Source organism: Vigna angularis, chromosome 8, assembly GCF_016808095.1.
Source record: "Vigna angularis cultivar LongXiaoDou No.4 chromosome 8, ASM1680809v1, whole genome shotgun sequence".
In the NCBI taxonomy this organism is placed as follows: Eukaryota; Viridiplantae; Streptophyta; class Magnoliopsida; order Fabales; family Fabaceae; genus Vigna; species Vigna angularis.
Window position 1 is genome coordinate 26542257 of NC_068977.1, and position 70883 is coordinate 26613139.

General features: G+C 34.1%; 8 protein-coding genes and 1 long non-coding RNA gene across 13 annotated transcripts; 3 read left to right on the forward strand and 6 right to left on the reverse strand.

The window, feature by feature from the left end:
• Window positions 1-2732: 2732 nt before the first annotated feature.
• On the reverse strand, window positions 2733-3861 carry LOC108345329 (uncharacterized). Its single transcript, XM_017583923.2, has one exon. The coding sequence runs from the start codon at window positions 3756-3758 to the stop codon at window positions 3039-3041; it is 720 nt and encodes a 239-aa protein (XP_017439412.1). The 5' UTR covers window positions 3759-3861; the 3' UTR covers window positions 2733-3038.
• Window positions 3862-4706: 845 nt separating this feature from the next.
• On the reverse strand, window positions 4707-6301 carry LOC108344184 (putative F-box protein At1g58310). The gene is made up of 3 exons (XM_017582648.2): window positions 6281-6301; window positions 5140-6126; window positions 4707-5012 (listed from the first exon to the last, which is right to left on the reverse strand). Exons 1-3 carry the CDS (start codon window positions 6299-6301, stop codon window positions 4836-4838), a joined length of 1185 nt encoding a protein of 394 aa, XP_017438137.2. The 3' UTR covers window positions 4707-4835.
• Window positions 6302-7031: 730 nt separating this feature from the next.
• LOC108344183 (DUF21 domain-containing protein At5g52790-like) lies at window positions 7032-10367 on the forward strand. The gene is made up of 9 exons (XM_052867304.1): window positions 7032-7349; window positions 7434-7510; window positions 7822-7905; window positions 7998-8111; window positions 8412-8498; window positions 8580-8719; window positions 8811-8898; window positions 9153-9226; window positions 9563-10367. The coding sequence occupies exons 1-9, from the start codon at window positions 7169-7171 to the stop codon at window positions 9921-9923; spliced, it is 1206 nt and encodes a 401-aa protein (XP_052723264.1). The 5' UTR covers window positions 7032-7168; the 3' UTR covers window positions 9924-10367.
• A 475-nt stretch (window positions 10368-10842) lies between these two features.
• LOC108345292 (uncharacterized protein PAM68-like) lies at window positions 10843-11651 on the forward strand. The gene has a single exon (XM_017583882.2). The coding sequence runs from the start codon at window positions 10867-10869 to the stop codon at window positions 11473-11475; it is 609 nt and encodes a 202-aa protein (XP_017439371.2). The 5' UTR covers window positions 10843-10866; the 3' UTR covers window positions 11476-11651.
• A 7584-nt stretch (window positions 11652-19235) lies between these two features.
• Window positions 19236-22373, reverse strand: LOC108345356 (uncharacterized). Its single transcript, XR_001833654.2, has 3 exons — window positions 22098-22373; window positions 21815-22002; window positions 19236-19498 (listed from the first exon to the last, which is right to left on the reverse strand). It is a non-coding gene; the product is annotated as an uncharacterized LOC108345356 (long non-coding RNA).
• Window positions 22374-22636: 263 nt separating this feature from the next.
• On the forward strand, window positions 22637-26138 carry LOC108343950 (cytochrome c-type biogenesis CcmH-like mitochondrial protein). 2 transcript variants are annotated; one of them, XR_001833553.2, is made up of 6 exons: window positions 22637-22931; window positions 23004-23081; window positions 23839-23988; window positions 24818-24949; window positions 25047-25317; window positions 25729-26138. XR_001833553.2 is itself a non-coding variant. In XM_017582408.2 (5 exons), exons 3-5 carry the CDS (start codon window positions 23845-23847, stop codon window positions 25236-25238), a joined length of 468 nt encoding a protein of 155 aa, XP_017437897.2. In that variant the 5' UTR covers window positions 22638-22931; window positions 23004-23081; window positions 23839-23844; the 3' UTR covers window positions 25239-25436. The 2 variants fall into 2 exon arrangements, 1 of the variants encoding a protein (XP_017437897.2); XM_017582408.2 differs by lacking the exon at window positions 25729-26138 and having other exon boundaries at window positions 22638-22931; window positions 25047-25436.
• A 16953-nt stretch (window positions 26139-43091) lies between these two features.
• LOC128193783 (uncharacterized) lies at window positions 43092-44558 on the reverse strand. The gene has a single exon (XM_052867888.1). The coding sequence runs from the start codon at window positions 44556-44558 to the stop codon at window positions 43092-43094; it is 1467 nt and encodes a 488-aa protein (XP_052723848.1).
• Window positions 44559-45119: 561 nt separating this feature from the next.
• On the reverse strand, window positions 45120-46739 carry LOC128193784 (uncharacterized). Its single transcript, XM_052867889.1, has one exon. It carries the CDS (start codon window positions 46737-46739, stop codon window positions 45120-45122), a length of 1620 nt encoding a protein of 539 aa, XP_052723849.1.
• A 20027-nt stretch (window positions 46740-66766) lies between these two features.
• Window positions 66767-67951, reverse strand: LOC108343877 (heavy metal-associated isoprenylated plant protein 39). 4 transcript variants are annotated; one of them, XM_017582300.2, is made up of 4 exons: window positions 67849-67941; window positions 67671-67767; window positions 67246-67321; window positions 66767-67128 (listed from the first exon to the last, which is right to left on the reverse strand). In XM_017582300.2, the coding sequence occupies exons 2-4, from the start codon at window positions 67674-67676 to the stop codon at window positions 66827-66829; spliced, it is 384 nt and encodes a 127-aa protein (XP_017437789.1). In that variant the 5' UTR covers window positions 67677-67767; window positions 67849-67941; the 3' UTR covers window positions 66767-66826. The 4 variants fall into 4 exon arrangements, with proteins under 4 accessions (XP_017437789.1, XP_052722714.1, XP_052722713.1 ...); XM_052866754.1 differs by lacking the exon at window positions 67671-67767 and having other exon boundaries at window positions 67849-67951; XM_052866753.1 differs by lacking the exon at window positions 67849-67941 and having other exon boundaries at window positions 67671-67837.
• Window positions 67952-70883: the final 2932 nt, after the last annotated feature.

Genomic DNA, 70883 nt, shown 5'->3' on the forward strand with positions numbered 1-70883 from the left:
TTTTCCAAGGGATTGGAGCCTAATAAGGAAGTCTAGGCTCTCTTTACCAAGGGATTGGGTTTGAGTAATTTAGTAGATTGACATTGGCATATTAATGAAGAGGAAGTGACTTTTTATACATAAGAGTGAAGTAGGTGAAATCATACCCCTAACAATACCATTCCATATCATTTTTAATCTTTCCATTTCCAAGTGTTTGAGTATCTAAGATCACTTTTGACATTTATGTTTCATGTTTACTTTAATTGCACTATAACCCAAATTATGAAGCATTCTTTAGTCTAGAGTAGTTAGAAATTATACGATTGTTTGGTGACACGAGTCTCTTGGAAAACGATATTCGGTCTTACCGGTTTATTACTTGAAACGATTTGGTACACTTGCCAAAGTCTCAACAATAACCTCCATTATGTGTCCCTACTTTAGTGCATACACAATGAAACACACTTCAAAAGGATTTCTTACCTAGAAATCCCCGTATCATTATTAATCATTTCATACCTTCTAGTATTCCATAAGTTCATATTGTCCAAAACATTTAACATATTCTAATAATCACCAAGTTACATATAATAATATTTCACACAATAAAAGATAATTTATATACGATACCATCCAACACCACAAAACCATGCCTAACACCACCTAGTCCAGAGGTTCCTTTGAAAAGCTTTTGCCTAACGCCAATCATAGTGGCCCCCATTACTACTTCTCGCATAGCCATCCCAAGGATTGCCAAATGAAACCATCAATAGAGCCCCCAAGATTTAAATATCTTGAAAATGTCATCCAACAACAAGAAGTGGCACCCAGTGACAAACCAACTAGAGAACCCCTGCATAAGTGGCGTCTAATAGTCCTGTTTAGCGCCCATCAACACCAAGTCAATAAACTTTCTAACTTTAGTTTCGCCTAACAAGAAAACCCCTTGCCCAATGAAAACCAACTCAGAGAAGTCATTGTCTCTATGATGTCCAACACTTTCAGTGGCGCCTAGAGCCATATTAGTATACCATAAATTTTACATTCCATGAACTAGTTTACAATTTTAAACACTTCATAAATTATAAAAGTTGTTGCTCTTAGCTTAAGCAATATCAGATTGCTCAAATCAAATCGCATTGAGGTAATTTCCTAATTAAAGTCAATTCACAAATTTCATTCATACCTAAATCCAAATATAGAACCAACATTTCAAAAATTTAATAAATGAAAATCATTACCCGTCATCAAATAAAAAATTTAACTTGAATTAGAAAATGCACAAAAAGACCAAAATAATGCATACATCTAAAATCTGTAGCTTCCCTCACTTGTTAGAAAACCTTAAAGAGCTCTAAAATATCCAACACACCTCAAAGCTCACAATATACTTTATCTACACATAAAAACATCACAAACATGATCAGATTATAACATGATGATCACTGATAATCAAATACTCATAAAGAAGATCAAAACCTCACATGGAACTAAGAGAAAGGTCACATGCAAGTCAGGATAAATTTGACTCAAAAGGAGAAGATCATAATTTCAACTTACACAATTGAAAAATTGATTAGACAAAAAGAAAGATCTTGTCAAGAAGATCATCTCAACCGTCTTCGATCTTCAAATAGAAAATTAGAGAATAAAATATTTTAAAAAAAGTGAGAGAGCTAAATATGAAGTGTTTTAAAGTAATAAAACTCGTTTATAAAATTTTTATTTATACTTAAACACTTTAATATGATAAAATAATCTAAGTATTATAAACACCCTATTAATTTAAAAATGCTATATTTTAAGTTTTTACTTGAACATTAACTAAAACATAAAACAATAATTAAAAAAATTATCACAAAATATTATAAAAAAATTGCCTATGGAACTAAGTCATTTTTAAATATTGCATACAAATCACACACACATATATATATATATATATATACATACATATATATATATATATATGTATATATATATATATGTATATATATATATATATATATATATGCTTAGTTAAAAACTCACTTATTGCACTTTGTGAAAGAGACCTATTTATTCAACAATTTCAACTTTCATTATTCAACATAACTTCTATATTAGTGAGTAACTCTTTCTCTAGCATGTATACCACTTTTGATTCTTCAAATATCTTACTTTTTCTGCACTCTCAAATTAAAATAAGAAATAAAATCCTTCTCTTCCTCAACACCCTTTCACTTTCCTTGTTTCAATAACTTAGATTTTTATAGTTGTATATTTGTAACTTAATAATTTTGAAAAGCAAAAATTAATTAGTAAAGAATTGATCAAATATTTATTATATATTTATGAAATATCGAATTGGATACTTATATATATATATATATATATATATATATATATATATATATATATATATATATATATATATATATATATATATATATATATATATATATATATATATATAACACTTACTAGTTAGTTTAAGGAAAATGATTTCACAACCACTTTTTTTTTAAATAATTAAATAATATAACTAGATATTAATAATAAAATATTAAATTGAGATATTTAATTAAATCACATAAATTAAAATACTACATTAATGAAAACAATTATAGAATCGGTAGAATAATAAAATGGTCAACCTAAGAAAATTTAGTTTAGAGGAATACTAGAACATGCTACTGTAGATATTTATTTATTTATTTATTTGGGTTTTTATACCGTATTCTTTGAAAAACAAAGGTGGTATACAATATCATATGACAGTGAAAAAAAAGAAGTACACAACAACTTCACAGGCAATCTTCCAAACAGTGAAAAAAAAGAAGCAAAAGGTTCACACATTTGTGCCTTGGACATGCCACCACCACAAGTACACAACAACTTCACTGACACTATACAATATCATATGACAGAACGTCTCTAAACTGAACTTTTACAAGGATACAAAATCAACAGAGAAACATATGACAGTGAAAAAGGGGAGCTAAGTAACAAAAAATACAAGTGTAAAGACAAAGAAAGAGTGAAACTTGGTTGCATATATTTTTTCATGCATTATACTAAATGTCAACCACCAATGCATCAATCTTAGAGGAATCACAAGCACTCCTACCACTGCTGGAGAGGCTCCACTGATCAGACACTATGCTTGCTGCAGCAGATGCAGGTAAAATGCCACCTGCAGAAACCCCACATTTGGCTACAATCCTAACACTCTCTATCAACTCCTTGGTTCTAGCCTCTTGTGACAAAATATCCATCAACTTTTGAGGAGTTATCACCAACTTCACTTTCCAAAACCTGCTACTTTTACTGCCAGCGCTAGTAACAATGCTGCATTTACTGCTATTATTACTAGTACTAGTCCTACAAGAGAAAGGTTCTATAGAAGTTTTGTTGAGAAACCTCATTCCTTGGTGGTGTTGGTAGTCCAAGGACATTCTGTAAGGAGGAGGGTAGGGGGTAGTAGGAACACTATGAGAGCGAACATGCCCTTGTCGAATGGCGGCGCAGTTGTCTTCGCTGACGGTGGCCGGAGGGTGTTCCGGTTGGTTGTTGAGTGGCAGAAGGTGGTATGACTGTCCAGCCACCAACTCATCAAATTGGCTAAGTGGTTTCCAGAAGAGTTCATGACTTAGGAATATGCCATGCCCCGGGAATTCATTGGTGATGAAACTCACAGTAATTGGAGCATAGAATTCCATGATTCCACCATCAGATGTTGTGACTTTGATCATTACTTCAGGATCTGACATGCCTCCCAATAAACAGTTTCCCATGGTGGATGAACTTGGAAAATCTGTGAACTGTGATGCTGTAAGTGTTGTAAGTATATATATGGTAACTGGTTTTCTTTCCAAGAGCGGGAAAACTTGTGGTGTTGAAAAGAAAAAGATGTTCAGTGGTGATTCTGATGAAGAATGTTAGAGTAATTTAATAACAACATGCTTAGGTTATTAAAAAGGTAGAATGTGTTTAGATAAACTTCTTATTAAACAAATAGAATAAAACAGACTTTTGTGTACGTTAATAGAAACCTTTTATATAGTTTTTGTTGTAAGAGATGGTGATGAGTCAAAAGATGAGTGATTGATGCTTATATATATTGTTTTCACCAAGTGTTTATGAAACACAAAAGAGGAAAAATGTTCAAAATTGATTTTGGTCCCAGTACAGAAGGGAAGAAAGCAAAAGGACTTGTAGATATATACCTGCCAGTTCTTCTTCTTTTGCTTTTTCCTTTGACACTTTATCTTTATCCTTTGGTAAAGAACTATCAAGGTGTCAAGAAACTACAACCTCATGCAGTTATTTAGGCTGTGGAAAATAAAATTGAAATGCTGTAAAATGTCATAAAGAATAGTTTCTCTTTTTTTTCCTGCATGCTTTGGATTTTTCTACACTGATTTCAGTCAATTATTGTAGGATTTGAAGCTCACGTCACAACCACTGTGTTTACTTTAAGAGTTGCATTGGACTTGGAGCAAATATTTTTCATTGCATTATTTGAAAATTATTTGTATATAATTTTGGCCTCTTAATTTTTTTTTATCAAGTTTCAATTATTATGATTTTCCCTCTTGTTTTCATTTTCAAAAGATTAACAAAATATTCTTATCAAATTAACTTTATTGTATCACCTACTATAATAAAAATAGATATTTATTTTTGGAGAGTAGAAGTTTATTAAATATTTAGAACTTTACATTCGTCCAAACTAAATAAAACAAAAATCTCTACCATTTGTTGCAAACAAGGCAATATTTTGGACAAGGAGAAAGAAAGCATATAAGAAAGACAAAAACTGGGTAGTCTCTAAAATTCTCCACCAAAACAACAAAGTATATGTATATCAATTAAGCCCTTCTTGTGATATGAACTTTGGCCATTGGAGAGCCCCGAAGCAAGTATTCCACTACTGTGTTTACTTCCTCATCAGATACGTCTACAGAGAAATGCTTAACCACTTTCAGTGACTCCAATCTTACTAAGCTCGGAGGTTCAGGTCTCACTGAAATGAGATTAGAGAAATCCTACACAATCAAAACATGGAAATTTGAAATGCAAGATTGAAAACAGGCCCAAATTCTGACATATGAATGCAAAAGTGATATGAACATCAAGAACAAAATAAAGGAAAAACCTGCTGAAGTAACTTACATGTAACATAATTTGAAAGGGATACCAAGAAGTAAAGGTCAGTTTCTTTACATTGGCAAGCACTTGCAGCCATCTCATGATGTTTGAACTGATGATTGAACTTTTCTCAGCCCAACGTCCATCCCAAGACACGTCAATATTTACTGCTTCAAGAAAAGAAAGATTGCATGTGGAGAAGAGTTGGTGAGTGGCAGAACCCTTGATGGTGAAAAAACTAAGATTTGGAGTAGAAAGCAGAATTTGGTAAGTCTGTCCTTCATATGAGGTGAAACTAGAAAGGGTAGAATTAGATATGCAAAGCACCTTTGCATCATCATTCAACCAACAGTATCTAAGGACTAAAGTGTTTAACGAGTGACAATTTGAAAAGGGCTCGGCTGAATCCTTGTCACTTGCTGTAAATCTTACACCTTGAAGATGCAAGTTTTTCAATACTGGCATGTGGAGAGATTCTGGAAGTACTATAAGAGCATAGTTCCATGCAATGCAAAGCTCAAGAGATGTCAGAGACCGAGAACAAAAGATTAAAGGGAGTGACTCAAAATCAGGTCTAAAGCCTGAATACACATCTAAAATCAACTGCTGAACATTACAGAACAAAGCATATTTAATGATCTTGTCTAAGAGTTCAGGTTCTGTCCAACAACGGCGAAGACTAAGATTATGCAGGGAACATGAGTGATCTCGTGTAGACAAGACCCAGGATGCAAATTTCTTAAACCTTTCAACCCCAATTTTCTTCGGGGGATATGGAATAGGAGAGTATGTGAGATTGATGAGTCGTTTGCATAGGTGATTCCATCTTTTAGACAAGACACAAGTCTGAACAGCATATGTTGGGTTCATGAAACTCATTATGTGGAGCAAAAGGGTGTCAGGCAACTCACTGATCATGTCCCTCCCCATCAGTTTTACTGTGTTGTGATAGCAGAAGTTGAAAACCGAAGAAAAAATGAGTGTGTGAAGAGATTTCTCCAAAGTATTTATCTACAGAAACAATGTACAAAAAGTTCACTTTCTTGTAATTAGATAATAATTTCTTCTTTCAAAGAGAAACTAAGCTAATTTTCTAAGGCCGTCCTTGGTAAGCAAACAACTTCTTACCGTGTATTTCAAGCCACTTTATATTTATTAATCAAACTTCATATAAGCAACCTTGCATTGGTTCTAATCAAATTTCATATATATTATTGGAATTTTAATGCTTCTGGTCAACCATCATGAATAAATTAAAACTTAGTGAGGAGTTGTCTTCACTAATTGGAGTATAGCTACAATGCTGAGTCGTAGGTTTGTTCCTTTGGCCAACAACAAAAAGTGGGAAATAAATTATTGCTTAAACATTGAAGATTTACATTACATCATTATTTGTATCTACAATCTCCTTTTCAACCCCTCAATCATTGTCTCGTTTTATTTTCTAATCAAATTCTTCACTATGATATCTCCACCAGGCCCTAAACTTTGTTTTCCTTCTTTGTCTTTCACTGTAGCAAAAAGCATTTGAGCGATCAAATTATTCTTTGCTGTCTGCTGTTTAAGAAATCCAAACCATTCCTCCTGTCAAACTACAATTCTGATTAGCATATAACATTTTTATATGTTTTGTTGATACACTAATCTTTATAATTTGATTTTAAAAAACTGAAAGTATAAGAATAGAAAAACAATTTATCTTACATACAAAATAGTATCCTTTTAATAAAAAATGTGCATGTTTGAGTACTTAAAATAAATCTTTTAAGGGTTGGTGTTGATGTAGAATAGTCTTTGTTAATATATAGTGACATTCCTGTACTTCATTCCATTTTGATGCCATTTTTATCTCAGAATCTCCATTCACAGAGTCTTTGAGCCGAATGTTATTTGTATCTATCTTCTATCTTCTTCCTCATTGTCATGATGTTCTTACACAAGTACTCATGACCAGTTCTCTTCAAAGGCCAAGCCATTGGATAAACCACTCAATAAATATGGATACATATTTCACCATACATCACAACATGAGTACACTTGATATATTCACACAATGAAAGAATATCAGTTCCCATGTTGTGATCTTGACTTTTGGGGCTATTTTACGGTATGTCTATTGTTGGTGGCTCTGGCAGGCATTGCATCTGGCCTTGCTCTAGGACTACTGTCCTTCAGCCTAGTTGATCTTGAGGTCCTCATTAAGGCAGGTCTTCCAAAAGACAGAAAGAATGCAGGTTACCATCAGAACACATGTCACTACATTATGCAGCTTTAAGATCTTTATCATAATTGGTATTACTATCTTACTTTATCTGCAGAAAGGATTAGACCTTTGGTAAAGAATGGACATTTTGTCCTGTGTACCCTTCTTCTAGGAAAATCACTGGCTATGGAGGTATGTTTTATATAGCACGTGAAGTTAGTTGATGTGGCTATTAAACTTAAAGAAGCACATGTACTAGATATTGAAGTAATTATATTGGTTTTTCCTTTATTTCTCCTTGATGTTCCTTTAGACAAAATCCCTTTTGACTTGAATTGCTGATTAAGCAAATACTCAATCTACTTGCATGCCCTATGATCTTGCAAGAAGGGTCTAATAACATTCTTGGGGAAAAACAATTTTTTTTAGTTGTTAAATGAAGGTACTATACATGATTTTGTTGAAATTTACAAAAAATGCGATTCTAATTGTTCTTGTTCAAGGCATTGCCAATTTTTATGGACTCAATCATCCCTTCTTGGTTTACTATTCTCATGTCGGCACCCTTGGTGACTGTGTTTGCAGAGGTAATGTTTGTTTTGAAAGATGCACAAACAAACATGTTGAAATAAGGATTTTTTTTTTCTTAAACTAACTCATGTTACATTTATCATCTTAGATTTTACCTCAAGCTATATGCTCTCGACATGGACTGACTTTAGGAGCAAAGATGGCTCCCCTTGTTCAACTGCTTCTGCTGATCTTCTTCCCTATAACCTATCCTGCTAGTAAGGTAAAGTATATGTTATAGTTGTGTTTGTTTCGTATTTATTTTGTTATTCAATGTCATTGTCATGCAATGCATTTGTAATTGATGATTTATTGCAACAGAACTGCTTCATTGTGCAACTCATGGTTATATGCACAAAATGAAAAGCTAAAGAAATATATAGAATTAGAGCATAGACACATTTATTTCAGTTTCTCAAGGAAAAAACTCATGAGTATATATCAATATCAGGTGATTTTCCTGTAAAACTCATATTTTTAGAAAATTTAATTAATATCTTTTAGTATTGTTCTATTTTGGTAGGTGCTGGATTGGGGTCTAGGGAAAGAACATTCAGTTCTTCTCAGAAGATCAGAATTGAAGACATTTGTGGACTTACATGCAAATGAGGTTTTCCTCTTAATTAGTATATTCTCTCTTGCTTAACTTAATCACATGTATGCGATTAGTTTCTAAAGTATTCACATGCAGGCAGGGAAAGGGGGAGAATTGTCACATCATGAAACTTCTATAATCACAGGTGCTATAGATTTGACTCAGAAGACAGCTAAAGATGCAATGACACCCATATCTCAAATTTTTTCTCTTGATATAAATTCTAAACTTGACATGTAATCTGTCATAACTCAAGTTTGAAGTCATATACATAAACTTTTTTCTCCCAATTTTTCATCTATAAATGCAGTTTACCTTTGTCATCAGGCATACAATGACACAAATAATGAGCCAAGGTCACAGTCGAATACCAATACACTCTGGACACGCAAGAAGTGTCATTGGCCTCATATTGGTAAGCAATTGGAGAACCAAAATGACAGAAGGGAAATATAGTGGATTTAAGTATTTTCTGTGATAAATCTTGAATATATGAACTTGGAAAGTATAGAATTACCATTATGTTCATATCAATTAATAAAGGCAAAAGAGAAAGCTTCCATTGACATTTGAGACAATGTTGTTACTTGCAATACATTAGCTTTTTTCTCAACATTGCTTAGTAATATTTTGTATTCATATAGTTGTACTATGAATTCTTTTCTACAGGTTAAAAACTTGATATTCTGCCGCCCTGAAGATGAGACACCCATAAAGAATTTGATTATTAGGAAAATTCCAAGGTAATAGAGCTAATTTGACTGGAACATAAAAGCCAGATTCCATCTCAGCTTTAACATCATCACTGGCCATCGTACATACTGATGTTTTTTCTAGTCATCATGGTAGTAGTGCTAAGTATCACAACTTTACTAATAATTGATTTCTGTAGGAGAGCTTGTTTTTTCCATTTATAAGACGTAAGCCTGATTTAATGTTGTACAAATTGTAAAACAACTGTTTTTAAGGAAAAGTGAGAAGATCAATAGATATGTGTTGGAACTTATGATCTTCATTCATGCAGTAGTCACTACTGTACTAACTATATGATATTTGTTCATTTAATAATTGTGTAACAGAGTTTATGACAGTTGGCCACTATATGAGATATTGAATCAATTCCAGAAGGGTCACAGTCACATGGCTATTGTCTTGAAATCCAACAAAGACACAGAGAGCACTACAACTCGTGCTGTGGGTGCTCCCACCTATTTTAATAGAATTACTCCTAAAACATCAAATTCGGCTCATGCTGAAGTTGTTGCAGGTAACATCTTACAGAATTTAGCCATGGTATCATATCAAACAGAACAACATTTTACTTTAGATGAATTGCAAAACAAAAGTAGAAAAAAGTTACAATCTTGGGAGAGAAAAAATCATTTATCTTTGTCAATCTGGGACTTGCAGAATCTGATTCTTCCTTTGTCCTTGAAATGAGTCAGAGAAGTTCTGTACATGAATCCTGTTTAAACTCCAGTGATGCGGAATTTCATAGTCCAACATTAAGAAATGTCATGGAACTAGACAGTGAAGCGAGTCAAGAAAATGAATATTTCCCACAGGAACAAATAGATTCTCTTCCAGATGTTATAGATGAAGAGGTTATTGGCATCATCACAATGGAAGATGTCATGGAGGAACTGTTACAGGTTAGAATGGATTTTATAATATACTGTCAATAATGCAGAATACACTTCAAAGTGTTGATTTTTCCGTTTAATATCTTAAACTTTTTAGCTACCAACTAACCAATTTGATTCATAGGAGTTTAGTGAAATGTTTAATCATTGTTTGAAACATCAAACTCATCATGTTATACAATACTGATTGCTATCTACTTTTTTCATTTACAAGAAAGACATATTGGATGAAACTGATGAATATGTTCACGTTCAAAAGAAGTGAGTAAATTTGCATTGAATTTTAATATTACCTCCTTCATTTCTGCTTCCCCCAAATAAATTTACAGCAATTGAAAGATTCCATGCTTCAATTTTTCTTATTTTCAGCATTAGAATCAATCTGCTGCAGTCACTTACGTCACAATCAAGATCATCATGGAGGGCTTCTGGTTCTGGTCATCGATAAAGAACTTTCTACTATTTATTTTGTTCAGTCTCAGTGACATGAAGATTCCTCATCTTCACAACATCATGGTTTTGATTTTCAAATATCAATACAATAAAATTCAATTCATTGGAAAAGTTGTTCACATTTTCATTTAATTATTGTTTATGACATAATATTTACTTTTAATGTATTGACCCTGTAAAAATATTCTTAATAAATATATTTAAAATATCCGTAGTATTATAACAAATATCCCAAACGATGATGAGAGAGATGATGAGGATGAGGCTCATGACCAACCATTTACTTTATGGATAAGATATACGTGAATAAAATATCTCACTCCAAGCATGATGAACAACCAAACACAGCAAGAGAAGCCATGAAAACTCTGATTTGTGCACCAAACTCTTCTATCATTCTCTCAAAACTTTCTCCATGCAGACCAAACTTCCCAGCTTCTTACCCCACACAAAAGCTCAACTACCCCTTCTGCACATTAAAGCCTTATGCTAGCGCCAAAGGCTTTTCTTCCACTCCTCCAACCGTAGGAAGAGATGCCAATGAGAGGCCTATTAGAAGGAAAAACATTGATGACGAGGATGCTGATGATGAGCTTCCCAGCACAGTTATTTACAGGATAATACGTAGGATTTTGTTCTGTGTGGGGGTGCCAATGGGGTTGGGGTTGATGTTCATGCACATTTTTGGGGTGCTTAGGGAAAACCAAGTGTATGATGCACCACGGTGGCTAGCCTTTATGACTGCTTTTTTGACTTTTGGAGCTTCCTCTGTTGGGATTGCATATGGGGCACTGTCTGCAAGTTTGGATGCAGAAAAGGATGGTTCTTTTCTTGGGGTGGAACAGATTCAGAAAAACTGGGTAGATATGTGGCAGGAAGAAGATGCTGCAAAGTAGATAGTTTCGAATTATCACCATGTATTCATAGTTCTAATTATACTACCTATGTCATAATGATTGTTCAGAATTACGATAATTATCACGATGTATTCATAGTTCTTTCTCATGATTAAAGTGATAGATAAGTTTGCAGAGGGGTTAATGATGTTGTATGAGATGCATTAAATTGTGTACTTAGAAGTCAGAACCATGATTGTTGCAGTAGCTGCTACTATGATCGGTGAAATATTTGAGAAGTCTAATTTCTAAGTGATAACATTTAGTAGTATTGGCCTTACAATAATTTGACTCAACTTCATAAATCAACTTCTAAAATAAGATTTATATTCATCTATAAATTAATTCAACTTCATAAATCACCATCTAAGATAAGATTTACATTAATCTGTAAATTAATTTTATGTTGATGTATGAATTCCATGATCTGCAAGCCAATGCCAAAAGGTTATGAGATCTGTTATCTGTGTTTATAACAGAGCTCATGCTTGTTATGTATCTGATGATAGTTGTACTCCTTTTTGCATAAACAACATCAAGAAACTAGTTGATATACTAATTTGGAAACTTTAATGATATTCTATTTCAAAAGCGGATAAATCATAATTTTTTTTGAATTGAGACAGAGAATATGAAACCAAACATCAATATAATCATATATATTATACGGGTTAAATGTTTCTCAAGAAATATCTTATTGTATGAAGGGGATGGTTTTAATCTTAAGGAGATATTTTATTTAGTATTTTTTATTTTGGAGAATTGTAAGTTTCCATTACTGTTTTTATGTGAGACACTTCAATAGAATCCGTGTCCATTAATTTTTGGAAAATGATACTTTAACAACATTTTGATTTCACTTACGTGTCGCGTTCTGATTGGTTCATGTGAAAAAAATTAAAATAACTTTAAATGACATGGAAATGCAAGGTTTGGGGTTGCAGGAGTTTTCATTTCGCGGCTTTCATTTTTTTAAGGGTTTCAAACCTTGCAGATCTCATTTGGGAGAGAGAACCCACCCACGAGAGAGAACGCCCACCTCCCCCTCTCCCCCCACCCCACCCACAAACCTCTCTTGATCACAATCGACCGTAAACCGACAAAAGACCGTTCACCGAACTGCCGCCGTTCACCAGAGTTGTGTCCGCCATTGTTCTGCCCGAAGGTTCCGCCGTTTCGAAGCACCGTTCAACGCCGAAACCACCATTGACATGGGTTTTAAAGCTTCCCGTCATTTGTTTCGCTACAACCTTTGTTTGGAAGCACTGCCGTAGGCAAAAACCACCATTAAAGATGAAAAAATATAGTTTGTAAGTTTCCGTGGTTCGTTTTGATTTTCTTTTCTTGTTGTTGTTCGGTGATTTTAACTTATTTTAAATATTTGAATTTTTTTTATCATTTCGGGATTGTTGTATTTTTTGGGGGCAAAGTTACAAAAGTTTTACACGCGAAATACTTTTAATTGTTATGCAGGTGATCTCAATGAAACATACTTTATAGGAAATGTTGATGAAGATTCTCGCCAAGTAGTAAAATACACTTATGAGTGTTTGGAGAAGAAAATATTCATTGGTATATATCCATTTGATATCAATTATAGCAGTCATAAATTTCTTGCTTGTTATGTCTGATGTGTATCATAAATTTTCTTATTCATAAATTAAAACTAAGTGAGTCATTGTGCAGGAACAGAACTGGTACCAAAGGCAAAATAAGCGAGTACTTTAGGTAAACGTTTTGCATAGGAATGTCAACTATGACCATGAAACTCATTTTGGATTGCCTAATTTCTTTGTCATCATTTTTTCTAATTATAAGTAATTTGTTGAATTGTTCCGAAGACAACAAACTATCGTTAGAGGTACAACACTTGTAGACTCCAATCCAACCAAACTTATAAGTTTGTAATGTTTATTTTTGTAAATATAATATTTTATTGTATCATTGATATGTTAAATATCATTATGTCCATGTTGTTGGACTTTGTTTGTTGTAGATTGATTGTGGAGTAATTGTTTTGAAAATTATGGAATTGTGGAATGACATTCAGAAATACGAAGTGATACGGTTGCTCTAGATAAGCTACGAACCAGAGGCAGCAGAAGAAGATGCATGGGGTTTGGGTAGCAGCGTACGGAGGTGGATTGTGGTGATGTCCGTGATGGAATGAAGATATTGATGGTGAGTGAGGAGCTAGCTCAGGCGACCTTCAACTGGAAGGAAGCTAGATGGAGAAGAAAAGATCATTTGAAGTGACTTTTGGGCAGAGTTTCGGGTGCTGGAAATGCATCAGCAAAGTAAAACTCATATATCAACAAAAGTGACGTACATGAATAAAGAGAAGGGAATTTATAGAGTGTTTTCCCTTGTTTATACTACTCTTACCGATGCTGGATGAGGTCAAGGAACGTGGATCTCAATCCACGTGGATTCACCCATGCTGAATTCTATTATTCTATATGTGCACAAAATACACGTGTAGAAATAAAGGCTATGCTAAGCTACGGTGCACTCCATCCTGTAGGCAAAGTTGGCGGACCTTTATTCTTCTCTCTTTGAATTTCTATCCTTCTCCTTGTTTTGGCCATTTTGGATTATCTGATTGTTCTCCAGGTTTCCATTCAAAGATGGCAAAAAGCACTTGACCTTCTAAAGGCAAATTATTAACATATTGTTGAAGCTTTTTGACCATACCTTGTGTGATGGGACCTTGATGTATCATTGTGTTTGGCTCCCGCGTATCACGAAGGAAACAAAATGCCCACTTACACAACTGTAAGTTGTAAAAATTTTCATGTTATGGAGCTTTCATAGAAATGTTGCATTTTATTGATATGTTGTGCATTTTTGTCTTTGCAGGAGGAACTGCAACAGGTTAAGGAGCAATATGTTTGTGAATGGATTTTGGATGTGGACAATATGCAGAGGAATCAAGTGTTGCAAGATTTAGGCATTTTGTAGAATGTTGGGGAATAGTGATTTTTTCAAAGTTATTTATTGTTTGTTAAGAACTTTTTCAATATGCATTGATGCTGATTGTACATTTTGTTCTTAAGAATGTTGAAAGAAAAGTAGTTGTTACATTTATTGTTAATGAAATTTGAAGATCAGAATGATCAATGTTTAAAATGTTTGCACTGCAGTCCGTACAATCCGTACTAAATTTGGATGTCAGGATTTATGAAATATTGTATGTACATGGTTGTATGTAGAAAGAATGATGAAAATAAATTGTCTTAAGTGGCAATGATGAAAACAATTGGTTCCAAATCACTTATTATTGGAAAAAATGATGACAAAGAAATTAAGCACTCCAAAATGAGTTTCATGGTCATAGTTGACCTTCCTGTGTAAAAACTTCACATGAAGTACCCATTTATATTGCAATTGGTACCATGTATGTTCCTGCACCATGACTCTTAGTAAATATGATTTTTTTTGCCACGTATTTCTTCATAAATGGTATAAAAATTGGTTCCAAATTATTTATAATTGAAAAAATGATGACAAAGAAATTAGGCACTCCAAAATGAGTTTCATGGTCATAGTTGACCTTCCTGTGCAAAAAGTTCACTTAAAGTACCCACTTATTTTACATTTGGTATCAGTTCTATTCCTACACCATGACTCTTAGTAATTATGCTTCCTTTGCCACGTATTTGTTCATAAATCGTATAAAAATTGGTTCTAAATTACTTATAATTAGAAACAATGATGACAAAATATTAGACACTCCAAAATGAGTTTCATGGAGTTGACCTTCTTGTGCAAAACGTTCACCTGAAGTACCCACTTATTTTGCCTTTGGTACTGATTATGTTCCTAGACAATAACTCTTACTAATTATGCTTCCTTTGTCACGTATTTGTTCATAAATTGTATACAAATTGGTTCCAAATTACTTATAATTGGAAAAAATGATGACAAAGAAATTAGTCACTTCAAAATGAGTTTCATGGTCATAGTTGACCTTCCTATGCAAAACGTTCACCTGAAGTACCTACTTATTTGGCCTTTATGTGCAAAACCTTTTCAAAGTTGACCTTGATGTGCAAAACCTTTGCCTAAACTCTCCACTTATTTGGCCTTTGCTACCAATGCAGTTTTTCTGAGTTTTGTTTCTAAGTCACAAAATTATCTTGAAAAACAAGAAATCTACCTTCAATACACCTATGGAACCATAGTTCAAATAAGTGGAGACTTACATTATGAGTTTTGCACAACAGGGTAAACTGATTTTTACATAAAGTTTTCCAATTTCAAATATTAAGTATCATGTCCAAACACTTTTAATTTCAACAATGAGGGCTATCATAATATTAACTTTCGTAGTATTTTACCTGTTGGAATATCAAATGTAATATTTATGTATCTTAGGAGGTGCCTAACTTGTCTAAGAGGTGCCTAACTTATGTCTTTGGGATGTGCCTAACTTAGGTTAGGATGTGCCTAACTATTAGGTTCATAGTTCTATAAATAGGTAGTATATTGTAATAAGAAACAAGTAAGAAATATAGATTTTATGTTTTTCCACATGGTATCAGAGCTAGTTCTTTGATCCTCTTCTGGTGGTCTGTGTTGTCTGCCGGCGGCCGGCCGCCGGCAGCCCCTAAAATTTTCAGTGGGTTCTTAAATCTGTGTCACATCAGTACCAGCTAGCCACCTCTGTCCACGGCCGGCCACCGTCGCCGCCGTCTCAGTCACTGTCGCCACCGCCGCCGCCGTCACAATTTCGACTGGTGACCAGCGGATCGGAAGCGCCTCCTCGAGCGACGGCCAACCCCGCCGGAGTCAAGATCAGACTCCTCTCCACGCGCCTCCACGCGCCTCCACGCGCCGCCTTCCTTCAGCCAGTCTCGGGTGCATGTTTGTCACGCGCCGCCGTCTCCCGGCGATCGTCACAGTTCCGACCGTTGTCCAGTGGATCTAGACCGTCTCTTCACGCGACAGCCGTCTTCGCCTGATTCTCCTCCACGCTCCGCCACGCGCAGCCTCTTTGTGCGCTGCGAACAGGCGCGTGCTTTCCACGCGCCGCTCTCTGCTCACCAGAAAGTCACCGCGACACCTCCAAAGCCAGAGCCAGAACCAGACCCAAATCCAAAGGGATTTGTACTTTGCTGTTGATGAGAACCATTTTGTCCTCCAAACCCTTGAACATTAGGTTTTCTCTGTTGGTTGTTGACATGTAAATATCTGCACCTTTCTCCATATTGGCAGCTCGCTGGAAGTTTTGACAAATATCTCTCATCGTTTTAGAGCTATAACATCGTCAAACGTTAACAATTCCGAACAAAACAAACCATTCTTCGACTTTGCTAAAATCAATTGCTCATGGAAATTCAATTTCTCATTCACTTCTCGTTCCACTCTATGGTTGAAACTTGCAAAAACAAATAACAGATGAAAATTGGTGGTTTTCTTTTTTTTATTCGGTCCCTAATCACAGGTTTTCCTCTTTCAAAAACCGGGTTTTTCAACTGAGGAAGCTCTAGCGACGGCTATGGAGGTTTTGATTATTCTTTCCTCACCTCTACCTCTCAGAAGAGGTTTTCAGAGTCTGCCTCCGATTCCAAGATTCTGCCTCAGCCTCCTCTTCCACTGGAATGTGGTGCTCCGTCCCGGAACGCGTTCAGCTGCATGCGGCCATGTTGGCCCTGCAGTTTGGCTACGCCGGATTCCACGTCGTCTCTCGAGCTGCCCCTAACATGGGCATTAGCAAACTTGTTTTCACAGTCTACCGCAACGTTATTGCCTTATTCCTGCTCCTTCCTTTTGCCTACTACTTGGAAAAGAAGGAGAGGCCTGCCATTGCTTTAAACTTCCTCTCACAGTTCTTTCTTCTGGTGCTTGTCGGGATTACTGCGAACCAAGGTTTCTACTTGCTTGGTTTGGACAACACATGATGCTTCTCTTTTTACGTCACAGCAGCAGCTCCCTGAAGGTGTGTACCTCCCATGCTTGCTGGATGTCGATCAACCCCCTGCTTCTTCTTGCTGTTGGTGGCTGCTCCCTATGTGCTACTGTCATGGTCGTGACCCAGCTCCCTGTGCCTGCTGCTGCCTTGCTGGACCAGTTGTTGTTTTCACCCCAAAGCTGCTGGATGGAAGTTGCTGGACTGGTGGATGTTGCTGCCCACCGTGAAGTGCTGCTGCACCCCCTCCGTGCTCTTCCTAATCTCTCCAAGCTGCTGGACGTGATTAGCCGTGTGCTTCATAATATGTTTCATTGCTGGACCGGTGACTTCCACTTTGCTGGATGAGTGAACTACTAATCAGTTTCTGTTTTGAAGAACCTGAACCAGGGTACTGTTGTTCTCAATATTGCTGCCATCTTCGTTTGTCTTCTTCTCCGCCGTTGATGCTCCGGGTACTATTTTCGTTGTACAGCCACTGTTTGTCGATGTCTAGCCACTGTTTGCCGTTCTCCGCGTCGTTTGCCGCTGTCCGCGCCGTCTGCCGCTCTCCAGGTGCTGTCTTCCACTGTACAGGCATCGTTTGCTGCTTTACAGGCACTGTTTGCTGCTGTCCAGCCACTGTTTGCTGCTGTATGGCGCCGTTTGCCGCTGTCCAGGTGCTGTTTGTCGCTGTCCGGGCGCCATTTGTCGCTGTTTAACATAGTTTGTGTTGTTCTTCAACAAACTCGCCAGGTTGATATGTTCAAGGTTGGGGGATCTCATTCGACCCCATACCACCTTTGGACGCCAAGTCCCAATATTTGTGTTTTTGGTTTCTGCCATGTGAAAGGATATTTGCACCGTCAGTCAATGCCTTCTTTGAGATCGACCGCTGATTTGACTCGTTTGATGTTATGGGATTTCAGATTTGTCCCTTGTACGGATCGGTTCTCACCCGTTCTTCCACCTCCGTGTGAGGGGAAGTTTCAGCCGCCACAGGGTAGTTTGTCCCTGTAGGTTTGTTGATGTTTCAGCCGTTGTAGGGTGGTTAAGTCCCTAAAAGTTTGTTGCTGTTAGCCATTGCAGACAGTTCAGTTTCTGCAGGTTCGTTGTTATTAGGGCAGTTAAGTCCCTAAAGGTTCATTGTTGTTCAGGGTAGTTAAGACCCTGAAGATTTGTTGCTACTCAAGGCAGTGAAGTTCCTGAAGGTTTCATTGTTGTTTAGGGTGCTTAAGACCCTACAGGTTTGTGTCTTTTAGCCTTTGAAGGCCTCTCATGTTACCGATGTCTTCGTCCACCATCGTCCGCTACCAACTACAGTCTCAGACAGACGCAACTGCGTCAATTCTTCTCCCGATCTTCTTGTGATACACTGCTAAGTATCACCACTGCGGAGTTGTCCAACAAAGAATTTTGGACCTCCAACATGTCTTTGGATCTTTGATGCCTTTGTTTCCATTTGAGTTTATTGATGTACTTTCCATTTGAGTGTGTTTATTCAAGCTTGGCTCATACAATATGTATGATCCAGCTTGAGGGGGAGTGTTGGAATATCAAATGTAATATTTATGTATCTTAGGAGGTGCCTAACTTGTCTAGGAGGTGCCTAACTTATGTCTTTGGGATGTGCTTAACTTATGTTAGGATGTGCCAAACTATTAAGTTCATAGTTCTATAAATAGGTAGTATATTGTAATAAGAAACAAGTAAGAAATATAGATTTTATGTTTTTCCACATTACCAAACTTTACAAAATCAACCAAATTTGTCAACATAATACCAAACATGAACATAAGAGACCTCCTTATTTAGTTGGCCAACTAACTTGAAATACCTAGGTAACAACTTCATTTCATGTCGACAAACATAAAACATAAAATAAATCTCATTCAACCACTTTCATACAATGAAATTCAATTCAAATTAATGGGAAAGAACAATTCATTGTACATCAACATATTAACTAACAATAGCTCTTCTTCTGATGTAGCATATGGAATGTCATTCTTATTTCCTAAGAACGTATCAACAAATAAATTGTCAAAATCATCCACGTTAAACAGGAACTGGAAAACCCTTCTTGGTCATGCTATCCAAAACATCATTGAGGGCTTGACATAGGCCTACAATCTGCAACGAAATTCATCATTAGTAAAAGCTTGAGAAAATTGAACCGTTAAAGGTTGCTCTAAAGAGACAAAACATGCTAATGAATTAAACAATATGGTCCTCAAAGATATAGAATAAATTTAGTTAAGCTATTGTTACTTAGAATAACTACTTTAATTATTAATACAATAAAAAACCATCATCTTAATTTTAAAAACATAATAGAGAACAAAACCCAAAACCACACATGGTGACTGAAAAAGGAGTGAAAACCTTTTAAATCCCATAAAATTAGTCTTTTACATTAAGTAAAGTCAATTCCACTACATTATTCAAAGTATCAACTCTTCCCAAGAAATTTCTTTAAATATGCAAGAATTATGTTTCACAAAAAAAACATTCCAAAGGTTAGCACAAATTGTTCATTATAACAATATTTACATACTTCTACAACTAGTAACACTACTCAAAAAATTGACGCCAAATATAATGCCAAACAAAGAATTTCATAAAGGAGCAGCAGAGTAACAATGTAAAAAGAAATGAGGAATTAATTCAAAGTTAGTACCTCTACTCATAACATACATAAGAAGAGAAATAACTTCGGTATTTGTTATACATACTATACAACTATATTATACATATAATTTGAATACATTGAATAAGAGATATATATGTAATTAGATTATAATATAATTTATAATATACAATTATTCAATTGTAACTATTACATTGTTATTGGTAGGTTAATGTATTAAAATAAATAAATAATAAAATGTGTATTTATTTACCTTATTAATTATTTCAACCTTAAACGCTCATTTTCAAACACTAAAATATTATCATATCTATTTAATTAGAAGTATCCAAGTAAGTTAACCAATTCAATTATTATTATTATTATTATTTATCATGAAAACCTTTCACCAATTAACATTTGTCAACTTAATAAAGTTTATCCAATATCTTAAGTAAATAAACTAACGTACTAATACTAAAGTGACCAACATTAAACAAAATTGTTAAAAAAAAAATAGAAAGACACTCACGACCCTCACAAGCTCCCATTTTATAATCTACTTACACCAATTCTACTTACAAAAATATTACAGACATGAAAACCCATTATCATTTGTTTATGTAAAAGAAACATAAGGTGGTCTACCACTAACTTCTTATTTCAGCACCTAGTCAAAACTCTCGTACCATCACACTTAATTTATAAAACCTAAACTCCTTTATCCCAACGTAAGCATGAAATTAGATAAAAAAAAATTGGTCGGTTCCAAGCACTAAAATGCAACAAAAGAATGAATAGAAATCTCCACTCTATTATGAAAGACTGAACCAATATTTTTCAAAATGGGACAACATCTTCAAAAGGGAAAATACAAGTACCATGACTGTTGAAATCGAAGTATTTAAGCTTAAACTAATTGCTTTCTTGGTAACCCAGGTTTAACAATAGATAGAGTCCATTTAACCCTTACGTTAAAATACAATACACTTGATCAGACTTCCATACGTAGTTTCCATTAAACACTAAACTTAGTGCAGTCCGTGAAGACTAATTAAGCATACATTCAAACTGAATTGTAACTAGAGACTGTGGAGTATGGTGTAACCAGTATACAGATGAATATCAAAGGAATAAGGAAGAATAAACACATTCTAGCCAACTAAACCTAAAGGAATTAGAATGGAGATCATTATGGAGACCACACATTCAAGCATTAAACTAACGTGAATGTTGTGAGGGGAGAGTTAGGACTACCATGTGTAATAACTTTCTCAAAAGTTAATCATCAACCAAGTTCATGGAAATGATAAGAAATGTGCAGAACTTACAAGAAATCATCTAGCTAATACTCACACGATTAGAAAAAAAATTCTATTGCAGTAAAATTGTAGACGCAAGTTATTAAGCTAATAGTAAAATGGAAATCTGAAATGTCATTTTTATGGCCTTACACATGCATCATATTAGAATAAGAATTTGGTCAGTAGCTAGGGAGTGATATTCTCTCAAAAAGCATGGTCAAAGGCACCATAAAAAGGTGTAACTAGTGGTAGTGAGTAACAATAACATTATGGCCCTTGCGAAACTAATTCTCCACCATATAAAACCATGTAATGAATAAATAAACGTAGGATCCCTATTCAATAATTTTGCGCCACCTTATGGCACTTGAAAGCTATACTATTCGGTCATCATCTCCTAGATCACAATTATAAGTGAGTTTCAACAAGTTCATGAGCCAAAAACAGAACACGAGCCAATCAATGAAATCAACATATATAAAGTATTACAAAGTATTCATGGATTAGCTCCCCTACCTCATTTTCTAGGAAAGAAAACTTTAACTCTTGGTGCTCTAAATTCCAAGCCTCCTCTCTTGCTTGCTTTCACTTTCATACAGGTTCACAAAATTTCTAAAGAACACCCACATCTCTTATCTTAACCTTACATTCTCGTTTTCCTGCTATGAGAAGTTTCACTCTATTGACAAAGTTCCTCCATTACACTACATCAAATAAGGTTAAACAATATCTCAATAAGACCAATAAAACAACAAAGCCTCTAAATGGTAAAAAATATATTAAAACAACTCAAACCCACCGAACAACAACAAACGATTGCCCAAAGGAACGATCCAATGGCGGCGGAAAGGCGGCGCTTTCGGTGGCAGTTGCTTCCAAATGTCGGAATGTGCTCTGGTGACGGTTCGCGAAACAGACAATACTTTAGTCAACGGCGACACTCCAGCACTCTGGGATTCCGACCAAGCTTTTCGGAAGAAGCACGAAAAGGGGTGGGTGGGAGAGAAATCCTTCTCTCTAGGGTTCTCTCTCTAAAAGGTTGTCTAAGAATCCAACTTTGAAATGACAAAATAAAACCTGCCACTTGAAACTATATCCCCATTTTCTTTCCACATCATTTTTCCTTTTCTAATTTAATTTTCATGTGGACCAATAACATTTTGACACATGACATGTGTGAAAATGTTGTTGTTAAAGTATCATTTTCCTTCATTTTTGCACCTCCAACCCCTTCGTCCAACCCCTTCAAATTTTTGCAAAATGTTTAATTTATCCCGTAATTAAGATGATTTGAATATTTTAAAAAACCAAAGTGGTCAAAGATTCGTAGTAGTGGGTGCACACAAATATCTTCTCTACGCATCTCATTTCTCTCTCGCATCTCATTATTAACTTCCCTCTCCCTTTCCCCTTGCTCTCTCAATTTTCACAGAAAACACTCTGCTCTCCATTCTCGCACAACACACAGCACACAGGCACTCTCGCTTTCCTCTTTCTCTCTCTATTCCCGCAGACCACTTCACACACAGGCAGCCGTCCAGGCATTGTCGCGCTTCCCTCTCCCTCTCGCTTTCGTCTTCCTCTCTCCGTTCTCGGAGCACACCCAGGCACACAGCCAGCCCCTTGCGCGAAGGTGGGTTTTTAATATCTCATTGTGTGTTTGGATCTGGCTTCGGTGCTTTCAGACTTTGATTGCATTTTGCAGGCACACACAAACAGGAGCATCGTGTTCGGTTGAAGTTGGTTTTCTCCCTGCAGCCACCCAGTTCGCGTCGTCCCAAAGGTTGGTGGTGTTATTCTTTTTTTATAGCATTTGATTGTGTTTGATAGCATTGGTGTGTTATGCAATTTGATAGCATGATGAAAGATGGTATAAGAGTGGATTTACAGAGCTGTTGTGGTGTGGATCGGATATGGAAGGCGATGGGGCTGAATCGGATGTCCATAACTGATTCAGGCTGCATCGGATTTTGAAGAGGCCCTAATGGATGAAAGATTTCACATTTTAGTTAACACAAAAAATACTATGCGTTTTATTTTCCTTGTAAGTCGAGGGCACTTTTTGCTCAACAAGCATGCCCTATTTAGGGTGGCTGCATGATGGGATAAAACATACAACCATTTTGCTATACCCTAGTTTCCCTTTTACTCTTATCGTAGTATAGCTGTAGGAAACCCTACCTATTCAATAAATTCATCTATTAAACTCTCGTACAATATACTTTTTCCTTTTGTTTTGGAGGGAATGTTTTTTCTGCTAAAAAATGAATGAATGAAGGCTTTTCACGTTGTTTATGCTTTTGACTATAGGGATTAATTTATGTTGTTCTTTCACTTTCATGATCAATAGGTTCTAGAGTCAAGGCATCATGATTCAATTTTTTGGTTTCATTTTGTTGTGTTCTTGTCCTGGTTTTTTTGGCCTTGCAGCTGTTTGGTGAAATGTGTGGCTGAAACAGAAGTTTCATTACTTTCTCTTCAGCGCAGCATGCAGAGTCCTTTTTTTCCTTTGAATGTTTTAATGGTATTTGTTTGGGTAGGTTGGAATGGCGAGTGAGGATGATGCAGTTAAGAATGCAATGATAGTTGATGCTCGGGCTAGAAACATTAGTCACAATGTGAGGTGCACGGAGTGTGGGAGTCAATCCATTGAGGATTCTCAAGCAGACATTGCCATTTTGCTCAGAAAGGTGCTTTTCTATGTACTTTTACTTTCTAATATGGGTGTCCTTACTTATTAATTATTTCCTTAGTGCCATTTGAAACATGATTTTGTTAGCGTGTTTCTTTTGTGTTTCACTCAACTACTTGTTTGGAACATCAAATGACTTCTAAACTTGAAATAATTTGGGGAAAGGACTGAGATGATTTAGTGCATAAGGGTGCAGTTTAATATCAGATTGTTGTTTTTTGTTTGCGACATAAAAATTAACATCGATCACCCAAATTCTTTTTTTTTTATGTAAATTCTAGAATGAGTTATCAAATATCAATGTATCATTTGGATACATTACTTTTTAATGAGCTTTCCCTTGTTGTAACGGTTCAACTTTTACTTATGTAGTTTATCTTCTTTGAGGCTTACTTTGGCTTTCTGTCAATTAAATGCCTGCCAATTTTCATTCCTGCAACTCACAGGTGGAAAAGAAAAAAGAAAAAGAAAACTCCCCCTTTCTGATTTATTGGATACATGGTTTGTAAAGCTTTATTTACTTTGGATTAAGTCTTTTGTTTTTTGTACCCTTCATTGTCATTAACTTGAATTTTTGTCTTGATGAAGCTAAAAAAAATTAAACAGAATATGCCAGACTTGTGATGGAATTTTGGGCGTGTGAAATAACTGATTTTCCTATGTTTATAGAACATATATTTTAAGATTTTGAAGTTTCTTGCCTAGTTTTATGTTTGCTTTTGTTCCATTTCTGCTCAAAATTTCTTTAAAATGAAAAAACAGCCATGTCTTTGAAAGTGAGCCTTGTTTCTATCAAACAAACCTTAAACACTTGTACTGTTTCTCAGTTAATTCGTGATGAAATTCGGGATGGAAAGAGTGACAAGCAAATCTACAAAAAGCTTGAGGACGATTTTGGAGAGACTGTACTCTATACGCCCAAGTTTGATATGCAGACAGCAGCTTTGTGGTTATCACCTGTAAATTTTTTTCTGAAGGACTGAATGGACTTTAGTTTTTTTTTCCTTTAGTGTAGTTTAAATTTTGCTGATTCCGAAAATATGTTCTTTCAAATAGGTCTTAATTGGTGCTGTAGCTGCAGGAGGATGGGTTTACAAGAAGCATAAACAAAAGACTAATGTCCATATCATGGCTCTGGATCTTGTTAGAGGTGTTTCATTGACTCCAAAAGAGAAGGAAACAATGCTTGATATTCTTACGCCACCTCCTTCACAGGGAGCTAGAACACCCTTCTGGTGGAGGAGATGACAAGGTCAATGATCACGTTGACCATCTACTATTATGACTTGAAGAAAACCTTTGATGTGGTACATGTTTGTGACTATAAGTAAGTTTCACTTTGATGTTAATTCGCAAATTTTCAAGCTTGGTATTGTAGTACCTCCTTGGATAGAACCTAGTTTTAATCAATAAACAAATATTAATTGGAATATGTGTCTGAATAAATATTTGGTTTAGAGATGGATATAATTTATTTTATATCATTGAACATAATTGAAATGGGTGCCAAAAATAATTTCAACCATAGATTTTTGTTGGAAGGAGTAAACAGTGTGTGAAATTGATTATGAAATTAAAACAAACATGCCCGTAGTTTATTTTTCATCACCCAAGCTTGGTACGGATATACATGTGGATTTCATTGCTTAATTTCTATATTAATCCATAAAGTCTTCCGTATTTGAGTCTTGGCATCCATATTTTGTCACTGTGATATATTTCTAAAAGTTTACAATAGGATGTCCTCTTAAAAGATTTTCTCTGCCCCCTACGTGGACCTGGGTGCTAGCAAATCAAAGAGTGCAAACTTGTTCCAAGGCTCGCTAGTGCCGGGCAGCCAAGACTCAGCGGGGTGCCACTCCTAATTCTGCACCTAGTGCTTGTCGACATTTCATTGGTGCTGGGTGCCAGCTTCTCATAGAGCATGACTAGTTCTAGGCGCCCAGCTATGGAGGACGTGCATTGAGTGATAGATATGTTGATGTGACAATTTTTGTCCTAGTTCTTCCTGTTGCTTGAAGGAAACTGATCTTTGGAGGTTTGTATGTTTTCTCATTTTGTAAGTTTGGACTCTCCATGACAATGGAGAGCTAAACCCATTTTGTTGGGGATAGATGTAACTACTGAACTCTATGTATCTTACAATGTTGTGGATATATATATATATATATATATATATATATATATATATATATATATATATATATATGCCTTTTCTGTTAAATGTTAATATTCATGTTTCTTTGCTTTCTTGTTTCTTTGCTTAGTGCTTGCTTTAGGTTGACCACCCATAGCTTGATACTTGATTCATTAGGTGTTGGAAAATATCTTTTGAAACCTAGGTCATGTTGTTCATGAAAAATACATACTCAAATGTGCTTTTTTGATCATCTACATCTCTGCACCAATTACTGTCTGAGAACTGTAGTCAGTACTTGTCCAACCTAGTGTAGTATAGGTTGAGTGATATTGTTCCCCAAACATACCTTAATATCTTTTTCAGTGCTTTTAAAATCTGTGTAGCTTGGCTTCTCTATACCGACTTACTATTCCTCTTAGTAACACGTTCAACCTTACACTTGTCCAGCAAGAAAGACTTCCAACCAAACTTCGAAACTTATTGCCATCTACTTGGTCTCCACTTTCAAACTTTGAGAGCTTTGTACTCGGTTCCATTAGGGTTGAAACATGGTTGTAGTTTGCATTTTGAACTTCTTAAGATCTCATTGACATACGTCTCTTGAGGCACAAAAAGGCCGATCTGAAGTTGTTTGATTTCCAAACCGAGAAAGTACTTCATGTGTCCCAAGTAGGTCATTTCAAATTCTTTTTTCATGAAACTTTTGAACTCCTTAATTATCTCTGCATTATTTCCCATGAAAATAAGATCATCAACATAAAAAGCAATGAACATTACAATACCTTCATGTTTCTTAATGTATAAGACATGTTCATATGGACATTGTTTATAGGCGGTCTTCTGAAGTAAGTATCAATGCAGTCATTCCATGCCTTAGGAGCTTGTTATAACCCATACATTGCCTTCTTCAATCTCAATACTTTCTTTTCTTCTTCTCTTCTCAGTACTTCTTTTCTTCTTCTTTTCTCATATGCTTGAGTGATTGTTCAATGTACTCTTCTTCCTTTAGGATTTCATTTAAAATGTCGACTTCACATCTATTTGAAAGATCAATCATTTGTGTTGCAGCTAACAAAATCAACAATTGAACAATCTCCATTCTTGTGACTGGTGCAAACACCTTGGCATAATCAACTCTCGCTTCTCATCTTGAACATTCATTTTCTTCTTGTATACCCATTTCACACCAATGGGTCAAGCTCCTTTTAGGAGATAGGACAACTCCCATGTGTTGTTGCACTTTATTGGACCTATCTCCTCATCCATTACAACTCGTCATTTCTCTTCTTGAACAACATCCTCAAAAGTTATATTCTTCAAATTAGAAAAAAGACAAAATATGTACCTCTTCAATAACTCATACAAATCTTGCAAGGTGTGCATTCTAGGTTGTTGTGGTTCATCCTCTTCATTAGTCTCTGGATTTGCGGTCTCTAGATTTGTAATAACTGGTGGTATAGCAATTGTCGAGTTAGTACTTTCACCAACCTCTTCCATCAATTTGTAGTCTCTCTCCGACAATCTTCAATTCTAGTGTGTACATTCGGTTTTTCCTCATTTGTACTCGGGCAATCAAACATCCTAATTTGAACTTCAACTACAATACTTGGTCTTTCATTAAAATTGAGTGACCCTTCTCCATTAATTGTCCCATGCGAAGAATATTGCTTTTGAGATCGAGTACATAGTACATGATTCGAATCTCCCCAATTCTACCATCCTTTTGCGGGTACCAAATTGTCCGTAGGACTTTTACTACAACCTTTAAATCATCTCCAAAGGACACATGTCAGACATCAACCTTAATAAGGTCTTTGAAAAATTTCTCATCTTTGCACAATGGTTGCTTGCACTTGTGTCAAGGTACCACACTTAGTTGGTTGAACAACTCGGTTGCACTATTGAGTGTAACAACTCAATTGTTTTACTCAAGCTATGGATTAATTTGAGGTCAGTCTTCAAACTCTATGACATTATCAACACACCAACCTTATTCTCTCTTCTACATCCTCTATAAAAAAGTTGGTTGGCTTATCCCTCCTATTTTGAGATCGACACTCTATTACAAAGTGACCAAGCTTGCAAAAAATGTGACATCTTTTCGATTTACAATCATTTGCATACATTTGAAGCACTCAATGTTTGAGGTGCTTGATTGACCTCCTTTTTATCGATCTCCTCATCCATGCCAATTTTGTTACCCAGATTGACTTTTCTCTTCCTCTGTCCTCCTTGATCTTGACCACCACGACTGTTTCCTCTACATCCCCGACTTCTTCCTTTGCTTCAAGTGTGCTGAGTGTAAAGTGTCTTTTCCTCCTTGATCGATGCTTTAGTTTGGAGCACATGTTCAAGTGATTCCATCTTTTTCTTCTTCTGCTACTCATGCATCTTAAATGACCCGACAAGCTCTTCACCTTTGAGCTTTGACAGGTGCTTGGACTCCCTAATTGCATACACCTCATTCTCGAAGTCGTTGGTCAACTACCTAAAGTTTTCTCTAAAACTCGATTAGCAGGTAGTGTTTCTCTATTTTTCGAGGTGGTTTGCCATGGTTTCAACCTGAGTTATGTACTAGGCTACTCTCTCAGTCTCCTTCATTCTCATGCTCTCCCGCTCTCCCTTGAGTGTTTGAAGCCTCACTTGTTTCACTCAGTCACTCCTTTGTACTCTTTCTCCAAAATGTCCCACACTTCTTTTGAAGATTTTGCACTTGTAATCTTCTCAAAGCCTGACTTGTCCACAACCTGGTACAAGATGTACAAAGTTTCCTTGTCCTTCATACGCACCACTTTTAATGCATTCATATGGGGAGTTGACCAATTCATGGTGTTTTCTAGTTCTATATGAACATTTTCCACCATCTCCCAATTTTATTGGGGTTAAGAAGAGGCTTTAATCTTGAGACTCCAATTGTCGAAGTTGATTGCCTTTGTCAACTTGGATAGGGTCATATTATTTGTAAGACAGGAATTCGCTCTCACTCTCCTTTTCACTCTCACTCTCTTTTTCACTAGACACTCAAGCTTATTGGTTCTTAATACCACTTTGTTAGTTAAGCTTTTGTGAATAATCTGACACACTTTTCTTGAGTATTTCATGCAATCAAACATTACAATTTGTAGAATCTATTTTGGTTTTTCATCTTTAAGCCTTAAACTCTACTATCAAGACAATTATTACCTATTAACCAATACAATAAACTCTAGATTGTTTCATTTTAAAACTGATAAAACTTCTAAACAAATAAACTATTTATAAAACCACCATTAAATTTATTCAATCTAGGTTTGCCTAACCTTATTGGTCTAACTTGCCTTACAATAATTTGGTTGTGTGTGTAAGGTTTTTCATAGGATGTTGAAATTAGGAGTTACAATTTTGCCTACTAGATGCGTAATTTCTAAGGGTTCAGTTTTCAGTTACAATTTACTTACTATATTGTATCAAAAGGTTCAATCTGAGTTATGCTATCTGTTTTAATAACACAACCCATGCTTGTTATGTATCTGATGACAGCGTACTGCTTTTTGCAGATACAAAATCAACAAACCAGTTGATAAATTATTTTGGAAACTTTAATGATATTCTATTTCTAAAGCAGATAAACCACTATTGGTACTTAGAAGTACGAGATTAGCAGGTATAGAGGGTTTAAGTTGCTTAACAATATCTTGAATTTCCTTTTAACAATATTCCAAAGATTAATGATTCATTTTTTTGGTTTGACTTTTATTCACATTTGTGTTTCATCAAAATTATGTATACAAAGGATTCGTTTCACAAATCTCTTTTTCTATTTTTTTTCTTCATAACTTTATATAAGATTATGAATATTTAAGTGATGATCCTTTTAACAAATTTAATTGTCTTATTTTATGTGGTTTAATAAATTTATAGCTCATTTCTTTACCTAGAGTATAAACTATTATTTCCTAGATAGGCTTCTTAAAATCATGGAATATTCATATTTTTAATAATTGAAAGGAAGTATTATAACACACTTTATTTTTCACTACAATTTTTTTATTGAATATTTATTTTAGATCCATTGGCACTAGTAATTTTTTCTTCAATTTTCTCTTAATATTGAGTGGGAACTAAACCTTTTTGTATATAAATTGATATCTACCCCTAAAGAATCTATTGAAACTATTGTGATAAAAATTTCTTCTTTAATGACTAGAGTTATTTAACAATGTTATTTATTAGTGGATATCAAACTTAATAAATTAATGTAAAATTTAATTAAGTTTTAAATTCGTATAAATTAAATTATATTTAGTTGAGTTTTTAATACATTTTTGTGATATATTAATTATTTTAAAAATTTATACTTTTTAATGGATTTTATTCGATTAGATTTTTTTGAGTGACTTTGCTCAATTAAAACAAAAATTAAATAATTGAAATTTAATTGAAAATATAAATAATTTTAATACCTAATCAATCACACAAATTTAAAATTTAAAATTTAATGAATCCTTATTCCATCTATTTTTAGATATTTCTATTTTCTTTCACATCCCTTTTCTCTCCATTAATTTTTATTTGATACCTCATTATTTCCTTTCCTTTCAATTATAATCATCGAATATTCTAAAAACATATAATTTTTCTTTTAATATTTAAATTTCTTTTAATATTTGAATTTATTTTTAAATTTTTTATTTCTTCTTGTAGATTTTTTTAGTTGCTTGTTGACTTGGCCTTTTAAATTTATTATAGATTTCCTTCATACTAATTGCATTTACCTCTTCCTGTGCTTCTTCATCTATTTTAATTAGGGGTATTAAATATTGGAAAAAATTCTTATTTTTAAGGTGCATCTTCTAATTTATTTATAATTAATATTAATGTTGTTTGATCTTTATTTAATATGTTGATTGATTTAAAATTACTAGTCACATCACCATACTCCTAAACGATAATTGCAGGTTTCTTCTCCTCACTATAGGATTTTTCTAATTCATCATCACTTATTTTAGTTAGATTCTTTTGAGCTTTCAAACTAATATAAATGTTCTCTCTTAAATTAATAATAATAAATTATTATTATTATTATTATTTGTACTCAAGTTTAAAATAGTATAGTTTGAATAAATTATTAAAATTAAAACTATTTGAGTTTTAAGTTTTAGAACAATAATAAAAATTAATAATAAACACCGAATGATGTGAGAAAAAAAAATCAAGATTTAGAGATAGATTTTAGTGTTACTTTTTAATTTTTTTATGCGAGTGGTGTGGTTTGCTTTGAATTTTATTAAAATGGACAATTTAAAAAATAAAGTACAAATATAGGACATATATTTATGTAACATGATTTTAATATATAATTTCTTACTTAATAAACAGCCTAGTATACTGATAACAAAGTTGAATGCATGTTAAACCAACGTGAGTTCAGCTAGAAAAATCATGAAACTTACTTATATTAGAGTTTAAAGTTTGGAATTTGAGCTTTAATTTTTCAAAATGATTTTTTTGATAAAATTCAAACAAATTGCACTTCTTTATTAAAAAAAAGAAAAAAGGAAAAAGAAAACGTTACTTTTCAAAGGAATATCTTAATGTCGTAACATACTTAATTATTTCTGCATTTTGAAATTATTAATAAGTGGGTGATCGTCATACAACTTGCTTTTAGTATGAAATTATTAATAAGAGGTTATATATATCAACGTCACTTTAGTATGATATTTTATAATATCTATACATTACGTTTGTGGTAATAAAAGTATATGAAAAAGGCTGAAAGTGATAAGATTATTATTATTATTAAATATATTTAAAATGAGGACATGAAAGAAATTTGAGAATCCACTTGGAAAGTGACGTGTTCTTTGAAAAATGAGTGGATTAGATTATTCTATATTAAGAGGAAGAAGTCAAAATGCACTTGCTAGTGCTACTTGCACCTTTCGCAACCAAAAACTTTGGTTTTTTCTAGTATTTTGTTAGAAAAATAAATTTTAAATTTAATTTAATTTCATTTATAACTGTTTGTAAAGAGATTTAAATGCACTTATATATTTTAATTTAATATTATTTTTAGTTAATGTAAAACTTTTAATATAACTCACTCACGTTAAGATGTATATTTAATAGATAGATGAAACTAACTATTAATAGATGATTCCAATAATAAATTTAATAAATACTAAATTATGTTAAGATAACTCATAAGTTAGATTGAATTTTAAATTTAATTTAACCCACAAAACTCATATAATTAAATTATAGTATGTTATGATATATAATAAATATGATTTTATTAAGCTGCTTTTAAATAAAATTTAGAATTATTTGATATACTTGTTAAATTTATTATCAAATTTTAACTTATCATTCATAAATATTTAATTTTTATATTTTATACGTGGTAAAAAAAGAGTTGGAGATTATACATTAATAAAAAATATCAAATTATTACATAAAATAATTTTATCTCACTAAAAGTTACTTAAATATTTTTAGTAAACCGTCAATTAAGTATAATAAATACTGATACATTTCCTTTGAGTATAATAAAAACAAGAAAAAACTATAATATTAATACAAAATTTAATTTTGTTGGATTTGTTTGAATTTCATTAGTAATTAAGGTAATTCAATGCATATCTCATCTTAATAATTGTCATATTTATTTATTAAAGTGAGAATGAATGTCTAACCATTAATATTGAAGAAACCTTAAATGATTCTAAATTTCAAAGGAAAAACAAATGTTATAATTAAATTTTTACCATTACGAATACTTGTTGGATGAGTTACCTCCCATTGAAAAAATTTGAAATTAAGATTCTAGAGAGCTCATGATGTTTCATTTGGGCGAGTTTATTGGATTTGACTCCTGGGTGTTTGGACGAGATAAGTGATATCGTTGCTAATTTAAAATATTTTGTAAAAATTTAGAAGCCATTATACGATGTCTAACCTGCTAGGAAAAGTTCTTGGATTTTCATTCCACTACTTCTTCATTAGGCAAGTTAGTTTTCTTGCTGCACGAAAATATTTTAAGAAATCGAAAGAGTTTAAAGGAAACTGGTCACTAAGCAAGTCAAATACTCATTGGGCGAGATAACCTCTTAGAGGATTTTGTTGGGTGAGTGATGAAGGTCATTAGGTGAGTTCTCTTATTTGAAAACTCTTAGGGTTATCTCACTAGTCGAGCATGTGTGCTCATTGAGTGATATGGAGAGGATAAATATTGTAATATAGTGTATTTATTTATAATGAGATTGAATTTGCATGAGATATGTGAGGTCGGGTAGAGCCAAAGTTTATGCCATAATCTACTCATAGGTATTTAGGGTTAAGTAAAGCTCGGGCTTATGCCATAATTTATTTACAAGAATGTGAAGTCGAGTAGAGCGAGAATTGATGTCGTAATCTACTAAGAAGTATGTGGGGGCCAAATAGAATTAATGATTAAGTTATAATCTACCAATAGTTGTTGTTGATTATATATATGTATTTACATGTGATGTGAATGTAGTTATTTCAAAGAAAAAATATATTATGTTATACAATTATAGGGTTTGTATTGAATAAGGACTGTGAGAGAGATTATCTTGAGTCTACTAATTATCAGACTTGCATAAAGGAAAATATTTAGGTAGTGAGAACTGATGGAGGTTTTTTGTGACCTAACTTATGCTATAAAAAAGAACTGTGTGTGTTAGATCATAAGGAATTTCCCCCTATCATATGAATGGAAGACTTAGTTTCTAAGATATGAGATCGAGTAGAGTCAGAAGGCCATAATCTATTGAGAGGTCATATGATAAGTACAAATCTTTAAGTCTAATTCAATGTACGAGTCTTCTATAAGTAAAATACATTGTCAATGGTGTTGTTTTATTAATTATTTTGTATGGTTGTTAAATGTGATATGAAAGGATGAGATCCTAAAATGTTTTATTTTAGAAATGGTGATGTTATATCAAGATATGTTAGCTTATCCTATTTTTTATAGTTGTTATTAGCATACACAAGGTCAAAAGAAGAAGGTTTTGATGATGTCCAAAAGTGTTTTTAACGATGGTGTACTAGTGGTTGTAAAAACTTTTTAACAACCTTCTCCTATTGATATCTTTTTTTCATAAATCAATTGAATAAATATGTGCACACAAAAAATAACAATGTAATGTTTTGTTTTTAAATAATCAATTAGATTTTTGGATAATCAATTAAAATGTGAAATTCAAAATCAATTCATTAGGTTTAAATTCTAATAAGATTATATAAGTGTTTTTTTTAAATCATATATTCACAATTAATCGATTAGGTATCGATTTAATCAATTAGGTTAAGAATAAATTTAGTTTATGAAATTGATAGATTAAAATAATTGATTAAGTTTTTAACATAATCTATTAGATCTTATAGTTATAATGATTTTTGATAATTGATCATTATGATTTTTAAGAATAAAAATGATCTTTTTAAATAAGAGAGGACAAGCGTGAAATAACATATAAGAGTGAACAACAAAAGTGTTATTGATCTTTAAAATCAAAGGGAGATTATTTTCTTCAAAGTTATAGGTGTTCTTCTACTGTAACATTCAATCCCAATCCATGTGATAGTGTTTTTCTTTCTATCTTGTATTTGAATTTTTCACTTGTAATTGGTGTGTGGCATAGGTAAACTAGATGAAAATTATACTACAATATATATATATATATATATATATATATATATATATATATATATATATATATATATATATATATATATATATATTAATAAAAATTTTGTATAATTTCAACATATAAGAGTTCAACCACAACTTAACAGCTCAATCATATAGTTCATCATTAAAAAAAAAAGAAATTACAAACTCATGACCTAAGACACCAAATTCTCTTTTTTTTGTTCAAATTGATGAATCTCAATGTACAAAAGTTAGAATTAGTTTCCCTAAAACTTCTAAAATAACTCTTAAGATTTCTAGCAAACTGAACCACCTCTAATTCCATAAGATGTTTTATCTACACATAAACACATAATAAAAACGATCAAGTTATACCTTTATGATTAATGATCATTAGAGACTCACATTAATGTCTTTAAGATCACAAGCAAGCATGCAAAGCCTATGTGTAAAGAGAAATACAGATTTGATTTAGAAAAAAAATAAAAAAATAACTTACTTAAAAAGAAAAATTTATTAGTTACTCTGATAAAACTTGATACCTTGATCACATAGATCGTTTCGGATAATCAAATAGATGAGTAAAAATATGAAAAACTTAAAAAAAAATAAGATAATTCTACAAAAGTTATTTTTAGAAAAATTGTAGTTTTATATAAAATGAATTTAAGCTATTAATTTTTTTATAATTTATTATTAAAATATTATAGTGTTCTCTTCTTATAAAAATGATCGTGGATAAGTTATTTTATAGATTCCCACATGAAAAAAATTAGTTAATTATTGTTTAAAAAATAAATAACATAAATCAATACGAAATTATAGGATTGGCTAATGCCTAACCTTTTTTTTTAATTTTACATCTTCTTTGTATTTTTTTTATAAGCTTTTATGCAACTATATTATTAATAAAGAATATTCATCACCTTTATCAATATTTATTTTCAATCGGAAACCAAAGTCACTACTTTCTATGTAAAATCTTCTTTTAATCATATTAAAACTCAAACTTCTATACTTTGTTTTTATAAGAAAGATGAATATCACTAAAACAAATCGACAACTCATTTATTACTACTAATTATGTATAATATATGTTAAGAATTCGACAACTCATTTATTACTACTAATTATGTATAATATATGTTAAGTATCCGAATCTGAGTCACAAATGTAACAACCCCGATCGCAAGTAGAAAGATAATATTTAACTCTCTCAGTAAAAGAACATAAACTAAATAAACTACTAAATAAACTTATTTTTATTGATAAAAATAACTGAATGAAAAAAAACAAACACTAACTAAGAGCATAACCTCCTTCAGTCACTAAGAAGCATAACTTCCTTTACAAAACTTAATAATAAAAAACATGCCCCTAACAATAGCCTCTAATTATTTATACTAATTATTTCCTAAATAAAATATTTTTCTATAATAAAATATTTTCCTAGAATACAATATGAATATTTTTCTAAATAAAATATTTTTCTAGAATAAATTCTTATTTACTATAATTATTTCTAAATATTTCCTGTCTATCATATTGTCCTAGTTAGGATAGTCACTCTTCAACCGATCGGGTTCAGCTCCCGTTCGACTTTGCTTCCTCCTACACCCTACTGTTCGGCTCCAACTCTTCACCTCCTTCCACCGTTCGACCTGACCTTTCCATGCCTTCCATCGTTCGACTTGACCTCTCCCCGCCTTCCACCGTTCGGCTTACTTCCCCTTGCCTCCTATCGTTTGGCGCCCCTTGCCTCCTACCGTTCGGCTCCATTCTATCATATCACTCAGTATCCTATCATTACACCCCGCTGCAAAACAACCTTGCCCTCAAGGTTGGAATCGGGGAGCTTGATCTCATGGCTCTTCTTCAATTCAAGTCTGGAGGTTTGGGTGGTGAAAATTCCTCCTCGTCCTTTGCCAATATTAGAACTCTCAAACTCTTGTCCGAGTAGTGGTGACAAGGACCAAACAGTCCCCCACACCTGTCGCAACCGGAAAATCGCGACGGGACGGCGATCCGTAAAAAAGGTAAATAATTTTTGAAAAAAAAGAGATTTGGAGTCGCCACCATAGTTTATTCTGGAAAACTACGAAAAAACCATAAAATGATAAGGCATGGTCTGCGAAAATGAGATTCTAAGTTCGGGAGTCGGTTACGTGTAGGGAAGGTATTAGCACCCTACAACGCCTGCCTTAAGGCAGTACCTTTAATTAAATACGCGAATATGATGTGGTTTTTAAAATGTTTAACTTTCCCTTAAAATAAAACTCTAAAGAAACAAACAATATTTTTTAGTTTTTTGGGCCCGACAAAGATTGACCTTGCTCCTACGTATTCTCATTCAGAATGAGAAATCAGGGTTCCGTAGTTCGTTCTGAAATTGTTTGAGAAATTTGCTTGAAGAAATTAATTTTGGATTTTTGGGAAAATGAACCTGACAAGGACTGGCCTTGCTCCTACGTATCTCCACTTTTGATGGAGAATCAAGGATCACGTAGTTCTGGCTAGGCGATATTGTTTGTAGTTTGAAAAATAGAAGTTTTTTTTTTAGTTTTTGAAGATTTTATATTTTTTTTAGTATTTTTTATTTAGGAGAATGAAAAGGTTTTTGGCACAAGGACGATGCGTGCGATCACACATGTGCCTAAACCTTTAAAACATATTTTTGTAATTTTATTTAAAAGAGAGAAAATGTTTTTAGCACAAGGACGATGCGTGCGATCACACATGTGCTTAAACCTTTGAAACGTATTTTTGACATTTTTTGAAAAAAAAGAGAAAAGGTTTTTGGCACAAGGACGATGCGTGCGATCACACATGTGCCTAAACCTTTAAAACATATTTTTGGGATTTTGAAGAAAGAGAAAAGGTTTTTGGCACAAGGACGATACGTGCGATCACACATGTGCCTAAACCTTTAAAACATATTTTTGTAATTTTTAATTTTTTTATTTTGTATTATTCTTTTTATCTTTAATTTTTATATTTTAGTTTTCTTTTTATTAAGAAGAGAGATGAGTTGAAATATCTATGACATAAAATTGTAAAAAAAAAACATAGGATAAAATTGTGGTAGAAAATTGGATAAATTTATAAAAAAAAAGATCAAAATGCATATAAATAGAATGAAAAGAAAATGTGTACCTCGTTGAAGATTTGAAAGATGAAGCAAAACTTTGCTTGTAATAAGTTGTAAGGAGAGATAGGTTGATGGCGAAGAAGATGAATTTATAGTAGAAATGTGGTATGGGATTTACTATGTATAGAGGGATTAGGAAATAGTAAAATGTGAGAGAGAAAAATGAAGTAGAGTTTTGGGATGGAATGAAGAGGTTTTGAGAGAGAAGAGATGAATATTATGTAATTTTTTGTGTGTGTGTGAAGTGAAGAGAATGTAGGTATTTATAGAGTTAAGGATGAAGAAAGTTGATGAATAAAAATAATATAATAAGTTGGTGGAAAATTTAGATGAAATAAAATATAATAAAAAAAAAGATGAATAGAAAAAGTTAATGTGGAAAATAAGTGAAAGAAATAATATAAAAAGTTTGTGGAAAAATTAGGTGAAATAAAATATAGTGAATAGTAAAAGTTAATGTGGAAAATAAGTGAAAGAAATAATATAAAAAGTTGGTGGAGAAATTAGGTGTGGAAATTAAGTGAAAGAAATAATATAAAAAGGTGGTGGAGAAATTAGGTATGGAAATTAAGTGAAAGAAATAATATAAAAAGTTGGTGGAGAAAGTAGGTAAAATAAAATATAGTGAATAGTAAAAGTTAATGTGGAAAATAAGTGAAAGAAATAATATAAAAAGTTGGTGGAGAAATTAGGTGTGGAAATTAAGTGGAAGAAATAATATAAAAAGTTGGTGGAGAAATTGGGTGAAATAAAATATAGTGAATAGTAAAAGTTAATGTGGAAAATAAGTGAAAGAAATAATATAAAAAGTGGGTGGAAAAATAAGGTGGAGAAAAATGGATAATAAAAAATGTTGATGGAGAAGATATAATTAAAAAATGTAAGTGGAATAATTAGAAAAGTTGATATATAAAATTAATATGGAAATGATGTGGAAAAAGTAAATGAAAAAGGTAGATGATGTGGAGGGTGATGTGGATGGTGATGTGGAGAATGGAGTGTGATAAGAAAAGATGGGTGGTGAGGAAGTAAAAAAAATGAGATTATTTTGGGCCATTGGATTAAGTGTTTAAAAGAAAATTTGGGGGTGCAAAAAGTAAAATAAATAGTATTTTTCATTTTGGTTTTTTTTTTTATTTTATGTTTTTTTTTATTTATTTTTGTGATGAATTATATTTACCCGGACGAAATTGGGTATTGACAGCTGCCCCTCTTTACTTAGATTTTACTAGATAATATGAAAAACAACGTTTTTATATTATTAGAGTAAAAGATAAGTAAAGATAGAAATACTAATTTCGTCTGGGTTTCAAAGAGAAAAGAGGAGAATAACAATCGATTCAAGTACATAAGATGAAGAGAATCACGATGCAATAAAAAGTGTTCGACCATTGCCTAGCAGATGATCGATATCCCAAAGAGAAACTAAAGGTGCCATACAAAAATTGAACTTAAGGGCCAGGCAAAAATTGAACTTAAGAGCCAGTGTGAAAACTGGGCTTGGGGGCCAGTGTGGAAACTGGGCTTTGGGGGCCAGTGTGAAAACTGGGCTTGGGGGCCAGTGTGGAAACTGGGCTTGGGGGCCAGTGTGGAAACTGGGCTTGGGGGCCAGTGTGAAAACTGGGCTTGGGGGCCAGTGTGAAAACTGGGCTTTTGGGGCCAGTGTGGAAACTGGGCTTGGGGGCCAGTGTGAAAACTGGGCTTTTGGGGGCCAGTGTGGAAACTAGGCTTGGGGCCAGTGTGGAAACTGGGCTTTGGGGGCCAGTGTGAAAACTGGGCTTGGGGGCCAGTGTGGAAACTTGGCTTGGGGGCCAGTGTGGAAACTGGGCTTGGGGGCCAGTGTGAAAACTGGGCTTTTGGGGCCAGTATGGAAACTGGGCTTGGGGGCCAGTGTGAAAACTGGGCTTTTGGGGCCAGTGTGGAAACTGGGCTTTGGGGGCCAGTGTGGAAACTGGGCTTGGGGGCCAGTGCGGAAACTGGGCTTTGGGGGCCAGTGTGAAAACTGGGCTTTTGGGGGCCAGTGTGAAAACTGGGCTTTTGGGGCCAGTGTAGAAACTGGGCTTGGGGGCCAGTGTGAAAACTGAGCTTTTGGGGCCAGTGTGGAAACTGGGCTTGGGGGCCAGTATGGAAACTGGGCTTGGGGGCCAGTGTGAAAACTGGGCTTTTGGGGCCAGTGTGGAAACTGGGCTTGGGGGCCAGTGTGGAAACTGGGCTTTAGGGCCAATATGATAATTGGGCTTTGTGGGCCAGTATGAAAACTGGGCTTGGGGCCAGTGTGGAAACTGGGCTTTGTGGGCCAGTATGGAAACTGGGCTTAGGGGCAGTATGGAAACTAGGCTTGGGGCCAATGTGATAATTGGGATTTGTGGGCCAGTATGGAAACTGGGCTTGGGGCCAATGTGATAATTGGGCTTTGTGGGGCAGTATGGAAACTAGGCTTTCAAATTTTGAAATTCTTGAAACTTGTAATTTGAGAAATGTTGGCGAGTTTGAAAACTGGGCTTAGGGTCCAGTGTGGAAACTGGGCTTGGGGCCAATGTGATAATTGGGCTTTGTGGGCCAGTATGGAAACTGGGCTTTAAAATTTTGAAATTCTTGAAACTTGTAATTTGAGAAATGTTGGCCAGTGTGGAAACTGGGCTTAGGGGCCAATATGGAAACTGGGCTTGGGGCCAATGTGATAATTGGGCTTTGTGGGCCAGTATGGAAACTGGGCTTTCAATTTTTGAAATTCTTGAGACTTGTAATTTGAGAAATGTTGGCCAGTGTGGAGACTGGGCTTAGGGGCCAGTATGGAAACTGGGCTTTCTGATTTTGAAATTCGTGAAATTTGTAATTTGTGAAATGTTGGCCAGTGTGGAAACTGGGCTTAGGGGCCAGTATGGAAACTGGGCTTTCAGATTTTGAAATTCTTGAAATTTGTAATTTGTGAAATGTCTTGTAATTTTGATAGAAATTTGATTTTTGAAAAAGCGTAGGGGTGTTGAAACCTTTCATTTTGTGGGCCAGTGTAGAAACTGGACTTTCGAATTTTGAAATTCCTGAAACTTCAAATGTTATTTAATTTTGACACAAATTCGAAAGCTTATCGACATGAAACAATATGGCTTGAGAGAGAAAATCTGAATGTTATTCTTTTTGTGTTTTCTTTGGTTTTTTTTTTTTTGAAGAAGGAAATCGATAACCATTCATGTGAATGAAGAGAGTTTCGATGAGAAATACTTTCTTTTTGATAAATATATGAAAACGTTTGCTTTGTTTTGTTTTTTGTTATTTTTTCGAGTCCATGGTCTTACTTGCAATCATCAGACTGGCCATTATTTCCAATGCTTAGAAAAGTGAGGAATGTCATACATCCGAGATCTAACTTTGAGATTATTACATTTTGACTTTTTCTCCCGAGACATTAACGTACATATGCTTGAATTCACTCGGAAGTGAAGAAATGGGAATTGTTTAGAATGGTTTGGAAGATAATGGGATAGCCATGCGGGCTTGTCACCTCATACGCTCCTTACAGGAGATGAGTGCCAAAGCGAAACACGAGGTACCTAAAAAGTTGCCCCGATTTGGTGTAATGAGTATGATGGTGAATCCATGATAATTCCGGTGAAAAATTCAAGTAAGATCTGCAAAGCTGCCCCATTCTTGAGATTATGGTTTGACGAATTTCAAGGAAAAGACGCGCGGTGAGGTTCACCAAGCTGCCCCAGTTTTGTTGTTGTTTTTTTTTTTTTGTTTTTGGAATGGGGTTCCGTTTGGAAGAAGTAGTGGGTAGGAAAGGGTCAGCTAAAAGGATGGCTCAAATTGCTTCGATTTTCTTTTGTATGCTTTTGGCTGGTTGGTAGAGAGGTCCCCTATTCTTGAGACATTATTCATTTTCAAATCTTTTTTTTTTTGGACACATTGAAAGTTATTTTGTCTTATCACAAAATTAAGCTTTATGAAAATATGAGCAATCATCATTCGATCTGCGTGGACTTTGTTAGGCTTGTAACATGGCTAGGGGCTAAAAGGTATTGAATGAAAAGGGTATAAAGGCCCAAATGAAATGTTTGTCGGATACACATTTTTTTTAAAACAAGGGTTATCATCTACGCATTGCATCAACTATTTGATCTTTAGAGCACTTTGCTTTTGTCTTGAACTTCGTTTTTCCTTCATCTCTGGTTAATTCCTTTTTATTGTTGTTTTTTTTTACCCTTTTTGAAGGATTCGCTTCATTTGATCGTTGAGTACTCTTCATCTGCATTCCAAGTTGACTCATACTGATGATAACCCTTGCTTGGGAATAATTTTGAAAAAGAATTTATTTTTGGCTCAAACGAGGTAACAATGGTTATAGTTTTTTGCTTTTTGGATAAAGAAAGAAGGCCACACATCATTTTGAACTCTGATTGCTTTATTTTCAAAAGATTAATTCTACGATTAGATGACCTCAACATGAGTCGTTTTTTCTTCCTTTCTTTTCTAGACCGCCCTTTCCGGTTTTTCAATATAGGGGACTTATTCTCTTTTTTTTTTTTGAAAATTCTTTTGTTCTTTTGTTTGCCTCAATGGATTCAGGGATCACTCAACTAGCGCAAACGAGGATAATGTTGGTCAGGCCAATCTGCCCCAGTGTAAAGGTTTTTGTTACTAAGGGCAGTGACAATGTTTACTAGGGAAGATCCTTTATTTTGGAAAGTGAAGGGTGAGATTTTTCAAACACCATATGCACAAACATCTCAAGAGAAAACATCAAATTGTTATTTTTGATTCAACATTTGACCTCGGAAAAATCTGACACTACAACTTTTGTTTTCTTTATGTTATCAATTCTTTTATTTTCTTTTTTTTCTATTTATATATTTTTTGCTATTTTCGAAAAAACAAGAGTTTGATAATTTGCAAGAAAGACAAGCGACTCAATATTGCCTTCATTTATTTGTTTTTTTTTTTTTTTCAATTTTGTTATTCGCGGCTTTCGTTTTTCTCCACGACACCCTATTAGGACATGATTTCCAGTAAACCTTGGAGATACCAAATAATGAAAGTTCACATTAAAAGTCACGGATAAAAGCATAATATCCATGAGCATAACCCTCGTAGCAAGACAAAACAACATCAGTTTCGCCTTTTACAACAACCTATGCTTTCCCATATAGTTCTTCATTTGTCCATGGCATTTGTAGGGGCGAACTCGCGCCTTGCCAGAGTGCTGGATTGATTTTCTTCAAACTTTAAACATCCTGAATCGATCAAAGATTTCACTTTATGCTTTAAAGCCTTGCATGCCTCTGTTGAGTGTCCACACGCTCCTTCATGATAATCACACTTGGCGTTTGTGTCATAGCTCTTTGGGTACGGAGGTCGTATAGGTCTAGTTGGACAAACCTTTATGAGGTTTCTGCGGAGAAGATCTGGTAGTAACTCTGTATAGGTCATGGGGATAGCAGTGAAGCTGGCGACCTTCTCATCACGATTGTAATTTCTTCGCTCAATGGGTCGATTGGACCCATGAGAATGTGACATTTGAGGATAGGCAATAAAATGTGAGTTAGCTCTTTGTTTTTTATCTTTCTCATGTCTAGGACCATACTCATTTAAACTCGCTACTAGTTGTGGGCTTAGTGCAATTTTTCCATTTCTTATGCCACCCTCGACCCTCTCTCCAATTACTACTATGTCAGCAAAACTTAAGGAGACACTGCTTATCATGTGTTCATAAAATGGTGGTTGTAGAGTATTCAAAAATATGGTAGTCATCTCCTTGTCGCTCAGAGGCGGTTCTACTTGAGCAGCAATTTCTCTCCACCTTTGGGCATATTCTCTAAATGATTCAGACTCTTTCTTCACCATGTTTTGCAGTTGTATTCTGTCAGGTGTTAGATCTTTATTATATTCATACTGCCTTAGGAATGCATCAACCAGATCTTTCCAGGAATATATGTGAGTAGTTTCTAAGCGCATGTACCAAGTCAGAGCTACGCCAATTAAACTTTCTTGGAAGACGTGAATCAAAAGTTTTTCATCGTGGGCATAAGCCGCCATTTTTCTGCAGTACATGGTTATATGGCTCCATGGGCAAGTATTTCCCCGATATTTCTCAAATTCTGGCAACCTGAACTTTGGAGGTATCACCACATCAAGAACTAAACATAGTTTTCTAGCATCTCCAAATTCAAAACTTCCTTCGCCTTCTATGGCTCTTAACCTCTTCTCAAAGACTTCTAATTTACTCTTATCGTCCTTAAAATCTGCTGGTGTAACGACATAAGATGAAGACTTCGTCTCAGGTTGTTTTTTCATTATCATGTTCTCAATACCTGGTTGGATTGTCTTCCCAGGAATTGTGAAAGTGGTTGCCCCAAGCTCGCCTTCTACTTCAACTGCACTACCTTCGGCCTTTTGAGTATCAAGATGCCCCAAGTCCACTCCTGATGGTGGAGTATAATTCGGGGGAAGACCATAGGAAGGGAAAGTTTGTACTTCTGGAACTCTTTGTTGTGGTTGTTGTGCGCACGAATCTTTGGGGCTTTGTAAGGCATTCATGGCCTCTAGGATTTGACTTATTTGTTCCTTCAGCTGTTGGATATCGACTTTCATCCCCTCTTGAACTTCTCCTTGGTTCTCCATGATTTTGCCACTGGTTCGTGTCCTTTAGGATGTTTTGGAGACTTTAGCCGTATTATTATTTTTAAACTGAATTTTATTAGATGAAATAAATTAAGAAAAAGAAAATAAAAACGAAAAGAAAAAGAGAAAAGACAAAGCAACGCAATTACTATAGTAAGAAATTATAAAGATGCGAAAACATTTGCCAAATGTATAATCTGGAAATTAACATGAAACAAAGTCAATAGGACAGTCCATTCACAACATTTAAGTTCAACACATGTGAGGTGTGCAAAATCACGATCAACTATCATGAGCCTCAGCCATTACATTCTTCATTTCTCTTATCAGTTTCTTGCAGTAATTGAGGAAAGTTTCAACCTTCTCAGGTGGGTTAAAGATCGGCAATGCAGACTCAGCATCAGCTAATAGCTTAGGGACATCCTTAATGGCTTCATTGGCAATGGAAGCTAGCTGTGCAAAACTTCTCTTCCAGTTTTTTATAACTCGCCCTTGTTCAACGATATACTCCTTCATCTGATTCATCAACTCCTGATGTTTCTTCTCTGATTCAGCCCGATGTCAACGTTCCTTCTTCAGTTTTGTCACTGCTGCATTCGCCTGTTGTTCGGCGTCGTCCATTCTAATATGCATTTTGTGCAGTTCCTCTAGTACTTTTTGCTTGTCCCTCTGGGATTGGTCACACAATTGCTTCGTAACACGCTCTGATATCTCAATTATACCATATTCCCGGTCTTTCAAAGTCAGCTCAATGTTGGCCGCTACTAGCTCTTGCTTTTGTCTTATTAACAACTCCTCGTATGCTTCGCTGTTTTCCACACCTTCTTGCTTAAGATTCTCATAATCATGTTGTAGGCTCTGAAGATTATTGGTCAACTTGATATTTTCTAGTTTCATTTGCTCGAATTCTGCCTTCAACAATTTTACTTCCTCACTTTCAGCCTTATGAAACTGTTTTCCATAATCTAGGTTAGGAGAAGTTAACTCGAAAGGCAACTTCACTGTCCTAACCCTTTCTGCAATCCAATGGCTGTAAGGAATTCCTTCATCAATAGTCCATGGTCTGGGGTCCATTTCTGCACGAATAATGTTGCCCCAAGCATTCCTAACTTGATGAAGTACTTCAACAAAGGTTCCTTCCTCATAATAGATTTGCAATATGGCAAGAGACGCAGGTGTAGGTGATCCTCTCATAGGATGCCCAAATTGCCTTTGTGCTAACACAGGATTGTAATTAATACAACACCTAATACCCATGAGGGGTACATTAGGGTACCTCCCGCAGTGATATATAATTTGTGATCTACGCTGCCAAGGGACACACCATTTAATTTGATCCTCGTTTAAACTTGCACAAAGTTGTGCCCATTCATTTGCCCCTTTCACATTTGGTTTACATTGCAATAGCTCATCCATGGGACACGTGGTATTTAAGGCGTCTTCACTCACACGGGAGATGAACCACATATACAACACAGGTAGACAACATAACATTTTTCCTCCCTTTAGCTCATAACAACGATTAAGGGTCCCATAAACTTCAGCCAGGGTGGCAGTGACTGGATTCTCACAGCGTTCTTTGTACCCCACAAATGCGTTCATGGCGGCATAGTCGACGAAATTCTTGACATTAGGAAAAAGCATGATACCATAGAGGAGAAGAGCCAATACATCCATAAATGTTTCCCAGTTTTCCTCTTCAGCCAGACGATGCAAGTATCCCTTTAGGTATCCTTGAGGAAGGCCCCTCACTTTGCCCTTGATTGTGAACTTGCTCTCCAGCTTCATAGGGTGTACTTTCATGATCCTTGATAGCTGCAAGACAGGGATATATTGCCCAAGGTAGTTGTATGGAGTTTTTCCCTCGAGAGGTATATTTAAGATTTGCTCGAATTCTTCCACTGTTGGCACCAATTGGAAATCCCGAAAAGTGAAACATCTCAATGGTGGATCATAATATTGGGCTAAAGTGGTAATTGCTGATGTTTGGACCTCCACCTCTAACAGGCTCAACAAATTTCCATACTCCTTCTTGAATGCATCCTTTTGGGATGTCTTCATTTTCTTTACCAGTTTTCTTAGACCATCCATATTTCCTTCCTCTGCTTCAATGGCTATCCTTTCCTTTAAAATGTTTGAACTTGAAGGCCGGTCAACTTCAAATTTCATGTTAATTTCCATTTTACCTCAAGGGCTTAGTCACAAATTTATAACTTCCTACCTAGGAGCAACAACAAGACCATAAAAATGCATGAGAAAGACACATAATGATATAGGGATATGTACAAAGTGTTTACAAAAATAACGGTTATAAAACGACACACATCTCCCTTTGTGCCCTAGGAAGATTTAACGGTTAAGATTCAAGGTTAAGTATATGCAATCGCACAAGGATAGTTCCCTGAACCTAAATCAAGGCCACTAGAGCTATGGCTCTTTTCACTGTTTCTCCACAACAGTCAGAGTAATCAACTAGATGTGGAGACACAAATGAAGAGAACAGCCTCTAGTTGGAGTTCTCACGATAGCCAGACAGGAAGTACATCCCAGAGTGACACCGCTACACAACCCCTCTATTTCTAAGTTGCGCTCAGACCCGGGTATAGGGCCTCACTAATGATATGCATATTATGTGGAGGGAGATTATAATGTAAAACAACAATTGCAAAAATAAACACAAATAAGTAGAAACAATTATTTCAAACATAAATAAAAAGTAAAAAAAAAACTCACATGCAATTATTCCAAATATTAAACATAGATAAAGACAAAGGGAATAAAAACACAGAGAAAAACCACATCGAATTTGCTTATCTAATTAAATGACCTGACTCTCTGACGTCCCCAGTGGAGTCGCCATCTGTCGCAACCGGAAAATCGCGACGGGACGGCGATCCGTAAAAAAAGGTAAATAATTTTTGAAAAAAAAGAGATTTGGAGTCGCCACCATAGTTTATTCTGGAAAACTACGAAAAAACCATAAAATGATAAGGCATGGTCTGCGAAAATGAGATTCTAAGTTCGGGAGTCGGTTACGTGTAGGGAAGGTATTAGCACCCTACAACGCCTGCCTTAAGGCAGTACCTTTAATTAAATACGCGAATATGATGTGGTTTTTAAAATGTTTAACTTTCCCTTAAAATAAAACTCTAAAGAAACAAACAATATTTTTTAGTTTTTTGGGCCCGACAAAGATTGACCTTGCTCCTACGTATTCTCATTCAGAATGAGAAATCAGGGTTCCGTAGTTCGTTCTGAAATTGTTTGAGAAATTTGCTTGAAGAAATTAATTTTGGATTTTTGGGAAAATGAACCTGACAAGGACTGGCCTTGCTCCTACGTATCTCCACTTTTGATGGAGAATCAAGGATCACGTAGTTCTGGCTAGGCGATATTGTTTGTAGTTTGAAAAATAGAAGTTTTTTTTTTAGTTTTTGAAGATTTTATATTTTTTTTAGTATTTTTTATTTAGGAGAATGAAAAGGTTTTTGGCACAAGGACGATGCGTGCGATCACACATGTGCCTAAACCTTTAAAACATATTTTTGTAATTTTATTTAAAAGAGAGAAAATGTTTTTAGCACAAGGACGATGCGTGCGATCACACATGTGCTTAAACCTTTGAAACGTATTTTTGACATTTTTTGAAAAAAAAGAGAAAAGGTTTTTGGCACAAGGACGATGCGTGCGATCACACATGTGCCTAAACCTTTAAAACATATTTTTGGGATTTTGAAGAAAGAGAAAAGGTTTTTGGCACAAGGACGATACGTGCGATCACACATGTGCCTAAACCTTTAAAACATATTTTTGTAATTTTTAATTTTTTTATTTTGTATTTTTCTTTTTATCTTTAATTTTTATATTTTAGTTTTCTTTTTATTAAGAAGAGAGATGAGTTGAAATATCTATGACATAAAATTGTAAAAAAAAAACATAGGATAAAATTGTGGTAGAAAATTGGATAAATTTATAAAAAAAAAGATCAAAATGCATATAAATAGAATGAAAAGAAAATGTGTACCTCGTTGAAGATTTGAAAGATGAAGCAAAACTTTGCTTGTAATAAGTTGTAAGGAGAGATAGGTTGATGGCGAAGAAGATGAATTTATAGTAGAAATGTGGTATGGGATTTACTATGTATAGAGGGATTAGGAAATAGTAAAATGTGAGAGAGAAAAATGAAGTAGAGTTTTGGGATGGAATGAAGAGGTTTTGAGAGAGAAGAGATGAATATTATGTAATTTTTTGTGTGTGTGTGAAGTGAAGAGAATGTAGGTATTTATAGAGTTAAGGATGAAGAAAGTTGATGAATAAAAATAATATAATAAGTTGGTGGAAAATTTAGATGAAATAAAATATAATAAAAAAAAAGATGAATAGAAAAAGTTAATGTGGAAAATAAGTGAAAGAAATAATATAAAAAGTTTGTGGAAAAATTAGGTGAAATAAAATATAGTGAATAGTAAAAGTTAATGTGGAAAATAAGTGAAAGAAATAATATAAAAAGTTGGTGGAGAAATTAGGTGTGGAAATTAAGTGAAAGAAATAATATAAAAAGGTGGTGGAGAAATTAGGTATGGAAATTAAGTGAAAGAAATAATATAAAAAGTTGGTGGAGAAAGTAGGTAAAATAAAATATAGTGAATAGTAAAAGTTAATGTGGAAAATAAGTGAAAGAAATAATATAAAAAGTTGGTGGAGAAATTAGGTGTGGAAATTAAGTGGAAGAAATAATATAAAAAGTTGGTGGAGAAATTGGGTGAAATAAAATATAGTGAATAGTAAAAGTTAATGTGGAAAATAAGTGAAAGAAATAATATAAAAAGTGGGTGGAAAAATAAGGTGGAGAAAAATGGATAATAAAAAATGTTGATGGAGAAGATATAATTAAAAAATGTAAGTGGAATAATTAGAAAAGTTGATATATAAAATTAATATGGAAATGATGTGGAAAAAGTAAATGAAAAAGGTAGATGATGTGGAGGGTGATGTGGATGGTGATGTGGAGAATGGAGTGTGATAAGAAAAGATGGGTGGTGAGGAAGTAAAAAAAATGAGATTATTTTGGGCCATTGGATTAAGTGTTTAAAAGAAAATTTGGGGGTGCAAAAAGTAAAATAAATAGTATTTTTCATTTTGGTTTTTTTTTTTATTTTATGTTTTTTTTTTATTTATTTTTGTGATGAATTATATTTACCCGGACGAAATTGGGTATTGACAACACCTGATACACCTTCCATCTTCTCTCCGTTTTAAGGCTTCTAAATAAGGCATATTCCTAGTGTTTCTCCCCTTGCTGTCGAAAACCGAATATTCTATCCCACTCCCTTGTGTTCCTACCTTTCGTCCGGACCCCACACTCTCCGTGATTGCTGCTTGACTCTTCACAACAACTCTCGTTCGGCTCTAGTTAGGTAGACTGGGCTCCATCCATGTATCTGAACCATTCGGTCTCTCCTTAGATTGATTCTTGATCATACTTCCACCACCAGCCTTCGCGCCACCGTGGATCTCCTCCACATACTTTGCCATTCTCAAGGCGATCATCAACTCCTGCGGATCAAGCAGTCGTACTTGATTACGAATCCTCTCTTGTAGCCCTGCCATAAAGTACCCCATCAACTGTTCTTCGGGCACTCCTTCCGTTTGTCCCAATAAGATTTCAAAATCTTGAATAATAAGATTTCAAAATCTTGAATGTATTCTTCCACTGATCCTGATTACTTATTGGCTGCCGATCTTTCGAAGACTGACCTGCTATTCCTTCCTCTGAACCGGATCATCATTGCCTCTTTTAAACCCGCCCACGAACGGTCCCTGGCCTTCTCCCTCCAAAATCTGAACCAGTGTCCAGCAATTCCCTCCATGCTGATGTAGGATAGGCGCAACTTTTCTTCCTCGAAAACCCCTTGTATTTCAAAAAAACTTTCCGCTCTATTGATCCAACTCAATGGATCAATAATCCCTTCAAAACTAGGTAACTCAGCCCTTTTCCTTTAATTTAGTTGCTCCTCTTAGCATCCACCATCTAGCGTGCCATCATCTCTCTCGCCCTCCTCGTCTTTTTTCCCGTTGACAGACCCTTGACTTCCATCTGAATTTCCATTTTGGGGTCCGCCTCGCCCTCCCATCATCTTCATCAGTTCTTGGATTGCCACCTCCAATCCCTCATGGATATCTCTATGGTCTCCAGTTTCCCTTCGACTGCATTCATTCTTTCCTCCATGATGTCTTTTACTCCTCTCAATCAGTAACTAAATAAACTTCTTTTATTGATAGAATTAACTGAATCAAAGAAAGCAAATAATAACTGGGAGCATAACCTCCTTCAGGGAACATAACCTCCTTTACAAAACTCAATAATAAAAAATATGTCCCTAACAATAGCCTCTAATAATTTATACTAATTCTTTCCTAAATAAAATATTTCTCTAGAATAAAATATTTTCCTAGAATAAAATCTTTTCATAAAATAAAATATGAATATTGTTCTAAATAAAATATTTCCCTAGAATAAATTCTTATTTACTACAATTATTTTTAAATATTTCCTGTCTATCCTTTGTCCCAATTAGGATAGTCACTTTTCAACCGATCGGGTCCAGCTCCCGTTCGGCTTTACTTCCCCCTACACCCTACCGTTCGGCTCTAGCTCGTGACTGCCTTCCATCGTTCGGCTTGACTTTTCCATGTCTTCCACCGTTTGACTTGACCTCTCCCCGTCTTCCATCGTTCGGCTTGCTTTCCCTTGCCTCCTACCGTTTTACGCCCTCTTGCCTCCTACCTTTTGACGCCCTCTTGCCTCCTACCGTTTAGCTCCCTTTTATCTTACCACCTAGTATCCTATCAATATCATATTTCTTAAAACTAAATATTATCTAGGTAAAGTGCATGACTTTACATAAAAAAGACTAGACCTTATTTTGCAGTGAAAAATTATCTGAAAATTGAAAAGGCCAAAACATTAAAATCAATTTATTTTCATAGTTCAAATTTGGCCTTGTAATAAAAGTTTATACTCTAAAAAGTTATATATAAATTGACGGATAAGATGCTATCTAAATGACTCATCAAAATAGCCAATAGACAGAAACTGTTGAAACAATGGCCAAAGTTTAACCATTAATGTATTATAACTTAATTGTTTCTACTTGTAGAAAAAAAAATGTTTATAACAGAATTTAATTTCGTTTTCTTTAATATTATATATCAGAAGAAAAATTCGCCTACGAAATCTTCAAGCTTTAACAACTCCCAGACGCAATAGGTTGAATTATTTTATGAATAGTGATTATTAACTCTCGTAATTATTTTTTTTAAATTTTTTAATTAAAAAAAATTATAGCACTCTTTTTATAATTTACGATCCATTATACTGTATTTTTATTTTAAAAATTATTTTTTATCGATTATCAGTTAGTTTTGTATATTTTTTTTAATATTGCATCAATTCGAAACTAAACGACACGACTATATGTCAAAATCATCGTAGTTCATATTTCGGAAAAGATGAAAACGACAAAACACAACACACACACACACATATATATATATATATATATATATATATATATATATATATATATATAACATATAATTATGATATTAAAATGTAATATAGTTTAAATAATTGTGAGATGAGAGGTACTACGAGATATTTCTTTAGCACGATAAACCATATTTTAAAATAAATCTTTTAATTACATCCTCACATTTTATTTTCTAAACTATACAAATTTATTTTGCAAATTCAAAATTCAGTTAGTGAGAATCAAATTTTCAACCATGTACATGATTTTTTTTTCCTGAAAAACAGGCTGGAAATTGACTAGTTAAAAACTTTTTTTTTCAATTTTTTAAAAAGTAAGGAAAAATTTAAAAATAAAAAATATATAAGAGAAAAAAAATTATATAATTAATTAAAATATTGAGATTAATCGAAAAAAAGAAACAAATAAAAAAATTAAATGTAAATAAACTTTTAGAAAAATAGAGTGTAGATCCAATTCTGGTTTTATAATATAATTGAAAATAAAACTATCATTGTTACAGTGATTAGTAAATAAATTTATCTTTATTATATTTTAAGGATATATTTATTTTTCGTATATATATGTATATATTTTAAGTTATTACATAAATTTTGTATTATTCTTTATTAAATTTATAAAATAAATTTTATGTTAAATAACTATTTAGTTCAAATTACAAAAAAGATAAAGTTATTTTAATAATTTTAAATTTGAAGTTTAACCCTGTAGTCATATTACTCATTTTCATTTTTTATGGCAAAATTTATATTATAAAATAATTTTTAAATAATTATTTAAAATATTTTTACCCTTTTAATATGATATTAAAAATCTTTAAAAATTTTAAATTTTAATTTTTTTTTCAATATTAAAAAGATAGATTATTATATAGACAATTACAATATTATTAAATTAATTTAATGTTATATTTTAAATTTATTTACATAAGATAAATGGTTATTTTATTTCTTTTCAAAATAGTTGGAAAAAGGAAGTGAGGAATATAGATAAATATAGTATAAATCTATAAATATTTAAGTTGTTTAAGTTGACCCGCTAACAAAAAAGACAACAACCACCACCAGCATTTTTCTTATAGATAATGAGAAAGAAAGAAAAATAAATTGAAAAATATGGTAAAGGGAAAGAAAGAGAGAGAAATTTGATAATGATGCAAATAAGAATGTATATAATAGAATTGATAAAAATAAAAGTAACTGTCACAACTATATTCTCCTTATCAATACATTTGTTTGTTAGGCCAATGGTTATTACACTCACTTGGAGATATAAGAATGTGCAAATAAACTTTTTAATCACATTTTGGCTTTAATTATGTAAAATAATATCTATTGAGAAAATAGTGAATTGCTAAAATAATATATCTTTTACACGAATATATTTTTCTGAGTTTTTATATTACAATTTTATTCTGTTTAACTTTTTTCTATGAAATTTTTACTTATTAATTTGAAAATATAAATTAGTAAAATATAAAAATTAATTAAATATAAAAATTAATTAAATATAAAATATTATAATATATTTTATAATAAGGAATATAAATAAAAAATAAATAATATTAAAAAACACATAAGTTATATAATTTAAAGTGTAAATATACACACTAAAAAAATAATTTTACCAAGAGTTATTTTTGTCATTATCAGCGGTTTTAATCCATGAAAAATGTATTTTCCATGATTACTAAATATGTCAGAAAAAACATTGTTGGTAAATGATTATCGACGGTTTTTTATCAAACTGTTACAATTTTTAAGGGTTTTGGTAAAACCGTCAACATTTGTAGAGGTTTATACATAACTGTCAATATTTGTAGAGGTTGTTAGAAATCGCCATAATTAACTAAGTTTTAGAAATCGTCGAAATTTACAGGGTTTTTTTGAACCGCTGGAGCTTATGAGGGTTTTACAAACCATCGAAACTTACAAAGGTTCCAAAACCGTCGAGAATGCATATCAGATTGTTTTTTTTATTATTTAATTTATTTGATTATGATAAGAAATGTTGTAACAAACAAAACACAATAAAATAGTGTGATCTATCATTTATTAAAATTGCATTCCTGACATGAACATACTATCTTTCCCTTAACACCACTGTTAGTGAATGCGAAGTCTAATAAGGTATTCAACCCTCCCATATATTAACTTGTATTTCAAAACATGTATATCTATGATTTGTCCATTAAAACGACATTTATTCGTGCCAAGAGGACTGAAAGGTTATAATAGGTGACCATATTCAACGAAGTACACTACATAATTTTTTTTTACTAAACTGGTTATAAAACTAAGTCTTATACCAAGTTAGTTATAAATTTGAAGGCTGAAATAGTCCACTTACTTATGGAAATGAAGAATTTAAAACTAAGTAGTCCCCCTACTTAGTTATAAAATTGTTGTTTGGAATAATTTAATACTAAGTAGTACACCTACTTAATGGTAAAAGTAAACAGTGAATGAATACAACACTAAGTACCACACTTAATTATCAAATTCAACTGCCTTTAAACAATGAACGAATAAAACACTAAGTATGAAATCATAACTAGACTTCCCTTTTAGAAACAACATATTATGACATAACTAAAAAAATCATCAGCTTCAATATGCACTAACACGACCATTCAAAGCTTATTCATATCATTAAGCCATTAAGCAAACAAAAGAGTGACACATGTATCAACTAGTCCTAGTTCTAGGCATCTAGAATCATGTTTTCATTTCAATGGACACGCATATAATCTTTTTTGGCAATAACATGACAATTTCATATCAAACCATCGTGACATTGCAACTCAGATAAATCTCACCCATTGCATTTCATTCTTAATCACACACTAAACAATTAAAAATCCAAGTCAATAACATGACAGTCTAATCAAAATGCATATTCTTCATCAAATTATACTATACCAACCTAGCATATTATAACATTAAGAGCCAACACAAAAAAATTAGAGCAACATTAGAACCAATCATTTTATCACATTCGTTCAAGAAAAAAAGAATAAGGACACACATGGGTTAGCTCCCTCATACCTGGTTGTAGTTCTTTTCACAGTCAAAACCCTCGTCACCAAAAGCCTTCAAGCTCCTAACGTTGTTCACTCGACCTTCACGCTCTCCTTACCACTTTAGACCCTCAATCATCAAGGAGAAAACAATGATTATGCGAATGGAACCCCTCTATGAGATTCTAGGACAAATTAGAGATGAATCAGGGGTGATGGGAATAATGTAGGGGGATGGAAAACAAAATTGAGGTTTAGGCCACAATGGAATTTTGAATTGCGGCATAAGACACCATAATGATGAACTGAAAATTGAATCTAATTTAAGGATTGCGATAATATCCAATAATGACGAATATAATGAACAAAGAAGAGAAGAATGGATACTATATCGTTAACGATTTAGACGCCTTGAATAAAAATTACGAAAATTAGGATCACATTAAACACTTGAAAAAGTCAAATTCCATGTTAAACAACATGGACAAAAATAGAAAAAAAGTGGTATTAAGCCTTTTTGTTTGTGAATTCACTTTACAAAAATTTTACAAATGTAAAGAATTCACAACATCTAGAGTATCTTATTTGCAACCTTTATTTAGGTATTAATTATCGTCTAAGAACTACAACCTTTCCCAAATGACTCATTTGTGCTATTTGGACTTTTGGACTCATGATATCTTTCAAAAATCCTATCCAACGCTTCAAAGCAATAATTATTTAAATTATAGTTTCATCCCAAATCAATTTTAAAACTTGTAAAAGTTTAGATTTGTCACTTCCTTACTTTATATTACAATTTGAAGATTAATTATCACCAATGGAATAGAAAATCGATAATGTCTTCTTCGTCCTCCCTACAAAAAACAATGAATTAATTATAGGACCATGATATTTTAACAACTTTTTTACAACAGATTATGTTTCACTATTTTATTGGTCTATATATTTGAAACCAACCAATAACAAGCTACCACGTAAATTGTTGTAAAAAGGTTGTTAAAAATAATTGTTAAAAAGATATTTTCCTTAATTATACTTGAAACAACATTCAAAACTGTATGTCCTTAGCAAGTTGAGCTATAATTACATTTAATTATTAAAAGCTAGTAATTACATTAATTCATTAAATTATCTTAAATACAAATTATGATATTAAAGAAATAAAAAATATTTAAACCAAAAGTCCATGTTTTTCATCATTAATAAATAATATGCAATCTAAGTTCATATATGTTTGTAGTTACTATTTTAATTTGTATCATACCAATTGATCAAATTCTAATATTCTTAAATTTTTTTTTTATTTTATACCAATTGTTCAATCTCATTATGTTGTTTTATAATAAACAGTTAAATATTTATTGTTTCGGCAAAGTAGACCGAGAACACTATCTCGCTCCTCCTTTCCTCGCTTCTAACTTGTTGTTCCTCTCCTTGTACCGATCGGGGGTTGACCTGCACAAAACACTTCGACGCTCAAGTCAAAATTAAGCTGATGTAGGCTAACTTAACTATTATCTGGGCTAACCTGGTCATTCACCTTGTATTTATAGGCTTCATGAAATGGCCACCACATTAATTATCCATTAATACTGTATATTATTGTGCCCTAAAATCTGCTAATCATCCTTAAATGTCGCATTCTTGTTGTTACCGTAATTATTAACCGCATTGATTGACCATTAATAACATTTATCTCTTCTAAACTCACTACCGATCGACCTGATCAGCACAACTTTCCTTCTTCATGACCGACCGGTTACTACGAGGTATATTTTGGCTACGGATGTCTCCTTCGTCGATCGGTCACTAGGGTATAGTACAAAATATAATCTACGTAAGCATCCTAGGTCGAACAATAACTATATTTAATGATTAAAAATAGATAATTCCATTAATACATTATGTTGTCTTATATAGACATTAAAGAGATATACTTGTTAGGAATAAATGGAACCAAATAAGAAAAGAGAGTCTAACACAACAATGATAAAAGTTAACATCCATACAAGAGATTTGTATAGGAAAGGTTTCACCTATAGTTTTTAAGAGAAGTTATATTTTAAATTAAATTTTATTTTTATAATTTTTTTTTACAAATAGATAATATTTAATAAATTGATTAACTTTGCATGTAGTGATGCCACCATAAAACTTTCCTCTAAATGAGGCTAACTTTAAATAAAAGATTAAAACTTATTACTTTAATGTTTTGTACTTAAGGGAAAAAAATAGAACTCTAAATCGATACATTTTCAATTTTTTTTTTATGTCAAATAATAAAAATAATTAAATGCAAAAGAAAGAAAAATAATTCATGATTAATAGTACCATTTAAATTCCAAATCCAAATTAAAGGTAAATCTATAATCCAGGTACGTTCATAGGCAGAGCCATAATCAATTTAATGATTAAAAATCGATAATTTCATTAATAATTAATACATTAAATTGTCTTAAATATAAATTATGATATTAAAGATAAATAATATTGAAATCAAAAGTCCAACAAAAGGGTTATTCATCATTAATAAATAATATGCAATCCAACAAGTCCATATATTGTGTTGTGATATTTATACCTGGGTTGTGATATTTGTATACCTGATGTGTATGAAGATATTATGGGAATCAAACTATATATATGTTGCATATATGTTGCTTGTGTGAACCTTTTATAAATGTTGTGGTAAAACTTATTAAAAAAAACAAAAAAAACTTATAATGATTTAAGATTATATGAGAATTTTATATGTGAACTATGGTCTGAATGTGGTGAATGTAGTGAATATTATTACATTGATGTGATGATAGGAAATGTGTTGAGGGGATTATGAAAGATAATTTTTACCTTGATTATGCTCCAGAGGGATTGATGTCCTAATGTAAAATCTATAGCTATAGCTCTTAAAAGGAAAAAGTGAGTATGACACGTTTAAAGTCTTGGTGTTTCCTCAATACACTTGAATTTCAAAAGTAAAGTCAAATGTCTAAGTGTTGTGGGCCACGAGGGTTGTGGTTATCTTTGTGTTGATATTGGCATGCTTTTTGTAGACATTTGATTATTGTTGAGAGTATGTGATGGTTGAATTGAATGAGACTAACATTCATTCTAATGTGATATATTATAAATGATATGTTTAAGGTTTAATGTCTCGGTAGGTCCCTATTTTCGGCGTGAATCTCACATAGGTCCATTTTCTTTTCGGCGTCTCAATTGGGTTCTTTTTTATGTAAAATTGGAGCAATTAGGGGTCTGCCGTCAAATTGAACAAACGGCCGTTTAAGTTTCGCCTACGTGGTATTAAAAATGAGTTTGAATTGATTTTTGTATTAAAAAATGGATTGAGCAAAACGTCAAATCAGATATCTTCAAGGGCAAAAAAGGTAAACTGGGCAAACCCCTTTTCTTCTTTTCTTCTTCAATTGGATGTGAATTTTCTTCTTCAGAACCCTAAAATCCTAAGGGATATGAACGAAACGGAAAAGAGAGAAACACCTCTTCCTTCAACCTCCAACGCGGCAGTCCCTACCCTCCGTCGCGCCTTCCTTTCGCCGGCCAAGAGTGTCGTCGACGACACCACCCACGCCGAACGGAGCAGCCCAAACTTCGACCTCCTTTTCGTGCGCGAGAGAGAAATCTCGTCTCTCCCTGCGACGTTGTCGGCACGAACCAGGATCGCCACCGTTGACGCCGTCTTCAATAACCGATCGGAGTCGTGAGAGTATGCCTCTTTGCTAAATGGATGTGCGCTTGAAAGATCTCACTTTCACCCTCAAAAAGCTGAACCCTTTTGTCCCCTTTCTCTCTATGCCAAGAAAAGTTACTACTCTTGTTCCTTAATTCTCTCTCTCTCTCTCTCTCTGTTTCTCTCTATTGGTGTGAGAGTTTGAGGAAAACTCAGTTTATGAGGCAGCTTCTGCAGACAGTGGGTAATTGGTGGGTGATTTGTCCTGTGATACATGTTACAACTTAAATGGAAAAATTACCATCACAATCTAATCAAATTCCATCTTTTTCCTTCGATTCATTTTTACCCATATACAACAGATCCAGAAACTCACACCTACACACCATAAAATGGTTTTACATTGAAGTTCAAGTTTGTGGGCAGGACAATCTAATTATGAAATGGAAGAAGCTAGAATTTTTTTTTAAAATAATTTTTTTTGCAAGCATATAATTTTGAGTTGAATGGAATGAACATGCAAGCGTACGAGAGATGTAAGGACCGTGCAAAGTGGGGAGGGGTGGCTGCACGTTAGAAGTGGAGAGGGACGGCTGGGTGGAGTAGGTAGCAGACATGGTGGTGGGTCTTCCCACTTTGAAAGTGCTCCAGCCACCAAAACACCATCATCTCCATCCAGTTATTGGGCTTGGCACTAGGAAGGGAAAGGAGTGGCTGGGAGTGCAGGGTTTTCCACTTAATAGGGAGAACCGTGGGTTTGAAGAAGGATTGGAAGAGTTGCTGCAAATTTTGGAGAGAAGAAACAGAGAGCTTGCTGTACGTACGGGAGAAGGAGAAGAAGAAGCTTGCTGCATCCAGTGGTGAGGCAGAGAACGTTTGGAATTTCTGCATTCAAGTTTGGCTAGGAGGTCTTCAAGAGGTAAGGGGAGTTGGATTTTCTGGATGTTGATAGTTGTTGCATGAGTAGGATGCTGGAAAATTGTGGTTGTATGTATGGTGGGACTGAAATTGATGTGTTGATTCATGTATGTAATCGTGTATGTTTTAGAATTGAAGAAAGTTGGAATTTCTTAGCTTTTTAGTCATTTGGAGAGGAAGTGAGGTAGTGATTTTGAGCATTTGGGGTCTAGAGTGTTATTGAGCCTTTGTAACAGTTTCACCCACTGTATTATGACTTGTTAGAGTCATCAAATTGATCAAAATAGGTGTAAAGTGGTGGAATTGGATTTTGAGTATCAAAGTTATAAAAATTGGTGTTTTATTGTTGAATTTGAGTATGAATCCCTTAAGAATTGAATAAGGAACGGTTATAATCAGTTAGGTAAGTCCAATCTAGTATAAAACATGAATTAAGGGTGTTAGAAATTAATTGAAAAGGGTTGAAAATGGTAAGAGAGGTTATGACCTCAAATCTGCAGAATTCTGCATTCTGCAGAATTCTGCATTCTGCATCTGTCGCGCCCAGGCGCGAGTGGCACTGGAAATGCCGCGCCCAGCATGTCGCGCCTGAGCGCGCGATGCTGCGGAGCGCGTTCGTCCAATTTGACTCAAATTGGACGTTCGTCCGTATTGAGCCACATTGGACGTTCGTCCAAATGACTCTATCAAGCGTTCGGCCCTTGGTTCTCAGTTAAGCGTTTGGCCTGCTTTTGTGAGTGAGCGTTCGTCCATGACTTCAGAGCATTCGTCCATGACTTCAACTTGTGAACGTTCGTCTAAATGGCTCGACCAAGCGTTCGGCCTTAAATTCAGTGTTGAGCGCTCGGCCTTTGAGCGAGCGTTCGTCCTTAGTTCAAATTTTAGCGTTCGCCCAAATAGTTGAGCGTTCGCGTTTTTGAGCGTTCGTCCAAATAGTGTTCGTCCCAGTGAGCGTTCGTCCTTCCCAGTGAGCATTCGTCCTAACGAACGTTCGCGTTCGTCCGAATAGTTCGCGTTCGTCCGAATAGTTGGCGTTCGTCCGAATAGTTGAGCGTTCGTCCAAACAGTGAGTGAGCGTTCGTCCGAATAGTGTCCAGTGAATAGTGCTCGTCCAAATAGTATTTTGCAAATATGTTGAATTTTAAGTTCATTTGCTTTTGGATTGAATTATGTACCAATGTTTGGAATATTATCTATGACATGAAATATGTGAATGTATGAAATATGTCGGATTTGTTGTGTTAATATGGAGGTATCTGATTATTCATAATTGTGGTTAATTTTCAAAGTAACAATATGATTCATGGACGTAATTCCATGATCCTCAAGGAGAGGATACATGGTGGTGTTTTGGGGTTGTATAGAATGATTACATGGTAGCTCAGTTTTGGGGGTCATCCTGAAACTCCAATGGTCTTTCTTCTCATGTAGAGAGGATTGAACATGTGGTGAGGAGTAGCAGGAGGTCCTAGTCTTGGATGCTTCCATATGATCCAAGGTGAGTGATAACGGATTAACCTCGTGATTGTGGCCGGGCGGGAGTGCCCAAAGTTTCACCAGGCGGGAGTGCCAGAGCGGGAGTGCTCAAGTTCCATAAAGCCACCACGAGTGCAAGACCCGCCATAGCTCGGTAATCATTCTGGTCCGGACGAGTCGGGATATAAAGTAATAAGTCGGGGTTTAATGTAATAAGTCTTGTGATATTGATTTACCATGTATGATTGACTTTTGTATATCACTTTAAATTGTATAACATGCTTTTTATATCTAGCTCACCCTTGCATTGTTTGTGTTGTGTGCTGTTTGGGTATGATTCTTTGGCGATGATCATCCACTTGGATGAGAGCAGACAGTGATGAGGATACTTTGGAAGCAGCTCTTGATGGGGACAGCAGTGCTGCCGCTTAGTTTAGCTAGTTTCTCTTCGTGTTTCTTAATGTTTGGAATAAACTCGTGTGTATTCTAAGTTTATTTTCTCTCCGTTTTTCATGGAGAAATTCTATTTACCCTTGTTGTAATTTCCGCACTTTTCTGAGGATGGCTGTAATCCTTAATATTACTCTTGACTGCTTTATCATATTACGTATGATGACGTCTTTATTATATATGCATGATGTATATTTTTGGGACGTTACAAGAGACACATTGAAAGTGAAGATATTTTTTATGCAGGTGAAAAATAAGCTTGAGAGTGATGAAGAGGGTGAGTTGGTCTCTGGCTTGGTGGAAGATATGAAACCATGGAAGATTGAATTCGGATCAGGGGACTACAATTAAACTTTTAGATTTTGCCCACTTTGCCCTTCCCTAAATCTGAATCCACATTTGTGCAATCCACGTCAGATTAATGAATACACTGACCATACCACGTAGGCCAAACTTAAATGGCCGTTTGTTTAATTTGACGGCAGACCCCTAATTGCTCCAATTTTACACAAAAAAGAACCCAATTGAGATGCCGAAAAGAAAAGGGACCTATTTGAGGTTCACGCCGAAAATAGGGACCTACCGAGACATTAAACCTATGTTTAATTATAACTATACTATTGTGTCATGGTTTATCCATGTGAGCCTCATCGTGAAGGTTGTGTTATGATGATTGAGGCTTGAAATTGTATTATGAGAGATAATAGATTTCTTGCTACTAATTATTGACTTCAAATTAGATAATGAATCTTATCTGTGATACAATTTTGATTGGTTAACTATATTTAGGATAAAGATTAGGATAGTGTGATGAATGATGGAATTAACATATGTAGTATTTGTTAATTTTCACTAACTTATCCTTCTGTGGTTGTGTGGTTTCCACCTGTGATGATTGTATATCATACGTGAACAAAGTATTATGTACATGAAGGAAATAAAAACAAATGTTAGAATAGAATGTTTATATATATATTTGATAGTACCTCTAGATATAACAATTATATTTCTTTTGAAATAAAGTATTGGAGAACTGTAAATATATTAAGTATATGCACAATTTCATTATGTTACCTGCTATTACTAAGTGATGAACAAATTGATAGTGTGATATATACTAATTTAGGTTATTACAATTAGAAAGTTAGAAACAAAGAGAAATCTTACATTATATTTGGATACAATAGACCATCTTATAAATACAATATACCATCTATCAGTGACATATTCCAAAGTGCCAAAGTGCTCCTGAGGAATTAGATGATATAAATATATATATTTTTGCATTCAAATAGTATAATTCTTTGAAGCTTTACAAATCATATATTCAAACTTTCTCATGTTTTCTTGAAATAAGTCTCACTAATTATTTTTAATGAAATGAAATATAAATATTTTGAAACACCATGAAGTTTTTGTACTCTTTTATAATTAGTTTTCCTAATTTTTTTACACAAAAAGAGAAGTAGCAAATTGGAAAAAAGAGAGAGAAGAAATAGAGCTTTTATTTTTGGATCATAAATACACTCTAAAAAATATATATATTACAAGTGTAACCATATTAAAAGTAATTTTCATGTGAAAACTCAATACATTTTCTTGAGTAACTTTGTCTCCTCTTTGGACCCATTTTATATTTACACCACCATCAACGTCCCTTTCATAATTAAGTGTTTTAGAAGAACACCATTTCCTTTATACTGCATCAATTCAGAATTTATATTTGATTCATATTTTAGTCATATTGGCGTAAGCTATTTTGTAATACTCCAATCTTATTGGTTAACGTCCAACAAAGCTGTCGTCATTCACCAGCTTGATCATCGATGCCATAATCAGAAAAATCTATCCTCACATTTCGACATGCTCTTTCTTTGTTGTCACATAAAGATTCCTTTTTGTTGTTGATCTCATAGGATCTAACTTTTTCATAAATTTGTGCTAAATTTCTCTACGCAACCCAACAATTCATGTATAAAAAACTTACATTATCTTAAATTTAAAATTCTAAAATAGTTTATATATTTTTTTATAAGTTATTGATCTTGATAGAGAAAGAGCTTTACTAAAAAAATATAAATACCAATAAAATATAAGTCTAACTATATAAAGTATTATCATTATTTTCTGTTCAAAACTTTAAGAAAAATTAAAATTTTTCATTTTTACATTGTTCTGTTCTTTTATTTCTATCCAACGTGTAACTTGACTTGAATTCCCAAACATATATGTCACACATTTATGTTTGGAGGGCTGCTAGGGTTCGTGGGAACACTCCCTTCTTCCTCTTAGATTCTTCATCTTCTTCCATGGCCATTTTGTAAGCTTTAGGGTTCTCCATGGAAATGGAGAACCAAACCCATCTTGTTGGGATTAGTTGTAGCCTTTGATTCTTGTGTAATTGTTGAATGATTTGAATATATATATGCCTTTTCTATCAATTGCTAGTATTCTTGTTTCCGATCTTAAAGCTTGCATGTAATGGGAACGTTCATGACTTGATTTTGGGGTTTTATGGATTATGGGAACGTAAGATGAAACCCGGAACTGAAATAGGAGTCCTTGTGGGTCATTGATTCTAGGAATGGAAGATGATTCACATGTTGTCTTAGATCCCAGCTCTTTAATGCGGGTTTTGCTTGTTAGATTGCCAAGGAATTGGGGTTTGATAAGGAAAACCTAGGCTCTTTCACCTAAGGAATTAGGGCTAGAGTGTTTTAGTGGATTGACTTTAGTAAATTGATAGAGAGGAGACGAAATTGGTCATACACAAGAGTGCATTGGTGAAAACTAGCCTTAGCAATGTCATTTCTTACCATTTCTAGTCTTTTCCATTTCCAAGTGCCTTCAATACCAAAGTCCAACCTTGTAATTATGTATGAATTTATGTTTCTGCACTTGTTCTGTAAATTGATGTTATTTTCTTGAGTCTATATGAGTTGTTAATCGCACAATTCTCTAGTATTACGAGTCTCTTGGGAAAACGATACCCGGTCTTACCGGTTTATTACTTGAACGATTCGGTGCACTTGCCGAAATCGAGCCCAACAAGTTTTTGGACTAACAAGTTTTTGGCGCCGTTGCCGGGGATTTGGGGATTGAACCCGAGTCCTAGCAACGGCTAACAAGTTTTGGGTCATCACTTGTTCATCCTTGGTGTATCCGAGGAAGTGCCTGGAAGAGAATCATCCTTCGTGAAGCATTCGAAGGAGGTGGTCATTCTTTGTGAAGATTCAAAGGAAGTGTAAGTTCGTCTCTTGTGGTTTCAAGAGAGGTGGTATTTCTAAACTCTTACAAATTGTTTTTCTTTGTGATTAATATTTGTAACTGTTTTGTGTTAGTGAAAAAGGTTTATCTTGTTTGAGATAAGCGACTGGACGTAGGATCCGAGTGATCTGAACCAGGATAAAATCACCTGTGCAATTTTTCTCTTTCCCTTACTCTGTCATTTATATTTAATTATCTGCTCAGTAAGAAAAATTAAGAGAAAAATAATAAAAGGTACAATAAAAGTATATAACCAATTCACCCCCTCTTGGTTTATTCCACGCTAATAATTCCGTTGCAGCGATTCTAACACTTTGAAGCTTTACAAATCATATATTCAAACTTTCTCATGTTTTCTTGAAATAAGTCTCACTAATTATTTTAAATGAAATGAAATATAAATATTTTGAAACACCATGAAGTTTTTTTACTCTTTTATAATTAGTTTTCCTAATTTTTTACACAAAAAGAGAAGTAGCAAATTGGAAAAAAAGAGAGAAGAAATAGAGCTTTTATTTTTGGATCATAAATACACTCTAAAAAAATATATATTACTAGTGTAACCATATTAAAAGTAATTTTCATGTGAAAACTCAATACATTTTCTTGAGTAACTTTGTCTCCTCTTTGGGCCCATTTTATATTTACACCACCATCAACGTCCCTTTCATAATTAAGTGTTTTAGAAGAACACCATTTCCTTTATGCTGCATCAATTCAGAATTTATATTTGATTCATATTTTAGCCATATTGGCGTAAGCTATTTTGTAATACTCCAATCTTATTGGTTAACGTCCGACAAAGCTTTGTCATTCACCAGCTTGATCATCGATGCCATAATCAGAAAAATCTATCCTCACATTTCGACATGCTCTTTCTTTGTTGTCACATAAAGATTCCTTTTTGTTGTTGATCTCATAGGATCTAACTTTTTCATAAATTTGTGCTAAATTTCTCTACGCAACCCAACAATTCATGTATGAAAAACTTACATTATCTTAAATTTAAAATTCTAAAATAGTTTATATATATTTTTTAAGTTATTGATGTTGTTAGAGAAAGGGGTTTACTAGGAAGATATAAATACCAATAAAATATAAATCCAATTATATGAAGAATTGACATTACTTTCTGTTTAAAATTTTAATAAAAATTAGTTAATGAATTTTTCAATTTTACAGTGTTTTATTCTTTCCTTTCTATCCAATTTCATTTCTATCAAGGTAAAACTTGACTTGAATTCCCAAACATATGTCACACATTTCTACTATATTTTGCTTTTCATTCATTGTTGACTTCAATTCTTGTTACATCTCAGTTCTGTCCCACGAACATTGAATACTATGGAAAAAATGTGCACTAACGACATGAGTGACTTTGTCTTTGTAGGCCCCCCAAAGAATTCTTGTGTCCTTATTTTCCCACCACCAAAATATGTTATCTTAATCATCTTCTTCAACATTTATAGTTATCCTAATCAGCTTAGAGTTGAACCTCAAGCAGTGTTAAATAAGGGAATTATGTTGTCGTTGTCAAAGATTATAGTCACAGGTTGTATTGTATCTTGGTTTTTATTTTCTCTAAGGAACTATGTACACTGTTTTCGTTAATCCATTGTATTATATAACACAATAAGTTGTATGTCACTTATATATCAAGACTTATACTCAGTGCACCTGAATTTAATATTAATAAAACCTTATACCAACCATTCTAAAATTTTGAACACACTCTATTACACAACAAAATAATGTACATAATATAAATATCTGCTTTTAGACTTAACAAAGAAAGAAGAAAAATGGGAATTCTAAAAGAAACATGACTTCCTTCTTCAACTCTCAGCCACTGTAATTTGTTTAGTATGTATTGAACTCCGTGATATTCTAATACTTAGCAAATAACACAAGCACATGGATTGTCTTCCACTGTTCTGTTATAGTAATATGGATATGGTTGGTGTCTAATTTGGTTAAAATAAGCTTCATAGATCTTCAAAAGTTGCGCATATTCCTCCTTTGGATCTTTCTTGGGTTCTGGTGGCTTCTCTTCTTTCTTTGGTTCCTTCGCAGGTCCAACTGAAAGTATGTCTGCAGGACCCAATTTTTTAAGCTTTATGGCCACTTTAACAGAATCAACATCCCCAATTACAGTTATTTTATTGTCCTTCATGTCCACAGAGACTGACTCAACCCCTGAAAAAATCATCCCAAAAAATTCATTTTTTTGTTCTATCTGGTTTTTCCCTTGAGCAACAAAATTAAAACAGATAATTAACATGGCAGAGATGGTTGAATGTTGAGATTCCTTACCCGAAATGCCACATACTCTCTGCATGGCCTTTTTCCTGATTTTTTCATCTTGGACATCCACCTTTAGAACCACTTTCTGTCAAACAAAATGCAGACAACTTTTAGGAACTATTGTTATAAACAGTTCTAAGCATGAAGATTCCAAAACTAGTTACGACTTCAACGGTGAAAGGAAAAAGAATAGAAAGATTTGCAATTTGAACTCTGAAACTTGATCTAAACATTTTTTAGTGTCAAACAAAGAGAGCTCAACTCAAATTTGGAAATCATGTTTGCAAATTGAGGATGGAAACAGAGCAAACCTCAAAATTTAAAAATTGAGTTTACATGTGATAGTTGAGATGTGATATTAGAGTGTTGTTTGCAAATTGAATGTCGCCTTTTGTGGAAAAGATAGAAAACTTGAAAAAGGGACAAATTCTTACCATCATAATGATTCAAAGATGGGAGCTTTCTGGGGAAAACTTGAAGCTCACAAGGTACTTATATAGTCCATGAGAAATGTATGATAGAGACAAGTACCTATACATCCGTTTTAGACCACAAAATTCTTGTGTTAATTCCCACGAAAGAAACATCACGCACATATTCGAGATAGTGTACCTGCAAATCTGACTCCTAAATATCTTTGAAGCTCTCATTAGCCACTGTTCCTCATTTCTTTGAAGGCTTCTTTTGTAATGCACCTAATAAAACAAAGTTGATGTTGGAAAACAAAGTTGACGTTGGAAGTTCGGTCCATGATCATATTATAATATATAAGTATAATATATAATTATAATATATAAGTATAATATATTAAAGTTTACTTTTAATAGTTTTAATAATTGATACTTTTATTAAAGTTTTGGAGGTGGAATAAGTTTAGGATGTAGATTGAAAGTTCAATTAAAACATTTTTTTTTGTTTTTCATGGTTTGTATTAGGTAATTGATTGGAAATACAAGTTAATAATAAAATCAATGTCTCAATAATTATATCTTTGATCAGATTTTTTTATGAATTTTTTTATTAAGGTTGGTTTAATTAGAGTCCAACTTTCTTTAAATCTTATTATTGATTTGTTTATATTAATTAGATATTTAATAAATTTTAATAGTTACTATTTTTTTTCATGTACGGTTAATCACACTATTAAATCACACTGTTAAGATTATTATATATCGGTCGATATATACCATATGTGAGACCCTAGATATTTAACGCACCAAATCCCACACTCTGAACCCCATTTAATGCACTGTGCCACGTCAAAACCCACTCTGCATGCGCCTGCCATGTGTCTCTGTATGAACGTTCCAAAAAACGTTGGTGGAAAACAAGTGGCGTGCAGAGGATGGACGTTCGTCCAGCGCGGGAAGGGAAATTCACCCTCTGCATGCACTGACGCCATCTGTCACGTCAGAAGCTTCTAAAAGCTGTAGTGGAAGCCAGGTGGCCGTACGTGATTGCATGGTCGTTGGGCGAGGAAGAGAAAATGATTTCCCTGAAAACACTTCACTCCATTCCATGCATTCACCTTCTTTCTCGCGAAACCCTGGCCATTTCTCTTCTCCAGCTTCTCTCTAAAATCTTTCATCTTCTCTCTAAGATAACTCACCATCAAAATCTCTGCTTCCATTTCAGAACCGTAGGATCGTTCACTGTGTCGTGAGCTTTCATTTGAACCGAACAGAACAGAAATCTGAACTGGTAAGTTCTCAAACCCTAAAACGCTCCGTTCCAAGTTACATGCAGACGCTGGTACTGCTGCAGGTTAGAGTATAAGCTGAGTTTTTCTCCCTTTCTTGTGGTTAGATTGAGCGAAACATTTGAGAAGCACGTTGAGGGTAGAAAACTGTAATTGGACAAGTTAAACGCATTCGCTTAGGGAGTTCACTGCTAGACCAGGTAAGGGAAGCTTTAGTAATTTAATTTATACTCGTATGATGTGTGTGAAAGCATGAACCTGTACTGGATGTATGAACTGTATGATATTTAAGTATGCATGAACGAGCATGGTTGTACTGGATGTATGTGATGAATGTTGTTTGAACTGTATGCTGAGAATGGAATGTATGATTTGGAATATGAATAAGTTTCTGTATGGTTTGGGATGATAATATGAATTTTGTAATGTATGAGATTTATGGTGGAGAGAAATTATAAGTTATGAATCGTATGAAAACTGTAAAGTTATTGTAAACTGAAAAATCTGGAAAATATCATGTTCTCTGCTTGATAAAATACGCTCGTCCTTGTACGGTCATATACCGTTCGGTTTCTCTAAAATTGATTTAGAGTGAAATTCTTTCATTTGGAAAGGATTCTGTCCTAGAACGAGCGTCCCATTTGAAATGCTAATTGAGCGTTTGTCCTAAGTGGCGTTCGGTCTTAGACCGAACGCTCGTTCAAAAAGATAAATGATAAGTAGCGCTCGTCCTTATGTCGAGCGTTCGTCCTTGATAAGTAGCGCTCGCCCTTATGTCGAGCGTTCGTCTTTGATAGCGTTCGACCCTCTGTCGAGCGTTCGTCTTTGATAAGCGTTCGGCCTTATGTCGAACATTCGTCTTAAACGGCGCACGGTATTCTACCAAGCGTTCGTCCGAAATAGTGCTCGGCCTTATAACGAGCATCCGTTCTAAATCGCGCAAGGTCTCCTATCAAACGTTCGTACTAATTGAATAATTATTGATTTTAAATAGCGGTCGTCCTGATCTCAAAAAAAAGCGTTCGTCCATACAGTTACTTAACGTTCGTCTTTTTAGAGAAGCGTAACTAAGATTGAAAATGTGGTGTTGTGGGAATTATGAAATGTGCGAACCATATATGAGATGAAATTATGATTTTGGAAATTGAACGAGCGTTCCAAGGAGGAACGTCTCTCTGATCTGAATATGAGGAATTGTGTAGTATGACCATGGTAAAATCGCTGATGGCTGATCATCCTGATATTCCGTGAGTGCTCGTCCTCATGTAGAGGGGAGTAGGTCATGTGTGGGAATGGCAGGAGACCCTAGCCCTATTGAGTACTTTGAGGCTGATAGGGTTAACCTCGGGTGGCAGCTGATGGATGGTTCCAGTTACTACATCACCCGGGTGCACGAACGCCTGCGGTTACATGGATTCATACAGTCCGGACGGTCGTCATTTATGAGAGTTGGATAATTTATTCTATCGTGATTCATTGATGTATGTCTTGTGTGTTAATTTCTGATGTTAAATTGTATGTGAAATGTATGAATTAAACTACCTAAGCTTACCCTTGCAAATTCCTTGTGTTGTCTACTGTTTATGTACGTCCGTCTTGTCAATGCAATGATCATCCGTGTGGATGTGAGCAGATGGAGAGGCGCCACTTGAAGATATGCTGGAAGAAGAAAATTTGGAGGACGCTAACCTAGTCGAGGTGGAGGTTAAGGCCGAGCAGTAGATCGCTCGCTCTTTAGTAGTTGTTAGTGGTTTTATTAATGTTTTAGGACGTTCGGTTATTTATTTTGTAAAACCGTTCGTTGTTAGCGTTCGCTGTTTTTGGACTTGACTTTTGTAACGCTACAATTCAAGCCGTTCGGCTTTTGACCTCTGTTAGTTGTAAAGACTGTTTACTGTCACTGTTAATTGTAATTAATTCTAATTAATGGTAATTACTATTTATTGGG

What these genes read in the sequence shown, in the direction of transcription:
- LOC108343877 (XM_017582300.2), bottom strand. An exon ending in GAGAGTATGTGGCATTTCGG is followed by an intron (nt 67,129 to 67,245) that starts GTAAGGAATCTC and finishes TGATTTTTTCAG; the next exon opens with GGGTTGAGTCAGTCTCTGTG.
- LOC108344183 (XM_052867304.1), top strand. Translation starts at nt 7,169, where the DNA reads ATGAAAGAATATCAGTTCCCATGTTGTGATCTTGACTTTTGGGGCTAT. An exon ending in AAAAGACAGAAAGAATGCAG is followed by an intron (nt 7,350 to 7,433) that starts GTTACCATCAGA and finishes CTTTATCTGCAG; the next exon opens with AAAGGATTAGACCTTTGGTA. An exon ending in ATTATTAGGAAAATTCCAAG is followed by an intron (nt 9,227 to 9,562) that starts GTAATAGAGCTA and finishes ATTGTGTAACAG; the next exon opens with AGTTTATGACAGTTGGCCAC.
- LOC108343950 (XM_017582408.2), top strand. Translation starts at nt 23,845, where the DNA reads ATGGCGAGTGAGGATGATGCAGTTAAGAATGCAATGATAGTTGATGCT. An exon ending in TTGCCATTTTGCTCAGAAAG is followed by an intron (nt 23,989 to 24,817) that starts GTGCTTTTCTAT and finishes ACTGTTTCTCAG; the next exon opens with TTAATTCGTGATGAAATTCG. An exon ending in CAGCTTTGTGGTTATCACCT is followed by an intron (nt 24,950 to 25,046) that starts GTAAATTTTTTT and finishes TCTTTCAAATAG; the next exon opens with GTCTTAATTGGTGCTGTAGC.
- LOC108344184 (XM_017582648.2), bottom strand. Translation starts at nt 6,301, where the DNA reads ATGCAAGGTTGCTTATATGAA. An exon ending in TGCAAGGTTGCTTATATGAA is followed by an intron (nt 6,127 to 6,280) that starts GTTTGATTAATA and finishes TTGTTTCTGTAG; the next exon opens with ATAAATACTTTGGAGAAATC. An exon ending in CCTTTCAAATTATGTTACAT is followed by an intron (nt 5,013 to 5,139) that starts GTAAGTTACTTC and finishes TTGATTGTGTAG; the next exon opens with GATTTCTCTAATCTCATTTC.
- LOC128193783 (XM_052867888.1), bottom strand. Translation starts at nt 44,558, where the DNA reads ATGGAGAACCAAGGAGAAGTTCAAGAGGGGATGAAAGTCGATATCCAA.
- LOC108345329 (XM_017583923.2), bottom strand. Translation starts at nt 3,758, where the DNA reads ATGGGAAACTGTTTATTGGGAGGCATGTCAGATCCTGAAGTAATGATC.
- LOC108345292 (XM_017583882.2), top strand. Translation starts at nt 10,867, where the DNA reads ATGGATAAGATATACGTGAATAAAATATCTCACTCCAAGCATGATGAA.
- LOC128193784 (XM_052867889.1), bottom strand. Translation starts at nt 46,739, where the DNA reads ATGGAAATTAACATGAAATTTGAAGTTGACCGGCCTTCAAGTTCAAAC.